The sequence below is a fragment of the Coturnix japonica genome, chromosome 3 (assembly GCF_054131305.1).
Source record: "Coturnix japonica strain WE chromosome 3, WE-NBRP24, whole genome shotgun sequence".
In the NCBI taxonomy this organism is placed as follows: domain Eukaryota; kingdom Metazoa; phylum Chordata; class Aves; order Galliformes; family Phasianidae; genus Coturnix; species Coturnix japonica.
Window position 1 is genome coordinate 51,638,407 of NC_140665.1, and position 67,856 is coordinate 51,706,262.

Sequence of the window (67,856 nt, forward strand, 5' to 3'; positions counted from 1 at the left end):
GGGAAGGTGGGGGAGAGGAGGGAGAACAAATACTCTGACTCCTGATCTGTTGATGAAACCACTAACTAGGCTGTTAAAGGTCTTGTTTTCTTTTCTGATTACATATCACCATTTGAATCCATCAGCTTCTCATTTAAAAGGAAAAGAGTGCATGCTCAATTCTAGAGTAATTAGGTGGTGCTGGTGTTATGTACTGAAGCTGTAAAGTGCTAATTTATGTAAAAGGCAACTAGTAGTATTATTAGTGCTTGAGTGTGATATCATCAGTCTGACGCACAAGAACAGCAATGTGTGAAAAATCACGTACATCTCCTGTGCTGTCCTAAAAACAACTTCAAGCAAAATTAATCATTTGAAAAAATCACTGTATCACAGTTTTGCAGAACTTACATAGCTATGCTTGATCAGAAAAACAGCGTTTATCTTTGTGTTTCCAAATAAGGGGCTACAAAACTTGGGTTTTAACTAACTTGAGGGAATCTCAACTATTTTGAACTGTTTATATTTACTTTCCTGGGTCTTCGTTGTTTCTTAAGCACCCGGATGTACACATTTCAGAGCAAGACTTGAAACATTCTGAAATTAGGTCTGTCACTTGTGAATCCCACAGCCACACACACACCCCCAAAGAAAAACAGCTACTTACACAAGTGGAAACAGCATTGCCTGGTGCCAGCCATAATGAAAGGCTGAGGGAAAACAAGAAGTAATCCTCATAGAAAGTGTGTAACTAATCTTGAGAGGAATAACAGCAAGCCTTGTCTGCAGCTAGCACTCGGGGAGGGAGAAGCCTAGATAGGTATCTTACACACCGAGAATGGCCTGTCTGTGCGAGATTAACCCTTGCCACAAGGAAGCCAGATAAGATAGCACAGCTCCAAAGAAAGATGATGTGAAGTACTGGATTGAGATGAGACACAACTTGAAACATAAAGCCTCAGAATAGAGGTTTGGATTACAGGCTTTCAACTAAAGAAATGCAGTGAAAATCCACTGAAAAGATGGGTCCGTGGTGGATCCTTCGTGCTTGTAAAGCTTGTAAAAGGAAACAAAATGGAGAAGGAATATGCGAAAGAATTTAACTAAAATGGTGAATGCAGTGGGAAGGTTTACTTCATATAAATTCCCCATGAACCGTAGCATATTCTTAAAGGCCTGGAATGAATGCTGCTGCCATCACCATACAGTACACACATTGCAATTATTTAATTTAGGAGAAAAACATAATCAAATCAAAGGAGAAACTGTAACTGAAACTGCAACTGTCTGCTGACTGCATGTGACACATAACCAACACCACAGCTGCCTGTAACCCTTTATCATCATCAAAAGGATTAAACTACTTCCCCATTTATTTAAGTAAAATTAAAAGTGCCAAGGATGCTGGAGAAACCTTAGCAACCACGGTGATTATATTATAGAACTAGTTTGCTACATAATACAACACTGTTTCAGCACATATTTTGTTGCTGTTCAGTGAACCCTTGAAGAGCCCCATGGGAGTCAGTATTTCTCCAGTGATTTAGGAAGACTCTGCTGCATGAGGCCCAATGAGCATTCTTAAAGTATGTGCTTACCCAAGTCGAAATTGTTGCCCCTTACAGTAACAGGACATTTCTATTATAAACATTATGCTAATTTCACTAACCTTTTATTCATATCAGAAGTATTGGAACCGTAAGGGGAAAACATGGACTTAATCAATGGAATAATACAATCAGATTTCAGATTGGATACTATTAAATTCCAAGCTAGACACTTACACAGCTCACTGTCTCAAGCGGACTGTCAAGCTGTAAAGACGCAACCACCTGGAAACCCAGACCCATCGTTGTGTTTAAGTTGAATCAATTTGCTCAGCTGGTGGTCTGAGAAGTCAGATTTTGTCACCCTTACTCATACTGAGAAGTATTTTACTTCCTGCTTAGACTCATTGGTTTGAAATAAAATATTTGTACATAGATGCAAGAAAATAGGGTAACTGTGTGAAATGATCTGCCTAAAAAAAGTGAGCGGTAATCATATGTATAAATGTATCCTGGACTGGGATTTATATTTGTAATCCTACATTTTTATTTATTTATTTTTAACTCCAATTCATCCTAATAAAAAAAATTCAATTATTCTATGGACTTTAAATAAATTACTTCTTAACTACCAGTTCAATTAATTACAGAATGTATGCAGTGAACACTCGGGGTGTAATCATCCAGGTCTAATACATACTTAGAAATATATACTTTACTTTCTAACAGTTTTTAATTAAATAAAACATTCCATTCTACTTGAGCATATTTAAGAAGCCTTTGTTGACCTAAAATAATATTATTATTACTTGCCTCAGTTGTCAAACGGAACAAAATTGTATTCATACATCCTCACTGGTGGCTGCTTTTAATCTCTGTGCTAAATTTGAACCTGGTGTCATTAACTGGCTTATTGAAGAAGCTACTACCTACCACTTCCCCAAAGTGACATGAACATTTTCCTGTTGTAATATCTTTTTTACTGCTGATGCCTAAAAATAAAAAGGGTCCAAAAAGACCCACATTTGGATTTTGTGTGATAGAATACAATGGTATGCTGCTTTATCAGTCATTTGTGTATATATGAGTTTATTTTTGTACGATTACATCCTCCTGAACCTCTTCATGAAATAATGTTCTTGGTAATAGTTTTTATTTTTACAGAACTTTATATTCAAAGAAAATACTTTCCAATAAAACTACTTATGGGTGAACCTCATAGCTGATTAAGCAATCTTGAAGCACTGCACCAAGAGCACACAACAGCAAAATGATGGAACATGTCACCCTTCCCAAGACTTTCTCACACATATATAAGACAATATAAATGAAGGGTGTAAAGCCACATTCATTATCACCATTACAAAGCACACCAGCATACTACTATCTTGAGCCATCTAAATAAACAGGAAAAGGTGGGTGGGAGAGAGAGCAACACGATTTACATAGCCCGTATGCCTTAATTTAGAAGACAATTTTAGTTCATACATCTTCTGTTCCTGGCACACAAAGATGGATGTAAGACATGGAAACCCTAAAACGCACTACCAAATGGCTCAGAAAGTTCCTTGCTCTGAGTAATTCTTTGCTTTTCCTAACGGTTCGTTCCTAACAAATAGACTGCTAACCACTGTTCTTAGCAGAATAATCACTGCTAGTAAGCACAGCAGTCATGACATTGTGAAGCCTGGCAAAGAAAAAAAATGAGCCCTGTGCTGCCTGATGACAGACTGCCAGACACACACTCTGTCTTTCCATCCACTTTTCCACACTAGCCAGGTGCAAGGAACATGGTAAAGATTTTCTCTTGCTTGGACATCTTTCCAGTAATTCCTTCAAACGTGACGCCACCAGTGGGGTCACCTCCTCCACACCTGGTGACCAGTATGGCAGGCACATCACCTCACCAACCTGCAACATTCCCAAGGAGAGAGGTTTGTTGAAACAGGAGAGCTTACGCTGAGCTCTGTGGAACACCTGGTCAGTGTCTGGAACCAGCTGTGGAGAGCTGTGATTGTTTTAGGATGCTTGTATGGAATGAATCGAACCAAGTTAATTCTATGCATTCTGCCAATCTTTGTGCTTGTCAAACAGCAGAACTTGCCAAGGTCATTCCTTCCCACCTGGATTCTTGGAGGATCTCCTGACCAGGCCCACAGATAAGCACGTGTCCATCTCAAATCATTTAAGAACAATAGGTCTCTCAATAAATACGTCAGAAAGAGAAACACCTCCTCTAGTCAAAAATCTTGTGTTTTTTCCATAGGCAATAAACTCACTGATCTGAAAAAGGGGGAAAGGCACACTGAGAGGCCAAACAGATCTCTGTGCTTCCTGGGTACCTATTTGGAACAAAGTTGCCGAGTTCATTGTTTTTCCTAGGGATGGGCTGTGAAACAGGCAGCAGCTGTGCAGCTGGTGGAGCCATAGCTGGAGCCGTCCTGCACCACAGTTGTGTCTTCCAAGTGCCAAGTGCCCAGGGAAGGGTGGGATTCAAGGAAGCCGTGACGAGTACAGAAGTGAGAGGTGCCAGAAAATAATGGCTTGCCTTCCAATACAATAGCTTAATCATTTCTACAGAAAGGGCATTTCTTCCAGGATATCGTTCTAATATAAAATTTCCTATCAGATAACCCTAGCAGATGTCCTGAACTGGGTTTTCCTGACTGCTTTGTGTCAGCGTGGGAGGGAACACATAGAAACTCACCTCCAGGGGTGATGTGGGAGAAACAAGTCACAGGGAGTTACAGACTGTGTTTAGAGTTGGAAAAAAAAAATAATAAAAGTAAATAATAAAAGTTAATAAATAAATAGAAGACCTAGAGGTCCAAATCTCCCAGAAATTCATCATTCATTTGGTTCCAGAGGCAGATCCCTACAACTGTAAGTATTGAGTTGACTTGAGCATTATCCTCTATAATTTTCCTTTCTGTTCCAGCAGTGTTCCAGCCTGGAAGGAGTGAGCAGGGCTGCAGCCAGAAATCAGACTTTGTTCCCCTGTGACTTTCTCATATAAAATGTTAACACCCAAATGAGGACCATTTTTCCTTGCTTTTCCATTGCCGTGTTTAATCGTCCTCAGTGGTTCTTCCTGAATGGGCAAAACAATCACTTTCTGATTCCAGCTGTACTTGAGATCCTCACTGAGGAGTACATCTGTGAGCTCTGCTGTTTCATCCTCACCCTGCCCACTTCCTGCATTCTCTGGCTATGCACTGCCTTTCTTGTTATTTTACTGAAGAGCCAGTTCAGGTACGCAAGATGCCTTTGTAGACTATGGGTGACAGGATAGCTTTAAATAAACCTGGCTCAAATCAGGAGTGGAATGCATGAGATCCAGCTTGCTACCAGCTCCATGATGGTCTCGTGTTTTGTCCTGCATTCCCTTAGCTGCCTGTCACCAAGTCTTCCAGCCATTTCCTGGAAAGCAACCAGTTGATTGTGTTCCTATTGTGCTACAGCCACAAGCCAGTAACAATGAAAACATGTCTTACATCACTCTGCTCAGCTTTATCTCGACACACTGCAGCCCCTGATGAAGAAAGCTCCATCATGCCTGCTTCACTGCACGTGGGCTGTAAATACCTGAAGATGCATTCTGTATGAGTGAGGTGTCACAGAGGCTGTGACATGCCTTCTATTGCTTCTGGCAGTCTCTTGCCAATTCTCCATAGCTCATTTTGGCATCTGATACCAGCTCCCAACATCTGAAAGCTGAAAATAGGAAAGGGCATTTGCAGGGCTGTGATATGATGTGTGCTTGGCTTTAAAAAGGATCTAAAACTCAAAGCAAGGGAGAGCAAAAAGACATACCGATATCACCATGGATATGTGACATTAAACAAACCACTTGTCATGATACACAGCTGACAACTTGCCAAATGGAGCAGTATCTTCTTCTTCTTATTCATGGTTTTGCCCTGTAAAACCTACACAACTACAAGAAAGGAAAACCTCCAGAAAGGTAGTGTCACTCTTCTGATCTCCCCAGGCCAGAATGGAGGTCCTGCTGAACAGCTTCTCCTGAAAGTGCACCTACTCAACATGCATCAGAAGAACAAAATACAACTTTATGATGGCATCCTGCAGGGTGAGGTCACTTCCTCAAGGTAACTCTCATACTTGAGGCATTCCCTGTCCTCCCAGGGCTTTAATTCCATCCTTGCCATGCATCTCAGCTGGGGTTTGAATGGGGTATTCTTCTGGTGTTTTGTATGAGTGAGAACTGCAACAGCCATCCAGGGATTTACTGTATTACTTCACAGAATAGTAGAATTATAGAATATCCTGAATTGGAAGAGACCCACAAGGATAATCGAGTGGATTATCTCTGTCTCCACCACAGTAGAGAGAGGTGGAGCCACTGCTTCTCCTGTGGCCAGGTGAGGGCCACACAAAAAGCAGCAGGAGGGCTGCCATATGGTCCGTACTTCCAAGTTACTCCTGTGACCTTTGCAGACATCATCTCCCCAGAAGCACTTGTGCACCTCTTGCAATTCTGTGTCCTTGCACAGTACATGGAGGAGCAGAAGCTCCAGCTCAGCCTACATGATGGCTGCTTTGACCTCAAAAGAGGAGCGGATGATCCCTCCTGTTTGGGGAAGGGTCCTCCTGGACAGCCAAGAAGGGGAAGCAGAGAGGAGAAAGCCAGGTGAAAGCTAAAATCAAGGCAACGTCCAGCTCTCCCCTGCAGCAGGCCTCCCCCATCCTACAGCATCTGTGTGCCCCTCCAGCACAACTGCCTCCCAGAGCAGGGTGGGACTGTAGCAGAGGTGCCCTGTGCAGGACTGCTGCTTTGGGGGCAATTGGGGCACACGTGTCCCTCTAGGGTGGCACAGGATAACCTGCGACAGGAGGGGTAGAGGACGTGCCAGCCAAGAAGGTCACATTCACAAAGCATTCACCCGTTTACGGTTGTTTTCCTTTGCCGTTGTAAAAACATGGATCGTAAGCAAGAAAATGGGCAACACCGGATGGGCACCCGCCCCTCACACCCGAGGTGGTTGCTACACTGTGGGGCAACGCGGATACGGAGGGAGGTCGGGAGGGAGAGATGCGGCACCGGGGCTGTGAAAAAAGGTGGATCTCGGATCTCACCGCCGGGAGAGGCGCCGGCCCGGGGGAGCGCCCACGCGCGTCCGCGTCCGGGGTCGGACACCTGCACGGCGAAGGCTCGGGAGGGGCGAGGAGCGGGGCCTCTTCGAGAGCGGGCTGCTCTGCATTAGCGACCGGCCCCACGCGTGTCCGCGGCCGCGCGGTGCAGGCGGGCAGCGCCCTCCTCTGTGGCATTGCCGGGGCTGCGCTCCCCGCCGCGGAGCCCCGCTTTGTTCCCGGGGGAGCCCACAAACACACGTGTCGGCCGGGCAGGGGGAGCGGGGCCTCTGGATGCTGTCCTGCGTGGCTCCGCGCGTGGATGTGTCCGTGCGTGAGCGTGTATGTGTGCGCGCTGGGTGTTGGTTGGTTTTCGTTGTTGGTTTGTTGTTTTTTTTTTTCTCCCCTCGCTTGCTCCAGGTTTTACTTCTGGTTGCCTGTAAGGGTTTTGCTCCTCCCTTCTGAAATCCTATATTAGCTGTGGCCAAAGCTGGGTAAGAAACACAGCTCATTGTTGGCAAGTGCCGATGAGCCTCGCGGAGGAGTGAGGAGCGGCGCTGGGGCTGCGGCAGCGGCAGAGCCCCGCCGTCACGTCAGCCCGGGAGAGGAGGGCAGAGCGCTCTATGCGGGGTGACTTCTGCTGACTGATTCCACCGCCACCTTTGAAGGGAAAGAAGAAAGCAGCCGGGAGGTGAGTGCGGAGGTTGGGCAGCTGCTGCGGTGCGTCCCTTTTGTGTGCGGCAGGAAAAACGCGACCGCTTAAACGCGCGAGAAAAGGCGCTCCTCAGCCGCGCGGCTTAATTTCCGTATATGTGCCTTGCGGTATCTGAATTTATTTCTTTTTAATTGGGACTTCATTCCAAAAGTTGCTGACAGCGGCGGGGTGGGACTTCCCCGGTTCTTTGCTCGCTCTCCGCAAGTTGGAGGAGCGCCTTTGAACGAACGCAGCTTGTGACACGCTCAGGGCTCCGGAGGAGCGGGGCCCCCGTCCGGGTGGAGGCGGCTGTGCTGGGTGCTACGGTCCGCCGATGGTGCGCACAAGTTGGAGCGGGCGGGTTCGCCGCACGCCGGCTGAGCGGAGGGGAGAGGGGCGTTCGCAGGGCGGGCGCCGCTCGCGTTTCTCCCTTTGTACTCCACGGTAGAGACGCGGTAGCGAGATTCCCCCTGGAAGGAGGACGGCAAGAGGCGCGGTGGCTTTCCTCGGGCCGCCGGTTGAGGGGCGTTCTCTTTAACACGCTCGCTTTCCAGGTGGGAGATGGCGGAACACATGATGGCCATGAACCACGGGCGATTCCCCGACGGCGCCGGCGGGCTCCACCACCACCCCGCGCACCGGCTGGGCATGGGGCAGTTCGCCGCCCCCCATCACCACCAGCAGCAGCAGCAGCAGCAGCCGCACGCCTTCAGCGCCCTGATGGGAGACCATATACATTACGGAGCGGGCAATATGAACGCGAGCGGCGGGGTCCGGCACGCCATGGGGCCGGGCGGCGTGGGCGGGGGGCACCCGGCCGGCAGCATGCCGCCTCCCGCCCGCTTGAGCGGCTCCCAGTTCATGGCCCCCGCCGTGGGCAGCCCGGGAGGGCAGCTGAGCGCCAGCATGCAGCTGCAGAAGCTCAACAACCAGTACTTCAGCCACCACCCGTACCCGCACGGCCACTACGTGCCGGACTTGCACCCCGGCGGCCACCCGCTGAGCGGCGGCGGACAGCATTTCAGGGACTGCAACCCCAAGCACGGCGGCGGAGGCAGCGGCTTGCCGCCCGCCGTGCCCCACGTCCCCGCGGCGATGCTGCCGCCCAATGTCATAGACACTGACTTCATCGACGAGGAGGTCCTCATGTCCTTAGTCATCGAAATGGGGCTGGATCGCATCAAGGAGCTGCCCGAGCTGTGGTTGGGACAGAACGAGTTTGACTTCATGACGGACTTCGTTTGCAAACAGCAGCCCAGCAGGGTGAGCTGCTGATTCATTTCCAACAAACAAAGGACTTTCTAGCGGTGCGAGTGAAAACATTCCCCCCCGACGCGGTGTCTCACTTTTCGCTGCCCGAAAAGGTGAGAGAATCTGGAAAGCAGAGTAAACTATGCGCTTGCGTAAACTCTATTTTTTTTCTTTTTTTTTTTTTCTTTTTTTTTTTAATTGCTGCCACTTTTTATTTTTATAGCCTCGACATTCACGTGTCCCCCTCCCCTACCCTCCTCCTACCCTCCCCAAGGCTCCCCACCCCTCCACACGCACACATCCTTCTTCCATCCCCCCGGGGATCATTCCCATCGAACTGTGCCTTTGGGCGCTCTTTGCCCCCTCCCCTCTCCTCATTTCCTCGCAGGAACGTGCCCATCACTCCCACCGTGTTGAACAGATAGATGTTAATCTCGGCAAACTGCTTGATCTTGGGGATTTGGGAAACGACGGTTTCCGATGACTCGAGCTGCATTCAAATTCTGAGGGAACAGGGAAAAAGGCATTCGTTGGTTGCATGAACTTTGAAGGGCAGATACTACTGCACAAATGCTGCCATCTTGCTTAATTTTTAACTATGCATCGCAGTGCAGACTAATAAATCCATCATTTTGTTTTCTTTTTCGGATACGCTAAACTGGAAGCTTAGCAGATGTGGGCCAAACCTTTCCGGATCAGAACAAGTAAATAACTGTTACTTAAGAGTCTGCTGCCCATTCCCCCTCCCCCATATGTACAGACAATAATATGGTGTGGATGGAATGCTGACTAGTGGCAAACATTTCACAGGTCTTTCTCTCTCTCTTTATTTTATTTTATTGTTTTAATTTTTATTTCAGTTCGAATTATTTTCTGTCTCCAGCATTTGGACACTGTGCTAATATAGTTTATTCCGTACATGAAAAGATACTACTGTGTTGAAAGCTTTTCAGGAAATTTTGACAGTATTTTTGTACAAAGCATTTTTTTGAGAAAATATTGTTAATTTATTCTATTTTAATTTGCCAATGTCAATAAAAAGTTAAGAAATGCTTTAGTTTTTCTAGAAGTCATTTACCAGTATTTTTTCTTCTAAACTCCCCCCACTTTCCCCAGTAAGTAAAGCATCTCTCTGTAGTACCATGTTGGTGTTCAAAAAGACATTCCGAGATATGAGGTACACTTCACCCCTATATATGTCATGGTGAACTGGGTAGGTGAGCGGGATTTAAACATACTTACAGCATACAGCCTCATACGTAGCATTGTAATATGCCTGTCAGTGTGGTTTGATGAAATACGAAGTTGCCGAGATGCGACTCTTTTGTGACTTGCCAACATACTTGCTTTAAATGTAGTTGTCCAGAGTTATGATGCATAAAGTATTTATTATATTTATCTATTAAACTTGTAATTTTATAAATCCTCTTTCATTTATACAATAGACTTTTTTTTCTTTCTTTTTGTATATTTATTATCTTATCTGAAAGAACTACTTTGAAAGATGGTTTGAGAGGTTATAACTTTGTAACTTGGGGAAGGAGGGTGGTGGGCTTTCTCATCTCCCAGAGAGGGTTAACAGAGGGGAGTGCAGCCCAGATCTGCATCACGTCAGCACTGACCTCATTCCATTCCTAGAGACTTAGGAATACACACTAGCTACTTCCTGAAATATTCCACCATGGGACGTCTCTAACCCCTCTCTCCCTTAGAACTCCCATAGAACATACCACCCAACCTCACTGAGATAAATCCATAAGAATCCACTTTAAATATCTGGGAGAGAAAAAGGGCCCCTTTTTGTAGGGCAGATGACATCTTGCTCCTCCAGTGCCAACTGTTGCAGTCTTCTGCCCTCACTCCACCTTTGGCAAGGCTGATATGTTAAGTTACTGCTAAAGAGCTGACTGCAGGGCCAGGCCCTGGTAATACATATATTCCCATTCACTTCCTAAATTCAGTACAGGACTGACACCTCCATGCTTTCTTTTCACTTGACTTTTTCAAGGAAGAAGAGTAGCATGGTGGAGACAGTTTAAGTTTAAACCTGGGTACATAAGTAGGGGAGGATATCATCGCACCATGGGAGCGGGGTTTTTAATCCAGAGGGGAAAATAAACTGATTACTATTGATAAAAACTGTCCCAGCTGGTGAATAAAGTGCTATTTGGCCTTCTTTGCACTATGTGGACATGAAGGAGTTAATATGTTTAATGATGGTTTAAAGAAAAAAAATGCCATAATATTAACAAAAGTAGATATACGGAAGCGAACGCTACTGGGAAAATCTGATGATAACGTGGTCCTCACAGCTGGTAACAGCCCTTTGTTAGACAACCCAAGAGCTTAAAAATGACAGTCTGGCTTGAGCCAGTGCTTGCTCATGTAGTGTGGAAGCAAACTGAACATCAAGTGGGAGCATTTAAAATAACATGAGTGTTTATAGAGGAATACAAGGTGTGCTTCCAAGAGCCATTGCCCAACTTGACACTATATAAGTCCCTTTTCTATGCTAAGGCTGTTTGATCTGCACACATTGCATTGCTCTCTTCTGTAGAGCTCTTCTGATTCTGATCAACTTCTTACAGAACAGACTATCAAATTATGGGCACGCCAAATAGCACAAATGTTTAAATCCCCTGCATTCTCCCGAAACAAAAGGAGATACTCCCACTTATGTTATAAAGTATCCTTGCTTCATAGTGCTGGTTAAGCAAAAGATTCTTCACAGTTGAGACTTTACTACTTAAGTCATAGAATCAATGAATGGCTTAGGTTAGAAGAAACCTTAAATGTCATCCAGTTCCAACCCCCTTTGCCATGGGCAGGGGTGCCCCCCACAATCTCAGGCTGCCCAGGCCCCGTCCAACCTGCCTCCAAGGATGGGGCACCCATAGCTTCTCTGGGCAGCTGTGCCAGCATCTCGTTACTCTGAGTAAAGAATCTCAACATCTAATCTAAATCCTTTTCCAAGAGGCAGCACTTTTCACAGGCATACTAGCAAAGCCTATTGGTGTACAGCTCTGTAAAACTAATGAGAGCTGCTGCAGCCACCAAAGTCTCTGGCATTAGGCTGGGCATTGTCAAGGATTTTTGCAGATTCTTAAAAGTAGACCCTGGGGAAATTTGCAAAATAATCATATTGCCTACATTGTCCCTTAATTTCTAATGAAGAGTCACATCCCAGAGGATATTACAGTTCTGTATATTCTTATGCATAATAACATCTACTGAGCAATATTGGGGGCTTGACCCTCATCTTCCTGATCTGAACCCTGTGGTAATGCTCCCAATGGCACATGCAGCTGAAGCAGAAACGGGCCTTAGAGATGATCCTATATTGCTTACAAATAAGTTAAACTGATTTATTATTTGAGCACAGTGATCAGTGAAAAATGCGCAGAGATCCAGTTTTCCAGCTACCGTCAGACACCGGACAGTGACGCTGAAGCCCTGCGTCCCATTAAGTTGCTTTTAGCACAGGAAACTTGACCTCTGTGCTTTGGCTGTTTTTCAAGAACTTGGAACATGGTACATGAGATCTGCTCCTCTTTAAGCCACGTCCATAAATAGCCACACTGCTTTATTCGGTGCGGAGATCAGCCTTAAGCTGTCCCGCCACGCAAGACACCCTGGGTGGAAAAATTGGTGCTGATGTGTGCCATCCTCTGCTTATTCCAACCTGTATGAAGAAGGTACAGACGGACGCTGGGTAGGGTGAGGAAGCACCACTCCTTCTGTAGCCACAGCTGCATGTAGGGCCCGGAGATACTGGGGGGCACTGGGCACGACCCATCCATAGCACCTGCGAGGGGCGGCGCTGAGCGGCGGCACCATGGCTCCCCCCTGTGGGAGACCGCTGGCCTTGCGGTACGCGGCCCGAGGGGATGCGGGGCCTCACGAAAATCCTTCCTGTGGCTTTTAGAATAAGAGCAAACCAACCTCGGGAGAAAAAAAAAGACACGTCTGTTGGTCGCAGGTTTTACTTAAAAACAAACAAGCAAAACCGGAAAGAAAAAAAACCCGAAACACCGTTATATAAACAAGGATTATCCCCCGCTTATCTTGTCTTGCAAGAGGGATTGGAAAATTCCAACATCTGGATTTGTAGAGTTCCTTTCATTTGTTTCTATTTTACTTCCTTTCTTTCTTTCTTTTTTTTTTTTTTTTTTTTCTTTTTTTTTTTTTCCTTTTCTTTTCCCCAGGAGATGTTTTCCACACACCAGATCCACCAGGGAATTTGGGTGCAAAAACACTGTGGATCACTGCTGTCGGGCCAAAGGCTGTAGCACATATCAGTGGTACTGTATGGTAATACTTCCTGATGGCATGAAGTGTTTCTATAGCTCCTCCTGACTGTGTGGCCTAGTGGGACCTAACATGGGGCTGTTACCAAACAGCCCATTTCCCTCTTGAACTGGAAGTTTTGCCAGACCTACCTAGAGTGGGCAGGGGCATGAAGAGAGGGGAGACGGTGCCAGAAAAAGCAGTTCTCATCCATGACCTTACCTCTACTCTTCTTGAAGCCTCCATGTCCTCCAAAATGCTTTACTGAGGGGCTATCACAAACAGGAATAAGAAGTGTCTGTGTTACAGATCTGGAGTACATGTACTGACCTTAACCTGATCTATTTCTGTATCATCACTCTTAGGCATAGAAGTGCGAACAAGGACTACGTGACATTGGCAGGAACTGTTTAAATGACAATACTTTTATTGATTCATTTGTTAATATTCAGGCAAAAATATTAGATAAAATGGTACGTGCATTAAGGCTAAGCTGAGGAACCAAAGCAATTAGGAAATCATAGCAGCAGCATTTTCTCAGGGTTTCCTGGATTCGAAGTGAATTGTGTTGTCAGTACAGAGGAGGTGTTTCATATCTTTTCTTCAAATATATTTACACATTTCAATACGGTGCCACTATTGTGCTCACGCACAAGTTGAGTCCCAGTAACTGCAACGATAATGAGATACATCAAATGACCAAACAGATGAGCCACTGTTATGGTAGATTCTCTGTTATTTGCCTCGTTTTAGAAGGAAATTTGCAGCAGCAGGTTTTTAATAGAGAAGGATCAGGTATTTCAGTCCCAGTCCATCTGCTGTGCCCTCCCCCCTTTAAAAAATTACACAGGGGCAATTTGATCACAAACCTGAAGCAAGCTTTTTCAGACACATCTTTAACATACTTAAAAAAATAATGTTTTTTCCAGCTTATCACTTCTCTCACCCTTTTTCTTTCAGCGGGACATTTTGTTATTTTGGTTTATTGCAATGTTCATCTGACAATATATTCCCTACTTTATCAAGAATAAAGTAAAATAAAAAAAACGCTCAGACCCATCAAGCTCCTAAAGCACTGGTTGAAGACAACAGAGCAAGTACAAAGCATCTCTTAATCACAGAAGCTAAATATTTAGCGGATGCTCTTCACAAGGAGATCCTGGAGCTGCACCTACTTATCTGCAGTTCTGACACTGAGCCTCCTAACAATTGCTCTGTGCATGTGATACCACAGCCTGCTTAGCAAATACAAGTACTCTGCCAGGGAGAGGGTGGAGCTGTTGAAAGTCTTTAAAACGTCTTATCTGCTGCTATTTAAACAGAAGTAACACAGAGGATTTCAGATTCCTCACTCTCTTCACCAGGATAAGCACTTAAAGGCTTGCAACTCAAAACGTTTTTTTCTTCCAGCAGCATTATTTGATCTAGTAATCAATATTATCTCTGTCTGCAAACACGTCCTCCATCAGCTTTGAATGAAGTAATGTATGTATTTTGAAGGCAGGAGCAGATTCCTGGAATTTTCCAAAGACAAATCACTGCACCAAGCCTCCGCACACACCTGTTTTGTACAGAAGCTAATTAGCGATGGTTTGGGTTGCTCTTAGGCAGGGTGCTGGGCTGCTTCTCTGCAAACTGTATTAAGACTAGTGTGTAATCCAGAAACGAGGTAAAGGATAAGGCGTGTACGTGGTGTGGAGATGTGTATACATGTTTCTAAGTGGTAGCAAAAAATAATAATTAAAAAAAAAAAAACAAAACCCACAGTTATAGTCACCACAAAGAAAGTTTTACAGATTGGGCATCAGGGGAACAGTCCCATTCCCAGTCTGTCACCATTCTATAGGCTGTTTTAGCCAAAACACAGACTTGGAGCCTGTGTTTAGTCCTCCTTCCAGCCAACTTCTCCATTTTTAAAATCCCTATAATCCAATAATTTGGACTCATGTTGTAAGGAAGTTCTCTGGTGACCAGGAGGTATCACAGACCCCATGTTTTCTCTTCTCCTCACCTAGGTTTAATCAGGGCAAAACCAAGCCATTGAAGGTAATCTGATCTAGCTGTGCTGTCTCCATCCATTGCAGGGGAGTTGAACTAGATGGCCCTCTCCTGTCCCTTCCAACTCTAAGGATTCTGTGATTCTATGAAGGTGTTTTGAGGGGGTGGTGTGTTTGCCTTTGGGATGCATGCTGACCTTGTGTGGTTGCAGCTGCGCAGGGGACGGTGACAGCTGATCTCACACATCACCTCTGTGTGACTTTACCCTACAAGGCCAAGAGCAGCCTTTGATTGGCATCTCACCCCACGTCCTGCTTTGTGGGCTGGGACCAGCTGCACTGCACTGGAAGCCAGCAGTGCCCACGGTGGGACTGCTGCTCCTCTTCCCTCACTCTTACCTTCTGAGACAATGTCCTCTTTCCAGACCATTTAATCAAGCACTTCACATTAAAGACAACAACACTGATATAATCATACAGATTTTTCAAAGCTTCTGTTTAAATGGCTGAAGTGTGCTTGGAGGGTTTAGGTTCAAGTCACAGTTTATAAACTGAAACAGAGCAGGAACAACTTAACGCGACGGATGACTGTAGAAAGGCTGCAGTACTGAGCGTTTGTCCACTAGGTGTAGCTGAAACCCTGCCATTTCTTATTGATTAAAGCCGAAGTGGAGCATTTACTTCATGGCATACATTTAAACTGAACGAAGAGTCATTGGAATTGAAAGTGGTAAATGCTTATGAGGCAGAGCCTTCATCTATTCAAGAACTACACCCAAGCTCACAACAGCACCACAACAAAAATAGATTAATTTGCACAGGGATTCTGTCTCCTAACTTTCTAATCTATAAGTCTTTTGGAAATGATTCATTCCACATGTAAATATCACAGGTAGTGAAATGCCCTCCATAGAAAGTTATTAGAAACTTTGGTTTTGATTACATGTTTATTTCCCAAACATTATTACTAGAAGCTCTATTTAAACAATGAGGTTGGTTCCATAAAATGAAACAGAAAACAGTAACAGTAAAGTGTAGCACTTCTAAAATCTAGATCTAGTTCTCCGTTTTTATTTGGGCCTAAAGAAGAGAGGTGTGATACTTTGCTTCCTTGCTCCTCCTTCTGGCCTCTCTACCTTTTGCTGCACATAACAGCTAAATCCTGAATGGTATTCCCATTCTTCCGCTTAGAGAGCAGGCAAAACAGGAACAGTCCTAGTGTATAAAACAAAAGAGTCTCATTCTACATTTTGTTGATTTCTTGTACAGTGAATTTTCAAAAGGCAATGATCTTGATTTGTGAAATGTAAACATTACAGGAATTATCATCCCCTGCAATTTTCACCAAGATCTAGGCAGACGATGCCCTGGATCTAGTTCTGGTCTTGATAAATGCTTGGCCAGAAGTGTCCAACTCAAAGATCCAGACAGATTACCCAGTAAAGCTATGCCCTTGGGATCCCTTTTGAAGTGCAGGCAGTACTTCATGCCAAGACTGCATTGCACATTCTGAGTCTAACGCAGTTATTCTGGTGTTCCCTTAAGCCACCCACCAGTGTCAGTGAGCTTGGAAGTGCTCTGAGAGCATTATTATTTAAAGATGACGATTCACAGCTTAGTCATGGCACACTGTGCTGGTGTAAGCCAGACTCTGGTCTCATTAATCCTTCTTGAAACTCTGAAATGGTAACACTGAACCAAGTTAAAACATTCCACAAGCACATTACCATAGGTACAAACATTAACCATCCCTTGTAACTCCAGCACCTCTTGCTATGATTTAAGATTACATTAAACCAGAGTTCACAATCAGAGTTGACAACCAGGGGTCTATCCAAGGTCCTAATTAACTGAATTCACATATATATCTGAGTATATATTATAATATACTATACATATTATGGCAGGATCAGGATAGATTCATATATTTTCAATACACCCTGGTAGCAGTCAGCCTGTACCTACCGAAAAGGAAAGGGAGGCAGATGAAAGGCTGTTATGATGTTTCTTGCTAAATCTGATCAACTAATGTTTTCCTAAAATGTCTGTGGCTCTGTTTATTTTTTCCCCCTCAACAAAAGTGAAGAATTCCAAACTCCTTTTGGTCAGTGGCTTCTGCCAGCCTCATTCTTTCTGAGGAAATTGCATATTACTTTTTCAAGAAACTTAAGTATATGCACACTGACGTCTTCACTTTCATGTATGCTACAGCTTAGGGGGATAGGTACTTTTCCCGCTTGTTCTGCTAAAATAATGAAGTAGATATATATCTTATTTAATATTCAAACCAGCTCAAGTTTCCAGTAAAACCTTTGTTGTTATCAAGTGGGTTTCATGCTCTGCTTTAGAAAGGCAAGTTGCCAGCTTATTCTCCTTTGTGCAGCAGTTACTGGGTTCATGATTCCTCAATGTGTGTTGCCTGAGATGGATGATCACGCTGAAATGCTGTATTTTGCTCTTCTTCTACCTTTTAATCAAGGTTACTTGGAAAACTGATGACCTGTGCATATCCTTGACACCTGACACTCTAGGAAGGAACAGAATGACAGAACTGTGAGACTGATAAAGTGTTAGAAGAACCCAGCTTGTCAAACATCTTGTTGGTGACACAAAAGGAAAGAAAAGAGAGAGTAAGTCAGCTGTAAAGCAACCATGCATTCTGCTTGTTTACTTACAGCTGACACAAGTATTTGGTAGTTTCTCAGAGACTTCTTGCCTGACATGCCCTCCAGTTGCTTTTTCCTTTTTGTAATTGTTTGGCAAATAAGTTATAAAGAAGAACATAACTAAAGACAGATATTTTCTTTTCCATGCTCTGGCTGATGAAACAAGTCTCCAGCTTTAACAAACAGTGGCTATTCTTCTTGCTTACTTTACTGGATGATGTTGCTGTGTCCAAAGATTGCACCATTTTTTCCTCCACCATATTTAGCCTGTGTAGACAAAGGGAGAACTCTCATGTTCCATGTGAATTCCCTAATACCAAGAAAACTCCCCACTTGCTACTGCTGGATACCAGGAGACTGCTCCACACTACTTTTTTTTCGCACAAAATTTGTCCTGAGGTTTGTATGAAACACACCAATGTAGAGAAACAGTCACCACTGATCTCTTTCCAACAGAATGACTGGACAAAATAGCTCCAGGTAGATGTATTTCCTACCTTAAGAATCTTCTTAAATGCAATGCTTATCATGCCAGACAGGTCTGTGGAAAAAGATACTGAGATGTAAATCCACTGTTACCCACTATGGCCAGTGTGGTCCTTCTCAGTTCACAAAAGAGATTAGGAGGCATTTTAAGAGAAACAGACCTTGTCCAGACAGCCTGGTAGAAGTACTAATGGAATGAACATAGATCCAAATGCAGTTTTTGCATGATTCCAATCCCTTTTCTTCCTAATTTAACTGGCTTAAAGATTTAAGAATTTTACAGGACACTCTTCCCTGAGAAACAGAAGATTCACAGAAGAGAGTGAGTATCTTGCATAAGTTGTTGCTATTCTGTACTGGTGTGGTAGCTTGAGGTACAAATGGGGAGCGGGAGACCCATGCTAGCAGAGCACAAAGAAAGGCACTGAGTAACTTACTCATTGGTTATCCTGTAAGGCAGGTGGGAGAACAAATGGTGAGGAGAAAAAAGTATATGAGAAAACTTGTTAGTTACTAGAACAACAATACAACAATGTATGATTTTAATTACCTTGTCCTGAGTACATTTTTGTGAGGTAGAATCCCCCTCTGTTCTATGCAAGCAACTCCAGTCTTCATGTATAAAGTAAGCACATCTCAGTTAATGTAGAAAAATATCTGAACACATCTTGTTTCTACCCACATGACCTTCAGCAAGTCTTTATTTATTGTGCATTAACATCTAACATTGTATGTCTCAGTTTACTCTTTCAGGCAATGAGCACAATGTTCTTTTTGCTGCTCAAGGTTGAACTTGCTTAATAGATTACATTAGATGCTTGCAGGCAAGCTACTGAACATCTGGAAACCACTGCCACAAAAGTTTGCTCCTAAATTTCAATTCAAAACGTTTGTTTTAAATATTTCACTAATAGATAACTAGGACCTTCAGGAAAATACATTTTATTTTCAGAAAACAATTACTAGCAACCAAAAGATAAACAAGGACTACAAGTGTGTCTTCCAATGCTATAGGAACACAGCTGATTTTGCAGACAGCTGATGGAGGTTTCAGAGTGTCAGCATGTAGAAATAGAATTATTCTCTCTGATTCCACAAAGGATGCCAAACAGCTGATTTTTCCCTGGTTCAGCAATTCCCAGCACTCCAACTGCTCTGGGACTATCCAGTTTACATAGTGACTCTGAAGTAACTGAGAGCTGAGATCTATGCATTGATACCTTTCAGAGTGCTTTAAGAGAAATAAATAAATAAATAAAGTGAAATGAAATGTATATTAGTTGAATCTTGGAGAGATACCTGAAGGTTTCTGAGACTGAATTTTGCAAACATGTCTTTCCATATCTCCCTGTTCAAGCCTATGACCTAAGTTAGGGGCAAAATTTGCCTCTCACAATAAATACAACATGCATCCTTGCATTTTTTATGTACACAAAATGAAGATTTGCTATATTCTAGCGAAGTCATTGGCACTGATGTCACCTCTGTCTTACCTGTCTTTCAGCTCAGTACAAGTTATTATTCAGTCTTTTCTTTTTTCATCCTTCTATCTGTTGGGTTTTATTTTCCTCCTTTATTTTTTCTCATTTGGTCCCCCAGAAGGTGGCATGTCTAAGAAGGAAATTCTTCCTGGACTACTAGGAAAACCTTATCCACATGCACAACTAGAACTGTTTTACTGTTTCAATCTATTAACGCCACCTTTTTTACCCTTTTGCATTTCCCCTGCGGTGATTCTCTTTCCACACATGTCTTAAAATAGGTCATTGGTGTTTACATCAGCAGCCATTTTAGACATTGCACAGTAGTACTGCCATCTCTGTGAGCCGCTGTGCTGCTCCTCCTGAACTAACTTTTCATCAGCCACTCTGTAATTATCCTATAAAATTAGGGTCTCATTACAACTCTTTTCACTATTGTTGCCTCTATTATTTCTCTTTCTTCATGTCAATAACTACCAGCACAAATATCTCCATTACTTCCAAGTTTCATTTAAGTAGTATGCCAATCTATGCCCTTCCCACTGTAACAACCACCGTTCTTCCAACCTGTGTTCTTAGCTAAGTTAGTCATTACCTTAGCTTTGCTCAGCTCAGCCCCTGAGCAATGCCCTCAGATTCCTTTGGACTGTCAGCCAAATTTGGATCTCATCTTTTTCAGAGAAAGATGTTTGGCTCCTATTTTGTGATGCTTTACTGCCCATGTGTAGCTCCTATAACTGAGAGCTAGTCTTCACTTTCTGATTTGCTTTATTCTCTGTTTTGCTCACCAGCAGGTGTTCCTCATGAAATCTATGAGAGCTTCACATGTAGAGCAGCTGCAGAACCAAGCTCTTAATAAATCTTTTCCTGTCCTTTCCTAATTTTTTGCAATCAAGTTCAAGCAGCAGTCTTTATATATAATATGTTACATATAACAAAGCTAGTGCAAGTGAATGTTACTAGAAAAGGGAAGGAAAGAGGAAAAGCACCTTTACGTAAGTCAGTTTACACTATTTTACTGGAATAGGTAACTTTTTTCTCTGTAAGTCATTTTTGACTGGTGTACTGTCTGCTATGTGATTTACAGAGTGACTGCAGCTGAATTGGACCCAGAGATATCCCCTGGTAGGGTTACAGAATGTCCTGGGTAGACAGTTGACTGGGTTCAACTCTACTCCCACTACCATTTGATAAAAGGTTTCTTCTAGCTGGAAGGGCATCACTTTTAGATTAAATTAAAAATAGACAGTTTTATGCAGTTTGTTTTAAAAGTTTCAGACTTGATTATGCATTAGCTTACAACGGTGTTAACTCAGCAGTAACTTCACTGCAGTACCAGTATAACTGGAATCAGATAACACTGTTCTTTTCCTTCCTAATAAATTATCCAAATATAGTAGAGAAAGGTTATTTCCAAACTGCAGAGATGCATTCAGGTGTGACTGTATGCCTTACCTGAGGGATTCCTTTACCTCATGTGTCATTTTTCAAGTGAATCTCTTCTCCATTTTGCCAAATTCTTCAAATAGAACACAGCATAATGTATTTATGGAGAGTCTATCTCTTGGGCAAGCTGAAGCAGTGGAAATTGCCTGTAGAAAATTGAAACCCTGATAATTGATTTTGCTTGCTCTTAAGGTTTCAAAAGACTTGAATCTTTCCACGAATAAATCAAAAACTGTTTAGTAGCAAACCATTGGGGAATTCCTTCAGTTTCTTAGACTGGTTTCTTCACTAAAACTCAGAAATTATATTCTTACTGATGTAGATTAAGAATTAAACTATTTGCTTAAATTAGTTATGTCTAATGCCTGTTGGGATTTTCTGTGTCAGCCAATTTGGCTGTGTTATTAACTGCCATTTGTAGCTAGGATCTTTGAGTTGTAAAGATGAAACTTGGCAAACCTTCAGTATATGACAAACCCTTCAGGCCATAAAATCTTATTAGAAGGCAAATCATAACCTCTCAACCCTTTTGAGATTGATTTGGAGCTAGGAAATCTGCATTAAATTGATGTTGTCTAGAGCACCTGCTTTGTGCATGCAAATACATGTAAATATCTTTCTTTTTTTCTTTTTTTAATGTAGGACTCAGCAGGAGAGAAATGATTCCCAAGAGGTCACCATGCAAAATATCTGCCAGGTCCAGATGTTTACAACGCTTCTATAGAGCTAAATTAAACCCAGTGGAGATCAGTCTTGAGAGACCAGGCATTGGGACCTCATAGGATTCTTCTCACAACACTCTGTTCCCACAGCAGGGGGATGTTGCCTGACTCATCAAGCTTCTGGCTTCTAGACCACTGCATTCATAACACTCTGCTTTTGTGACTCAGGACCTTTGTGGGAGTTATGTCTGAACCACATTATTCATATATGTTATACATATGTATGCTTGTTACTATACTACATGTTTTATTATTATGGGATAATAGTGTTATGCAAATGCACAGTAGCACAGAGATATTATGATACATAATGGTTTAAGCAGAATGGATCAATTTTATTTCCAACATAATTAGGAGAAGCAGTAGTGTTACATGAAGTGACTCTGCTCAGGTACAATATAATCTGAAAGACCTGCATCCACCCAAAAATAAATCAAGAACTGAAAAACAGGAAAACTGTGAAGATCACCAAATTGTTAGCAAGTTTTCTTTGCTAAAACCCAGAAATTACTCTCTCCCTGCTGCAGACCTGGCACTGAAGTGTCAGGCCATGGTGGTTCTGCTGCAGTCCACATCCCCATGCAAAACATGACCAGAAGCAGTTGTGTCCAGATTTTCTTGTACTGCTGGTAAGCAGGAGCACGTGGAGCAGAGCAGCTACTATTTTCAGAGGGTTGCAAAATGCTTACTTGTTCCTACAGGCTGAAATCCAGCAGATCCCTTACAATCTTTGGGATCTGCATATACACGCTACTTACATGCTCAGGACCAAGGATTTTATTTTTCCCTTTCCATTTCCTGACTTCCGTATTGCATTAATGGGAGCAATTCAGACCTTTGGATTTATTGTAGCTAGTATTTATAAGGATGGCTCCAACTAATTTCCTTTTATCAGTACTCTTCAAAGTCTCCAACACACAACCATGTTGTCACTGCCCACAAATCCCTGCGTGTTATTGAGGTGTGACAACAGTCCGTGTGCATGCCATTTGTTGCAAAAATGAGTGAACACATAATCATCTTACCATGGTAAGAGAATAGATGGTGCAGAACTTGTCTTGCATTCTGTTTACCAGTGTCTGAAGGTTTAAAGAACTGTTTTTTTCTTCAAGCCACATAGCCCCCATATCTCCAGATCAGATGAGCTGCCCTTTCCCAGCAGATAACTATCTCCACAAATTAAGTCCTTTAGTCCTCTGAAGAGAAAGACCAGGATGCTCTCAACATATCAAATACCTCTAAGACAGTACTTCTAGATATTGAGCAGTCCAGTGCTGTTCTCTCTCACTTCCTCATGAATCAGATATTGCTACAAAACATTTCTAGATCCTCCAGTGCCACACAATGCATCAGTTTAAGAAATTACTCCAAATTTTTTTAGTATATACTTATTTTTCCTCCTATTTTTGCTCTGAGGCTTATTATTTTCCACTGGAGCTGAAGTCCTATTTCTCTTCTCATAGCACTGCCTGCCACTTCCAGCACCAGTCTATTGCTTCCCAGTTGCTTGCATTTTTGTGCATTAAACTGACCTACATCTCTCCCTAGGGAGTAAGCAGCAGATGGTCCTTAGGCCATCTGGCATCTTGAGATGCTGCCTGAGTGACTTGTGGGCCACAGCAGTGGGAGATGCTGGTCGCTGGATAAACAGCATGCAGCTGAACTCCCTGAGGAGTGCTTGCCTATTTATACAAACAACTTCAGGCCAGAGTGAGCCTGCACGGTATCATGAAGAAAGTAGGTCAGACAAGTTACCTTGGCAGCAACAAAAACATTTATTTGAGAGCTCCTTGACTCAAAGAGAAGACTACACCAGCCATCTCTCCTAGCATTCCAGTCGCAGAAATGAGTCCATTCACCAGAGGGACACTGTGGTGGCTGGGGTTGGATTATTTGCCCCATGTTGTGTCTAAGGAAGGTGGGATGGAGAAGGGAGAGCTTCGAGAACTCCAAACTGCAGCCTGCAGTACCTATGAGATTAACAAGAAGACAGATACAGGCTTTCCATAGGGGTGTAGGTGGGAGGACAGGAAGCTGAAACAAGGAGGTTCAACCCAGATGTGAGGAGAAACTTTTTCACCTTGAGGACAGCCAAGCAGCAGGACAGATTGCCCAGTGTCTTAATGCTAATACTTAATACAGGCCTTGAGAGACCTGGTCTCAGCTCATAGCTAAGCTTGCTATGAGCAAAAGGCAAGAGACATCCAGTGGTCCTCCTGTGAGTCTATGACCAGGAATCAGGTTTATAACAAATCCAGCCCAGACTGCAAAGGGCAGTCACAGGTGTGAGCTCACACTGTGGAAAGCCACCCTAGTCTTCATGGTGTAGACAGAAGACTTAGAGTTTGATCAGTCCATGTTTAATAAAGATAAGTTTCACAGAACACAACACATCAAATCCTTGATGGACTAAGACTTAGCTTTCAAGAGTAGCAGCTGTATTTGAATCCTTCCTGTATCTCTTCTTTCTAAGGGCCTGAGTCACTGACCTCTCATGCTATCTCTGTCAGAGAAGGGAATAGCCAACATAGTTGGGTTATGCTGCCAACTAGCAGGCAGCCTCCCTGCTCGCCTATCACAGCCAGTCCCCTGCACAGTGCGCATTTGGGCTCTGCGGTGGTTGTTCCTGCTGTGTCACTCTCTCCTTCCCCCTTACTTGATCTTCTTGGTGGCAGGATTATAATCCGGTGTTCTGCTGCTGTTGTGCCCTGGTTTGAGCTTTCTACCTGACTTCTGCCTGCACTTCTCTTTGCTCTGGTAAGTCTGACAAAGAGTTTCCCTGCTGTTACTGCTGGTGGCATGGCACAAGGACTTTAATCTAAGTGCTTCCCTTTGAGACAGCCCACTTTCCTTGGAATAGCCTTAAAAGCCTGGGTGCTGTGTGGCATGTGAGGAAAACAGGAGAGCATGGAAGCCCATTGTTGAAAGGATGAAACGTTTCTTTAATGAATGATCAAAAAAATGTAAGCTGACTTGGGAGAGCTGGCTTTTGGGTGCAAATAGAGGCCATGGCTGTGACAACAAAACTGATGAAGACTCAGGTACCACATGAAACACAAGACAGGAGACATCAGAAAGTCTCTGGATCCAGGCTCTATCCATGCCTGTAAGAAGACATGCCACCAAACAGCCAGATTTGTTTGATTTTGTGCTAGAAAATCATGCATAAATCACAACACCATTCAGCTGCAGCACATAGTTGATAAAGCTGATTTTGTCATAGCGTTCTGAAGTAATATATAGAACAGCCTTCAGGCTATAAGAAGGCACTTCTATATTTCTAGAGGGTAATTGGATCTACACCACTGCTGGCCATTTCAGGGTTTAATGTTTGCTGCTGGGAGGTGTTATGTAGTTTAGTATGGTGATATGCTGAAGTGAAGCTTTAGGTTTTATTGGCATATGCTGCCTGGTGTAATTATATAGAACACTTTGTTTTAGGGAACTTGTATGTGCGAGTATGTGAATTTTGAGCAAAAAGTGTGAAATACTATTCCCCGTTTTAGAAGTGCTTAAAATAACTCCTGGCTGCAGAGCAGGTGCCATGTGTCTTTCTGTTGGATCCATGGGGAGGCAGGTGCTAAATATAGGCGAATTAGTAAACCCTTCAGAAGTTCAGACTGCAAGAAGGGAAGGACAAAGAAATTCCTGTGAGAAGGAATGGTAAGAGTTCTGTTCAAAATAATAATAATAGTAATAAATTGTGACAGCATGCAAGCCCAAGCTCAAGACCTGTGTTTTATGCTCAGTTTGTGCTGGGATAAAGCTTCCAGTTACAGCAGCACCTCCACCCCAGCAGCACAAGGAGAGCTGGCACAGGGCACTGTGTGGGGTGGTTTGTCCAGCAGCAACAACACAGCTCATGAGTTTTTGCTTTGCCAACCTTTTGCTTCACCAACCTTTTGCTTCGGAAGCACTGACAGATGTCTAAGCAGAGTGAATGCAGATAGTGCCATATATGTGAAATACTAAGGGATACGGTCAGATCTAAACCAACTCAGCACATTATCTAACTGAACTTGCACACTTCTTTTCTGTTGCCTCTGGTTATGTTGCGTGTTTGCCGCATTTGTGTGCTCTCTCACCCAACATGCTGATTGCATCAACCCCAGGCACCAGTCTCACTGCAGGACAGCAGGTCTGGACAGGAGTCCTCCTACAGAAAGGCATCAGCCTGTGCCTGGCATCAGTCACCTCTCATCCAAGGCTGGGGCAGTGTTCAAAGGAGGTCCGTCCTTCTCATAGGATGTGTTGAGTGTTTACTGAGGGAGGAGAGGAAACGAGAAGCTCTGCCACAGTCAGCATAGGGAGGCAGTAGGCTCTCAGGATGCTTCCTAGTGGTGGAAGACCATCACTACAGCTAGGTCCTGGGTCTTCCTGGCTAAGCAACCAAGAGCTGCATTGCCAACACCTCCTCCCAGCCATGACTTGCAATGCTGTCCCTACAGACTCCAGCATGGTTTTCTCTAACTTTGCTGATGATGAAGACAAACTTAGGGTTTCAGACTTACACTCAGAATCAAAGTGAAACATACACACACACCTAGGGTCTGGGCTTGAAATTTAGACTGGCTATCTCAAGCAGACACAGACCTAAAAACTGCAAGGCTGATGTAGAAACAGCATTGTATGGCTGTACTATTTTCTCAGTCTGTAGGGAATATATGTAGGGAGCTGGAATCAAAATTGCGTGCAAAAAGGTAGGGCTGAGAGAGATACTGATCTCAGAGTTGTGGGGCAAGTACAGGGTTTGGAAGTGCAGGAGGAAAAAAGTAAACAAGACCAAACACTCAGAGTCAATCAAATGACTGGTCAGTCCTATCCCTCACCATAAAATAAGCTAAGGCCCTATAGAAAATCCCTGTGTGTGTGAAGACAGTGATAGCTGTAGGAGTCACAGAAGTCAAGAGGCAGAGTCAAAAAGCAGGCTCTGTCTCCTTTGCCTCAGTCTGTTGGAAATTAAGGGACTGAGGAACTTCTCTGCTGGGATCAGCCACCTAATTTTTAGACATTACTGTGTCTGAGACAGCAGTAATGTAAATACTTGGGATTTTGTTGGATTGGCATTGTAAGTCTTTTATGGCCAGATAAGACAGAACTCCTGATGCATATCAAGGTTAAACAAGTTGGAGCAAGAGCAGGACTGGGAATTACTGCAGTAAAATTTCCCGTCGCCAAAGGCTGTTTTCAGAAGATGAGAGCTGCTCTGTCTTCCTGAATATAAACTCTCTCACACTGTGGAATCCATTACACAAAACGAGGTGCTAAGTCTTAACAGACATTGTGTTTGTGCTGAAAGCAGTTATCAGATCTCTGATTTAGCCTAAAGGAGAATGAAAGAAAATGCTAAAATGTTTGCTTGCCTGTGTAAACACAATCCTCAGTATGATATAGTAAGTGACAACTCTGGAGTCACTGGTTATTTCTATGGTTCCTGTCTGCTTACCATTTCAGGCTGATAGCCTTAACCTCAGCACATGTGAATTGCTGTGGTTTCAGAAACTTATAACTAATCCCCTTCTAGTCAGGAATGATATAGATCATATCAGTGAAGATTTCCTGTGAGGTCAACTTTTGTTTTGTTTGTTTTCAAAACATTCAGTTTCTCTTCAGTTCACCCACGTGTTTCACTTCTAACTGAGAAACACTGTTTATAACTCAATCATTGCTGCTGATTTAGAGCCTACTGTGTTTGTAGGCAGTCTTAGTGATTCACTTAGGAGGAGAACCTTAGCCAGACAGCGCTGCTTCATGAGTGATGGTGTTAAGACTTGGAAGAGAGCCATGAGCCTGCATGATGACATGGCTGACGGAAGTAGGGACTTCACCGCAAGGAGCCATGCTATGGGTTAGGGTCAGGGCTGGGTATGTGGGGAGTTCAGAGATAGATACAGATTGCAAACCCACCAGCACTTTCCCAGTGATAGGGCAGGTCCATAGGCAAGCAGGAATGCCCTACTGATGCATTCAGGTCTGGGACAAAGCGAATAGAGGCTGAAGATGCACATAGGTGTGTCTGGGACCTTGCTGTGATCGAGGGGGCTACTGGTATGCCCACAGCTGAAAAGCAGCTCCCAAGGGAAAGCAGGGCCAGGTTCTGGCTTCCAGTGCTCTTCACAAGAGCTCTTAGTGGAGAAGAACTGACATAGGACACAGCCATCCCACTTCATGTCTTCAACAAGACTTCAGGGGTTCACTACGAGTACTGACAGAGGGAGCATCAACATGTGCCTTCTTACAGAGAGAGGGAGGTAGGATGAAGAGAAACTCATGTTTGAGAGTGAAGCATTTGTGATCTGATTATCCTTCTGTGTTGAACATATTACAAAACAACATGGCTTAAATTGGGGATATATTTCACAACATTTTTTTCCTATCTAAACAAGAGCTGATGATCCTGGATTTTCTAGCTGATTGATTGCCAATTGCCAATTACCTCAAATTAATGAATACAATTGTAAATACTAGCCTGAACATGTCAGAAACAAAAACATGTTTTGCAGAGCTTCTAGCTTAGCATTTGCAGTAATATTACTGAAGTGGTATTAATTGGCTGTCAATTAATGCTAGTCAAAACAAGATCACAAACGTCTGCCTAACCTGAAATTGCTTACCTAAATTGTACATGTAAGGCCTAATCTTTCAAGATAAACTGAAGTCAATAGGACACCAAATCTGACCAGTATAAGTTTACAATCACTTTTCAGACTGTGCCAAATGTAGGAAGGAAAGAATCAGATGCATCTGCCTGATGGGGTCCATGAGACTGCATCCAGCTGTCTTTCCAAGTCATTGCTGTTGGTGAGTTGTGTTTGAAGGGGGCCATGGTTCTGTAGATACCAGCTTTCAGGCACATCCTGAGCCACACTCAAAGCTTTCAAATATAGTCTTACAGTGAATTGCTTTAGAGATGATGAAACGTAATATTTGAGTCCTGTATCCATAAGTCTGATCAGATATCTCACCAATCAAATCTTGAAAAATATTAGCCTTAGTAGTGACAGTTACTGCAGTACTGAGAACCACTTTGACTGGGGAGATTTTAACAACAAACACCATGTCATGTATAACAATAAACTACAACTCTGTTATCACACACTGCCTTTGGCCAAGTTTGTTTATGACTCTGAAAGCTGCAGAAGCTTAGACACCATAGCAAATATATGTTACAGCCAACTGAACAGGAAACAAAATGCTTCTCATTTAGCTCCATATTTTCAAAACAAGTTGTCTTTTCAAAAATAAGAAATCTGACAAAGCAATATCCTTCCTGTTCCTTGTCCCCACTAAGTACCTTATGAATTATATTATATGAATCATATAATTACAAGAAGGAATGTTGAAACACATCATCCATCACCTCACTGTGCTCAGCATTCAGCAAGTGTCGATGAATGTGTCAGTTCCACGTGTTTGCTTCATCTGTACTTCTGTGTCAGGCATCATTCTATCAGACTGCCCCTCTGCTGCCATCTGTCACAAGGCAACAACATGTAATGGAATACTGGTGGAAAGTTTCAACCTCTTCTGCCATACCACCAAAATCTGCCTCTGATGTTGTGGAGAAACATGATTAAGCAGAAGGCATTACTTCTAGAGCAGCCCTTATTAAATATATAAGATAGTTAGTGTGTATAAAGCAACAAAACTTCTTTTAATTTTTTAATCTTAATTATTAATATATATTTAAAAAGAAAGAAAGCAACAAAGCCAAAAAACTAGTGGAATATGTGACCTTGTTTTTGTGAAACTAGTGCATCAGTCTGGTTTGATGGCAGTGGCTCCAGTTCTCAAAGAGCTCTCACCGATTTTTGATGAAATTTTACTCTTCCTGGAAAATAGTTGTCAACCACCAGAAAGCGATGATATGAGCAAGGCATGGCTGCAAAGCAATTTACATTGACAGAAAATTGAGTTGCAAACGAACCCAAAAATTGATGATCTTTTTTGCAGTTTTAAAATTCCTTTATCAAAACAAAAAGCACGGCTGTGTATTTTTCTCTGTTCACAGGACTGTGTCTAGCCAATGTATCAAAATCCATCAACGTATCTGCCAGCACTGTGAGCTGGCACTGCCCTGTGCCTCCATGGGGCTGATAGCACTCCCATGTTCAGCTGGTGCTGAGGGGCCAGGCTGCTGCCATGATGGCATGGGGCAGGGGGAGGCCACAGTGCCAGCTGTGCCGGGCTGCATGCAGCCTGTGGGCTGTGGGTTGGATGTGTCTGGAAAAATGCAAAGTCTCCACTGCAAGTTGGGGAGCCAATTATGCAACATTCAAACCAGATACTAGCATTGAATATCAATTTGTGTTACACCTGGTTGATTTTACAATGCTCTGATTTATTCAACGCTTTGTACTTTATCAAACAAGCTGTCAGCAGTGCACTGCAAGTACAAGAGAAAGGTGGTTTGTAGTTGTTTATCTTATTATGAACTGTTTGTTGCTGTTACTATGTCACTGCCAGGCAAGGCCATTCACATATCAAGCATCATGCTGGGCACACCAAGAGCATAATTCTCAGTTCTCTAGCTTCTTCTAAAAACTTCATTTTCCTTATTATTGACTTAAGATGTGCTGATGGGTGAGAAACAGGAAGTGAAAGTGATGCAAATCTGAAGCAAAGCTGCCTGTGTCAATAGCCAGTATTGCAGGTGAAACTAATCAAGAAAAACAAGCAAGTGGCAAATTGTGTTCAGAGAAGGAAGTAGTATGGATGGCTCTGGTGCCCTTTTGTGCTTTATCACTTGCAACAGTAACAAGAGGTCAAGCTTTGTCAGTGTTATCTTCCTCTTGGCAGATGTACAATTCACTTTTCTCCCAACAGGTAAATCACCTTGTTGGTTTGTTTCAGTGTGTTGTATTCATCAAGCCAAAGTGAAAGGATGACCTGCCACACCAAATCCCACACCAGATCACTCACATCCTGGCCAAGCCTTGTGATCACTGAGAAAACTAATTTCTCTGCTTTTAAATTAACTGTGTTGTTTTGCTGTCAGGTACTGCACCAAGCATGGAGAATGACCAGTTCACCGAGAAGCAGCAGCAGGTTTCTACTTCACCTAGGCAGGACATTCAGGGACAAAGCAAGGAGGAACCTGTCCCCAGCTCACAGCCCCTGTCCCCCACAGACCAAACCAGTGCCCGGCCTGAAGCAGCTACATGTGACATCTCAGAGGAGCTGAGCCGGCAACTGGAGGACATCATTAAAACCTATGGGTCTGCAGCGAGTCTGATGGAGAAGGATGGCACTACAGCAGGAACTGACAAGCTGGAGAAGGGAGATGTGGGCAATATGGAGGATGCAGAGTATGAGGATGCAAATGAAGAAAGTGAGAAAGACAAACCAGCCCCTGGAGATGCTTCAAGAGCAAAGGAGCCCAGCACTAGCAAGGAACAAAAGCTGGAGAAGAAAATCCTGAAAGGACTAGGCAAGTGCTTGTGTACTTACATAGCTGTTCTGCTAACAGTAGTAAAACCTCCCTGGGCTTCACTTTTTCCTTTTTTAAGCCTTTGCTATGGCTGATAGGGACCACTGAAAACCACGGCAGCTGTCATAACTTTATTTAATTGATAAAAATTGTCAGCAGTTACCTAAAAGATACAGTGGGCTTTATCAGACATTAATCCTTGTACAGGGATGAAAGCTCAGGATTTTATCACATGGTTGATAGATTAATGGTCCCCTCAAACTAGTGGCCAAAGCCATGAGTCTGAAGAAACACTGAAGAATACTTTTTCTTAGACAAAGGGACACCTGATCTCTTGTTTATGCCCCTGTACATCTATTTTCCTACTCCCTCAGGTATGATTTCTCAATGGTCATAGCTGTGCCAGTGGTGTTACTACATAGAGTGGCCGAGAGGGAAACTGCAAAACAAATTCACTGCTATGATCTCATTATATTTCATTCAGCAGACTCATCACAGACTGCAATAAATCATTAAGTTTGCTCCCCCTAAGCATAGTCATTGGTCCTCTTGGCAACTGCAGGATCCTCTTAGCTGAGCTTAAAATCGTTTCTACTGTACAGCCACTAGAGAGCAATGTAGCTGCATCCCAGTCTAGCAAATGAATAGTTTATTTACATTTATACATAACTTGCACTGATCCTCAAGCCTCTTCTCTGTATGAGAACTCAAACCCAACACTAGACTAATCCTACAGAAGAATCACTGCAGAGTGTGCTTAAAGAAACAAGGCTCTTTGTCCAGATTTCTTGGATGTCCATGTGAAATACAGCTCCCCCATTCCGATATCCTTGGCTGTGGTGCACTTGTTGGTACCTCTCCAAGACAAGTGGAAACACTACTAAAGTACATTTCTCCAGCTGCACTTGCAACTTTTACTCCATGATTGATTTTAGCTCCCTTTTTTTTTTTTATTTTATATCAGTGCTATAGGGATAACTTAGTCTGAAATAGTGGATATTCTCCACAAACAGTACTTCTGGGCTTCACTAGACTTGAAGTAGAAAGAATCTGTCCTAAAGATGAGGGTGAATTTTCCCTCCCAGCCTCTTGGGAAGAGGCACATACAGAAAAGTATGTCCAAGCCCATTGTACCACAACTAACCTCAGCTCCAGGGAAGCCAGGGACATTTTGTATTCTAAGAACTAGCAGTATTCAAGCTCTAGATCATACTGAGGGCTGAAATGAATACCAAAAAGTATCAGCGTGGAAATAATACATGACTATCTACACAGTGATTTAGTGATGTATGCCAAGATAATTATTAGACTGTCTCTGGTATCCATATTCATTACACCAAATCAGGGAACTGATTTACACCACTTTCATGTAGCCCAAACCTGGCTAGACAAGTGTGTATTGAGCAGCACAAGAGTAGCCCGTTTCTATCACTTCACTCCTGCAAAGAGATTTTTCATTCATAAAAAACAAATATACAAATCATACATAAAAACCAAACACACACAACAATTTCGTAACAGTGTGTCAGCTACAAACTATCTCTACCATCAAATCTCTGCTTCCTTTTAAGGGAAGGAAGCCACCCTCCTGATGCAAACCTTGAACAAGCTGACCACGCCAGAGGAGAAGCTGGACCTGTTATTTAAGAAGTATGCTGAGTTGGTGAGTATGGCAAAGGTTCCCTCCTAACTGTCTATAGAGGAAGGTATAAACACACCATTCATCATGGCCCAACCTCACACAGTAGTAGCATCTGTGCTGTTAACTTTATAGAAAAAAGTAATTGTCAGGGTTAAATAATCAATTACGAATGAGAACAAGTGGAAGGGGAGTGGGGAGGAAGAAAAAAAGTGAGGAAAACAAGCTGGAATTTGAGTTGAATTTGGAAAGGGCTAAAAAGTTGATAAGACAATATTTGTACTTAAAGATAAATCTGTATAATATTTCTGGCATAAGGAGGTATAACAGAAGGAATGGAATCACTGAGATGCTACAGTCATAACAACGAAAACATGTCTTTATTAAAACTGTTTATTCACTTCTATTCTTAACATGTCTTTCATAAGTTTCTATACACATTTTAATACTGTGAGCATAATTCCATTTTTCAGGGAGAAGATGATTTTATTCTAATCCTCTAAACATCTCTCCCTTCTTCGAGGGATGTATGTTTCTTCTCTTATACAAACTGCTTTCATTAAGAGATTATTCATGACTATTTTAGACTAAATACTCAGTTTATGCATCCCTAGAGTATTCATTGGTGTTCATCAGATCTTCATGAAACAGGTACTGGAATAGTGTGATTAATTTTTAACCCATAGTTATTTAACAAACCTGTTTAGTTAGGTAAATTAAAGAAGGTGCATAGGGGAACAAGAAAAAAAGAAAAAAAAGAAAAAAGAAAAAAAGAAGAAGAAGAAAAAAAGCCTTTTCTCTAGTGGCATATTTTGAAAAAAGCACAGTCCTCCTTTTCTTTGCACATACATCAGTCTTCAAAGTCAATCTGCCTTTCTTGCTCAGGCCATAGGGATGTAACAGGCTCAAGTTCTCCACAACTTTTATGCTGGCACTCAGGCATTGCCAGTGTGTTCAGATAGCTAAAAAAGACAGGATAGATTCCTTCCACAGGTTAAGAAAAATGGAGCTATGAAGCTGTTTTACACTACCACACCAACACACACCCTGGAGATGAGCTCAAGCCTACAGCAGCTCCGAGTGGCTGGTACTCCTGCTTTCCTTTTCTGCGAGGAGCCCTGCATACCTCTGCACACAGGTGCTCCTTCACCTTGCATACCAGTGAGCTGATCAAAGTGGAAACAACATGCAGTATGAAGTGTCAGAGTGTAGAAAGTCAGAAAGTAGAGAGCTGAAGCCAATCATCAGAGAAAACAAAGTATAGTGAAATGAACAGTAAAACCTGAACTATAATGTTACACCTGTAATGGTGACCTAACTCCCTTTCTCTGTTCTCTCCACAATGAAGATGGGTTATTTTCAGATAAAGGATTTTCTTTTCAGTAGTTAAAGGTCTCAGTGTCCTTAAGCAGTGGAAATCTCACAAGTGAAATGGCTGCAGAATTTTAGTTTACGGAGATGGAATAATGTGCCAAGCAGAACACTGACTTTGTAATCGGTTTTATGCACAGATGTGTCCATGTCTCATCATAATGTGATGTTCAGCTTTCCTTTTTTTCCATGTAAAATTCTCTGATTTCATAAATTGGGCTCTGGCAGTTTATAATTGAGCCCTTGCCTAAAGGGACCTTGCGTCCACAAATTAACTGAAACAGGATTTCTCTGATGTACTCTCCATTGCATTCAGGCATTGTTGGAGCACTGAACATGGCCCACATTGCCAATAACCCATGAAGGAGAAAGGAACTAAAGCAAAAACACATTCTTTTTTGACATCCTATGCAATGTCACTAAAATAAATCCTTTAACTAATACAACTTAAAGCTTATGGGAAAAACCCTTACAGTACTCAGCACTGCTTGTTAGCAGTTACCATTCTGTCTGTCCCCTGTTGCCCATCTCCATCACACACTTCAGGTCACTTTTTGCATTTACTGAGTTATTTTCCAGCTGGATCAGCTCCCTGGTCCAGTTAATCATGTGGTGATGTGAGCATTTCTTGCAGCACAGCTCTGGGAGAGAGCACTGTGCCAGGTTGAGTGAACTGGGTGCTGGCCATGACTTCAGAGCACATGGTGATGCTACTGGCTCTGATTGAAGAGGCTGTTCATATGTAGGGACACAACAAAGCACTATGTCCCCAAAGTCACTCCACTATATGCTATTTAAGTGTTAGCACATGCTCTGGAACAGGCTATCATGATGAGTACATGCAAAAATTGATGGCATCAGAAAATAGCATGGGTTGCAACTCTGCTGGTATTAATGAGGCCATGTCTACAGGGACAGGGAGGAAACAGTTGAACCATTTGGACATAAGCTGTGCCCTACAACTTGCCACCAGAGAGCATTCTGATGTAGCCAGAGTGATTGGGGCCATATGGAATTCCATTTGAATGGCTTCAATAATCCTGAGCATCTCTCAAGTTCTGGGTGTAACTGTACATTGATACATAGACACGAGTATCGTAAGAGTACAGTGGGGTAATGATAAAACTGCTTTTTTCGTTTTCTTAAATTGAGAGTTTATCTAATCAGGTCAGCCATCAAATTCCTTATACTTGAAGTAAATTTTAGCTGATATTTCATTACTTATTTCTAAAAATTCATCTCTGGTGCTCTTCTGTCATTCCTATTTGCCAGTGAATTTCCTTCTTCCATACAAAAGTAATGCAACATACTAGATATTTCTAAGAACTTTCAAACCTCAGTTTCTAGAGTAAGGCATTTTGAATGAAATAATTAAATAAACAGATAGATAAAGAGCAAAAGATGCTTGTAAGCCTTTTGGTATCTGACTAAGTGCTGTTTCATTCTGAATCCCCTACCTCAAACACAGCTTGAGCAAATCATCTTAAATTTGGACAAAGCATTATCTACTAAGCACAGGCTATGCATGAAAAATGTGAAGCAAAAAGAATGGGGTTTTTTTTGTGTTTTAAAAGGGAAGAAGAAGGGTCCAAAACCAAGCTTATAAAGGAAAACAAATCCTTAATTAGAGGCTAATTTTCCCTACAATGATAGAAAAAATATTACAACTTGATTAGATGTAAAGGCTCCTATTCTAATCTACCAGGGTAAAAATGCACAGCTCAACATGCTGAAAGCTGAGCATCAATTGTAAATATCCTCCAAGCTGGTGATTGCTTTGGTTTGTGGTATGACTAGCAGTGATGTGATTGATAATACACAGACCTCCATACCATAAGCATAAATTACAGAACATCTGCAGAAAACAGATCCTTGGGCAGAGCAAGTGCAACATATTATTCCTGCCACCTGTCTTGTCTGAGCTCCACATCACTCCCCCACACTCACAAACTTTCCCAGGCAACTATTACTATTAAGGTTTTCATATTGCAGCTCATGAATAACTGGAAAACATCTTTTGGACTTTTGGAATGTCTCACAATGCATACATGCCTGTAATTGAGAAAGAAGGGTTGCTGCAGGTTGGGATGGAAGAAGAAATCATTAAATGCTTCAGAGGTGACATGCCGTTTTGCTTTACAGTGTTAATTTGCAGTACAGCAAATTTGTCCAACAGCCATTAACAGGAATGTGTCAGAGGAAATGACTGATATTTGTGGGGCTGCTATCAGCAATTCTGATGTTCCCTTTCCTCCCACCTCCAATGAGATTCTTCCCTCCAGCCCTTTGAGAAACACAGTTCCTACACATCTGCAGAAACAGCTGCCAGGCTTTATACTCCTCAGAACTGAGGTGGAGCCAAAGAGACAGAAAGATGTTTGATTCCCTGTAACCCATCCCCATGACAGGGGCCTTCAGAAATATGACTGATGGACACTTCATGAATGAGGGGAGCCTGTCAAAGAGGAGGTGCCCACTGGCACTTCTGGGGAATCCTTTCCTGAAAAGCCTTGTCCTAGTTTGGCTGAGGCCAAGTAAATTTTCTTCCCAATAGCTCTTAAGGCATTGAGTTTTGGTTGTAGGATGAGAACTGCACTGAGCAGCACTTGGAGTAAGTAAAGGCCTTTTCAGCTTCCTATACTGCCCTGCCAGTGAGCAGGCTGTGGTGCACAAGAAGCTGTGCATCTCACTGTGTAAAGAGCTACTGACTACTCCAGTTCTTAACATTAAAACAAAACTAAAATCTCACAGCTGCCCTTTGGATAAATTCACTTTATTTTTTTCCTTTCTCCTCTCCACTTGTTTTAATTCCCATTCCCTGCTCAGCTTGAGGAGCATCGTGCTGAGCAGAAGCAGCTCAAGTACCTGCAGAAGAGGCAGGCCCAGATCACTAAGGAAAAGGACCAGCTGCAGAGTGAGCACAGCCGAGCCATCCTTGCTCGCAGCAAGCTTGAAAGCCTGTGCCGGGAGCTTCAGAGGCACAACAAAACTCTCAAGGTGAGTGCTGACCACACAGCAGTGAGGGAAGAAGGTGCCAGTGCCTTCTCACCTTGCTTCAATACCAAATTATAAGCGATGTTTGAATCTAAACAAATAATGTATGCTCAAGTCTTTATTCCTGCTTACATCAAGGCCCTTCTTTTCTTCCTTTGGAAGTGTCCAAGTGCTTCTCAGTGTTGAATGTGTTGTAGCTGTTTTTTGAGCATTGAGTTCAACTGGGACTGTTCAACAAAGGAGAGGTTCAGGAGGGATCTTATCAGTATCTGTAAATACCTCAATGGAGGTAGAGGATGGAGCCAGGCTCTTTTCAGTGGTTCCCGGTGCCTGGACAAGAATTAATGGGCACAAACCAGAATACAGATGGTTCTGACTGTGTGGGTAGCCAAAAACTGGTATCGTTTGCCAAGAGGGGCTGTGCAGTCACCTCCTTTGAGATCTTCAAAAGCTGCCTGGACCACCTGCACTGGGTAGCCCTGCTTGAACAGGCAAATGGGATCAGGTAGTCTCCTGAGGTCCCTTCCAACATCAGCCAGTGATCCTGTGATTCCAAGTTCACCAACGTTAGCTGTAAGTCCTTGTCATGTTACCAGGTAGATCAGCAAAAAGAAAACTAGTAGTGCCAACAGGCCAGTTCTGCCACATTTGCTGTGGCAGGTCACCCTTTCCCTCCCAAAAAGGTAATTCACCCAGATCCAGGCCTGGATGCCATATCAGCTGTCTGCCCAGCTTCAGCATGATGGCATGCAGGGGCCAAATGTGGAGAAAACTACTGGGGAAGGATGCTCTTAAAGCTGTATCAGGTCTTGCAGAAGGTATCTTTTCAGATCCCCAAGACTGCAAACGTGTATACATGTGTATGGCCAGAGAAATATGAACAGCAGATTTGCTACACAGGACTCATAGAAAGCTGGCAGCTGTTTTTGCATTATTTGAGCATTCAGGCATTTTCAAGTGATCTGTCATGTCCATCAATCAGGACACTTGTTTCAGGACATCAATCTTCAAGACAGGAAGGATGCTGACACTGTTTGTGAAAGCTGTCTGGATTATGAACACCAGTTCAAATTTTCAGGAGTGTCAAAAGGCTAGGATCCACATATCACACCTGCCTATTCTTTGGTGCATCATGCCACTTTAATGTGAAATTCATAATATGACTGTTCTTGAAAAATCTTTTGATCAGGAGGTAAGTTTCTGTTGTGATCTTCCTTTTTTATTTTCAGTGTATGTCCGTGACAGTGGTGTTATACAAAAAGCTTCTGATTTGGTCTATTAAAAATCCTTTTTTATGGGGATATAGTTATCTGTAGAATTACACACATGAATTCTCAGCAGCAAGAATCTCACCTCATATAACCTCTACTAACAGATTTCTACTCATTTTTACCAGCTCAGGAGCAGGCTTTTAGGATCTAACCTCAACTTTTATTGTATGTTGATAAGAATGGGGAATGGCCACTTCTAAACAGAAGCAGGCATGAGTAGGTAGATGGCAGTTGTAACAGGTAGGAAAACTAGAAGCAAATCTCCAGGCACTCAGTCACTTTAGCTTGAAACCATCAGTTAAATTTGTGCCTGCCATTCATACAAAACCTGGTGTATATTGGGCTATATACCTCAGTATCAATCCACACTGATCTGCCAGACCTTCTTGGCAAAATCTCTCAGTAGGAATATAAACCAGCTTTGAAGTGATCTAAGACTTATGATTTATGGCTTAAGATTTATGTCCAGGACAGCGGAAAACAGAGGTATAGAGAAAAACATTTGATATTTTGATCTGTTTTTGTCTCCAAGTATTTTAAGAAAATTATTGGAATATTTGCCTTTAGTCTTTAACTTCTGGAGATCTCCAGAATGTCATCTTCTGGTTCTTTTTTAGTGTAATATTCTTTTACTTATGACTGAACTGAGAGGGCCTAAAATAGGAGAATCCACAGTGTGTTATTCTTAAAATTCATGCTTAAGTAATTTTTATTTTGGCTTTGGCAGAACAGAGAAATTGATTCCTAATTTTTTTACTACTTGGGATTAGCACTTCTGATTATGTTCCAAAGAATGGAAAATAAAAACTGTCAGAGATTGTGTCATTTTAATAGCAAAGGAGAAGCCTGGCTTGCCCAGATCATGAATGTCCTCTGACTTGCCATGTGGTACATTATATGCACATCACGTCATGTAAATGTCATCTTTACTCATCTGCTGTGTGGAGCTCCCATTAATTGGAGATTGGTGCAGCCAAGTGGCGATGAATATGCAATGCAGAGCTGCATTGAAAATCCACAATGCATCAAAGAAGATAATTTCTGACTAGTGTTGGATACTAGCCTCAAAATTTCACTTACTTACAGTCTAGCTATTCAGATTATTTCCTTGCAGTTACATTTCACAGCAGAAAACAGATGTTTAATTTTCCCTCCAAGAAAAGCAAAATAAATGTTCATGAAATAACAGAACATATTCCCACTGCAATAGAGAACAGCTCTGCTAAGAGCAATAGCATCTCATTTCTCTGCATTGTGTTCATGTCCTGCCAATTATCTGACAGTCTGGTGGCTACTTAGTGTCGTGTAGTGACATAAATATCTCGGGTCTCCTGTCCTTCCTGCTACAGGCATTAAGCAATGACTTTCATACAAATGTCACAACAGTCAACAGTTCTGATTATGGGCTTGGCTCTAAACTGCGGACCTGAGGCTCAGTCCAGGCTGCCTGGGAGTGAGGAGAGCTCACTGAAAATGAGGAGTCTGCAGTCACATCATTTCTGCTGACAGGGCTTCAGTGGATTAACAGTTGTCTTGATTCATCCTGGAAAGATATAAGGACCAGAGATAATGTTGCCCTTCTATTTGCAGATTATTTCACATTCCAGTGCTAAATCCCAAACTACAGAATACCCTTGTCATAGTTTTACAAGATTTTATTCAATGCATTTTTACATTTTTAGCAGTAAAACACAGGATAGTGATAGCGGTACTGCAGTAGGACACAAGAATACACCTTTTATAGGGCAGATAGTACAAAGATTAAGGGCAGAGGAAAGGGAACAGTAGTTTACAGCTGGATTTTAGTCTTTCACAAATGGAAATCTAAAAAGAACTTACAATGTTATTTTTGCTTGTTTATTTGTTTTTCTCATTAGAACTGGATGCTTAATTTCAAAGTGTTTAAAGAATAAACAGTGTGCAACAGTGTGGCTCTCACATATTATGAATTCATCATAGAGATACCAAGAACTCACTGCCCTAAACACACTCGGCTCTGCTCCCACAAGCAGGCGAGGCAGGGGCACTTGGCTCTACACAGCTACTAGGGCTGTAACAGCAGCAACACAGAAATGAGGACAGTCTTCAGTCCTGCAGGATGGGGACAAACTTACTTTTAAAGGAACTTATTTACAGTATGGGGTCTTGAAATGGGAGAGATTAAGGCACTGGAAAAAAAGGGCCACATTATGGGGCCAGGTCTAAAGAAAGAGCTGGAGCTGGAGCTTTCTGATAGTAGTCTGGGTGATGCTGATGGCTTGAGGCTGTCAGACTGCGCCTACCCAGGTGAGAAAGTGAAGAGGAGCAGACTCTTGAGACTGAACCCATATTACCTTAGGGTAATATGGAGTCTAGAGTCAGACAGGAGTGGTAGTGTTGCAGGTGGCTCAGTGGTACAGCACAGCATCAGGCACAGAGTCCCCCTGACTCTGAGGAGCCTTCTGGGGCATACCCTAGTTCCCACAGACAGATATCTTTTGGCTTGTTCTCCAAAGGAGAAGAGGTCAAGATAAATATTCTGCTGTGCATCAAAAGGTTTCTTGGTTTTCGGTATCCTTAACCATGAATTTTTGCATTCTGCATGTGTTCTCTATAATTATTCAGCTCAGAAGGAAGGATGAGCAAGATGCAAGATCCTCTGTAACACGTTCCCTTTTCTTAATATATATATATATATATGTGTGGATTTGCATGATTGCTACTTCCAAGACATCTAATTTCACCTCATACCAGAGCTGTTCAGTGTGACTTCAGTGCAAAACACCAGTTTTTCATTTTATATTCAGCTTCATTTATTACTCCAGTGAGATTTAAATCACAGCAATGACATTATGCTATGACACTCTTTGGTCCATTAAAACAGAAAAAAATACGTTTGAGGAAGGGTGTTTCAAAGCCATGGAAATAAGATTCCAGACATACAAGTTTAGTTTCTCAGTCTGTCTTTGACTTTCCTGAAGTGAGGGCACCTTGTTGCTCTTCTCCCTGCTCAGGGCTGCATCTATGCCATGGAGAAGAAAGAGACATGAGCAGTTTTTAATCAGCATATGAGAGGTAAAATGAACTTCTGATTTAACTAAATCTATGAAGGAGCTCAAGTTTTTGTGTTCAGTTTTGACTCCAGGTTCTGAAGCAGGAATCCCTTATCTCCGAACCACTGCCCAGCTCCCTCTGTAATTCCACCTCTTCTGAGTGGAAGCCCTTCTTGAGTCACACTTTGTTCTATTCTATTTGTGAGCACACACACATTTTCTTGTGCAAAGTTCACAGCACAAACACAATTTCAGAGTGATTTCTGCCCATTACTGTATCATTAACAGATGGCTCCAACAGTTTTCCTCCTGTCATCCAAGGCTTTGTCATCTCTATAACATTCTGGCAGCAAAAGGACAAACGTCCTCTACCTTGAGCAGCAGTTGTTCAAGATCAGTCTTGTGATTTGCATGCTAAGTAGAGCTGGGGCACTTGGTATTCAGCTTAGTTTAAGAATAGGACCTGAATCAACACCCTTTCTGTCACATTTATGATATGAATTATACCTCATTCGAGTCAGCAAAAGCTTTATTCAGATATATTTACAGAAAATATGCATATGCAGTGTTATCAGAGGTTTTTATGTAAATGAATAGTTGAAATAGTTGAAGCTTTATTAGAGTATGCATGCCATTTGCATGCTGTGGAGAGATTTCTTAAAATGGTTCTGGCATGATTTGTAACAACAGTAGATATGATACTAGGCATTTAGTATGAGGATTGCATTCACCATCAGGGCAGGCTGCCCTGGAAGTAAACAAGAGGGAAATAAAGTTGTCCATACTTCTTGATTGAAAGCAATGGATCTAAATTATTTCCCCAATCCCTTCCATAAATAAAACAAAATCCAAAACAGAATTGCAATAACTGGTGAAAACATAATCCATCAATCTTTCTTCAAGCCAGGTTCTGATTCTCTGCTTTGATTCTTTGAGAGCCAGCCCATGAGCTTTCCTCGTTTCTACCCCCATCCCAATATCTGTCAATTAGAAGGAAAGGGAAGGAAACTTGTGGAATGCAAAGGGATTCTACAGAAAATAATCCCTCTTTAAAAGTGGAAATCTCAAATTCCATAAATTTGATATGAGGATTTCTAGTTAAAAGGAGGCATTTTAAAAGAGTGGATTTTAAAATAAATCAAAAAGAAATTTGATAAAAGGGTTTTCAACGACTTGCACTAAATATCTTATTCCAAAGCAAAAGCTGTGCTGCAGTTTCATGAACTAAGGCATGCATGAACATCCCCTTTTCAGGGATTACTTTGATCTGAAATTCTGCTTTACATCCATCTTTATACATGCAAATTCGTAGTTATGTAATTTTTTCAAGACCACTGTATAATTTGCTCTCATAATTCAGCATCATGCCTAATGTTGGAGCACATGAAAGCAAGAAAATTTCTGAAGGGGAATACAGACACAGATAATCCTTCAAAGAGTAGCCTTGTGCTACTCTGAAACAGCTTTTTGGAACCACTTGTGTTATGCATCTTATTTACCCTACTGTCTTCTTACTCTACTTAACTTCAGGAGGAAACAATTCAGCGGGCACGGGAGGAAGATGAGAAGAGGAAAGAAATAACAAATCATTTCCAGGGCACGCTGAGTGAAATACAGGCTCAGATTGAGCAGCAAAGTGAGAGGAACATGAAGCTCTGCCAGGAGAACACAGAGCTGGCAGAGAAGCTGAAAAGCATTATTGACCAGTACGAACTGCGGGAAGAGGTGAGCACTGCAATGCCCATGGGGACCAGCAGCAAACCCAGCTCCATGGAGGGAAGTGGAAAGCACTGTGAACATGTCATCCCCACTGACTATCGTTTGGGCATCTCATGGGTAGCTTCTGCTGTGCTTTGCTGTCCAGTTGGGGGCCTGTATGCATCGAGCCAGCAGGATGCCACATGGAATATGTGGGTGAAAAGCTGACCTGATGGCAGCCTGCATGCAGTACTCATGGCAGTTATAATGGTGGTGGGAAAAGGGACTGAGGTTCCCATGTAGCAAGATGGGAAAGCTGCCTGCTAATCTCTACCCCCATTCACTTGCTGCTCTCCCAGTCCCAAAGGACCCCAGAGTGCTCATAAGGCACCTCTCAGTTCTACCTTTTTGGACAGCCTGGCCCACAGCCAGATATATTTCTGATCCCCCCAGACACAGATTGCTGAGGTGACCATTCCCCAGAAACAAAGCTAATAACAAAGGTAAAGCGGGTCCTTTGCATTGGAACAGACTCTTCTTTGCAGGAATAACATTTACAGTAAAATCGACAATAGATGAATTGAAAATTACATCTTTAAATATAAACATTAGAGCAGTTCAGGAAATTTTAACACCAAAAGCCCTCTGGAAAATTCCCAAGCTCCCATTTCTGTGGTGGTTTAATGACAAACACTAGCACATATTGCAGTGGGTCTTTTTATTGTTTCCAAATGTGCTTATTGTGTGGCTCAGTGCAACCAGACAACATTATCACACTGAATAAAACATGAGTAACCTGTCCTCACAATCTGGAATGCCTGATACAATACACTAATTTCTAAATCTGTTGCATCTTGTATGAAGTCTTGCGCTGAAAGAAGGGAACGTACATTCCTGTCTTGTGGTTTCTATGAAAGGAAAATGTAAAGCAGAAGGATGTGCTCAGAATATTGAGCTCTATCTAAATGCTGCAGCAGTGAAGAGTGATATCAGCAGCACTCACTTCCTGAAAGTCACTGGAGCCAGAAGTTTTACAGGCCATAGGAGACCGCATCTGTCCCACTTCCCCTCTCATTTACCCAAGCACTCCAGGCCCACATTATCCATGTGAGGCCAGATCCAATGGGATGTACTAGACATATATATACAGGAGGAGCTGCACACACACTCCCTCAGCACTGGAGGTGCAATCTGTCATCACACATTTACCCACGCAGTGGCTTAGAACCACAGGCTACTTTGCAGCTCCAAAAACAGTGCTTCCCCCACATGTTTCTAATTGATGGGCAGTTTTATGATCTACAATTATACTGGATTATACAGATGACTTTATATGTGTATCGTGGAACTGGAAAAGATGCTGAGGGTTTGCTGTTGTTGGTTTTGTTGTTGTTTTTTTGTTTGTTTGTTTGTTTTTGGGGGGCTGGTTACACATCAAAATAGATGATGTAAACATATTTCTTTTCCTATGCAAATTCTGGCACAGTTTGTTCTTATCAGCACCATGGCTTTTTCATAACTGCAGTGGGTTGGGAAACTTCCTGTTTTGCAATATTTTTGTGTCCCAGTAGATAGCTGTGCATGCATGAGCATGAGTGTCTGTGTACATAACTAAACGTGCACATTCAGCAGAATCTATTCTCTTGCAGCACCTTGACAAAATATTTAAGCACAGAGAACTTCAACAGAAATTGGTGGATGCCAAGTTGGAGCAGTCTCAGGAAATGATGAAGGAAGCAGAGGAGCGACATCAGAAGGAAAAGGAATATGTACTTATCATGCTAATCTATTTTTTCTAACTTAATCTACTTTTCTTAATCTAACTTAAGGCCAAGATGAGAGCTGCATGCTATTTCACTAACATTTGGTTATTCTGGTCCAAGCCATGACACAGAAGCAGAGTAGCATAAGAGAAGGATTTATTACTACTGCCAGTGCTTGATGTAAAGGAGTAGCATCTGAAAAGCTACTTTCAGGAGCATTTATAGATTTTGAAGTTTGTGAGCAGTAGGTTATAGCACAGACTCCTTCAGCAAACTCACTACTACTGCTCTAATGATTTGTCACGATGTGTCAGATGATGCCATCAGTTTTCAAATGGCTCTGATATTTGATACTCCATCTCCTCACATGGTAAATGATCACATTTAAACAAGCAGGGAGGGGAACAAGGTCTTGTGATTGAATCAGTTGAAGGCCAATATCCCCCCAGGCTCAGAGCCTCCTCAATCATTCTCCTGTGTGTCCAGTCTTATAAATGTAGGAGAACAGGAGCTGCTGCAGTCAAGTCCAACTTTTGGGCTATCCTGTGTAAAACCAGGAGTTGGAACATGATAATCCTTGTGGGCCCATTCCAATTCTAGATAAATGTTCTGTGATTTTCTTCTGCAGAGCCTCCCTCCCCATGATGGTTCAAAACGTACTTCCTCAGGCTGCCTAGCATTTTCACAACTACCTAGCATCTACCAGCATTCTCCACTGGCACAGAGACCCTCTTCTCAGCAGTGGCAGCTTCCCAGGCTACACATAGGGAAAATCTCAACAGCTGGAAGGAACCTGTAGTCCTTAGCAGTCTTCTGACCAGCTCAGGAGTTGCATCAAAGAATTCTGACAGGATTTTTATCCCATCCCCACGTCTGGAAAGAGATGCATTAGCACCAGCATAGCCTAAATATCACAAAATCATAGAATCACCAAGGTTGGAAAAGACCTCCAAGATTATCTGGTCCAACTGTTCACCTAGCACTAATATTTTCCCACTAAACCATGTCCCTCAGTACAACATCTAAATGTTTCTTGAACACCTCCAGGGATGGTGACTGTGGACAAAACTATGGGATCATGTACAAAGGAAATACAGCAAACACCTCTCACCAAAAATTGTTCATCCTCTTTCTCTGCACTGCCTTTGTGGCTGGGACACCCAGTCCCACGTAATCACAGAGATTGGAAGGTACCTCTGGAGATCAGCTAGTCCAAAACCCTGACAAAGCAGGTTCCCTAGAGTAGGTTACAAATCTTTTCTGCTAGCTAAAAACTGAAAAGTAAGAGCAGCCAGGACTTCTCCAAGTGCACACTGGTGTGTCCCTGTATGACAGTGCATGGTCTGGCTGTACCTGCTCTTTCACTGTGGGGTCTGTGTAAAGCCAGAACCCAAAATTTTCTTCATGACAGTAGAACCTCAGCAGATTTAGTATATTCAAAGTGCAGGGAGCATTTACAATAAATCCCTTACAACAAAAAACAAATTTGGGTTTATTTTACTGCTGCCATTGTGAGTCTTCTTACTAAGACCCAGATTTCAGACAGTGGGGAAAAAAAAAAAAAAAAAAAGAGAGAGAAAAAAAGACACAAAAGGCAGGGCACTGACTCTGTGACTCTGAAGAAAACCCACACACAGCCATGTATCAGCGACTCTTCTTCCTCTGCTCAGAGAACTTTGGGGCTGTGTGCTACTGTGACTGGCCAAGTTTGTAGCCAAAGTTTCTCATTACAATTTATTCAGTGCAGATATGCATAGTTCAGTTATTTTCATTTCTTATAAAGCAATGAAAATCATCTCCATCTACACACATACAGGAGTGGGAGATTTCCTTTGTGGCTTTGCTGAATGTACGATTAGCATCTATGAAATAGCAGGTTCAAAAACAAGCTACAAAGCCTTTAAGCTGTGGGTGTATAATGATACACACTGTGTTCAAAGACTTTTTTTCACACTATTGAAGCTAATGTTCAAAAAGACTTGCCTTAGAGGGAGTCAGGTGATACATTAGTAACATCACTTTGGAGCAAGGTAGCTTTGGCTGGAGAATATAAGTGACTGGCCAAAAGCCATGCAGCGAGTCTAGGCATAACCAGCAAATCCCAATTTAGAACAGACAGCCCAGCACCCAGAGAGCTGGCCTAAACTAGTCTCCCACCTCACTCATAATGCCAAGTTCTTACTCCCACCCACTCAGCTACTGTGTGAGAGAATGTGTGTGTGTGTGTGTGTATATATATATATATATGTGTGTGGAATTAAGATGTCTCTGATTGAGTCCTTCCATTTAGGGTTACCTCTCATTAGCTAAACTGCACAGTCAGAGCCCTACCACATCTCAGTATCCTGTCCATACCAGTTCTCTGCATACAAATTTTTTACATCCTCATGCATGAGTTTTGCTGCAGGACTTTTCAAATGTCTTTAAATGAAAATTTCTGTATTCTTTATCTATTTGATTACTCCTTGGAGGCTCACTTTGATGTTTTCCTACGCATTTCTTTCATACAGGAATCTTTGCTCCTATACAAAATTTCTTTACCTCATTTAGGGAGAGATGTCCTCTCCTGCAGACCCGGAACATCACAGCTCAATAGACAGAATCCCTTACAGAACTGTCTTATTGCTTGCACAATTCACTCCACACAAAAAGCAAGAATGCAGTCCCCTGTGTAAGTAGCAATCATCCATACTGCATAGCAGCATGATGACCCCCAAAGTGTCAGCCTGATCTAAATATGCAGTTTTACCATCATCCTATAAGTGCTCAGCACTATTTGTGACTTCCCCAACACACCATATGTTTTTAGCACTCATAAAGCAAACTTTGAACTGCAGTTAATTGCAGTTTAAAGCCCCTGTGACTTTGAAGAGTGTGACTGAAAGGTAATGATCAGATGTCTACATCATTGGAATATGAAAACTACAGCAGCAAAAAAAGAGGGAAACCTTTTTTTCACAAAGCCATTCCCTAGATCTATGTCATTACATGGAATGAGTGTTCTTGTTCTTTTAGCTGTGAGCATGATATGACTGCCTGGGCTTCCAGAAGCTATCATAGCTCTAATGATATTGTATAACATCACCACACTTCACTGAATTGCTGTTTTGTAAACCCCACATTCAATATTTATTCGTTTCGTTATACTACAGCCTCCTTGTTACTACTTCGTAGCCAATTAATAAATGTATCAGTTCTCCTGATGCAGTTTCTCTCAGCTTGGTGTTTGCAGATGACCCCAGGCTGCACATTAATTTGAGCAAACCTGTCTGAGGCTTGCTTCCCTTACAGAATAGTTTATTAACTCTTAGATTTTCAGTGGCTACAGAAGTGAAACGGGTCAATAGTACAGAACAGTTTCATTAGCAGGCAAAATAAGTACCTTTTCCTTGCCTTCTCTGCCTATCTTACATCTTTTGTACTGTAGCAGAAGACATGGCAGGGCAGGTGTGACCTCTTCATTACCTCAGATATGCTGGAAAAGAAGGTAACTGTAGACAAGATTTAAGGAGTACAGATAAAAGCCCAGATCTTGCAAGTAATGACTGGCCTGGGGTTGAGTAGCTCTGGAGGTTTTCAAAGCACTTTTCATTAAATCATTTGATCCAGACACCCTTCAAATTCTCAAAACAAAATAAATCACCAAATAGAAATAAAATCATTCCCATCCAAGAAACTGTAGGTGTGAATAATTCAGTGGATTTCCAAAAAAGGGCCAAATCGATGGAATAAATGTTTTTCTAGTTTATATATAAATATATATACATGTAGGTATATATATTTGTATATGATAAATCTTATTCACTTTCTGTGCTGCAAATAGCTGGAGATGGCGAGATTCATTATATTGTTCAATCAGCATTTGTAAGGTGTATCCTCCTTTTTGCCAGGTGGCATTCAAGTAGTTTGAATGTCTTCTTTCTAACTAAATGTTGAGAATCAAAGTTTTTACTATAATCAAATACTTCTTCTACATGTAATTCCACTCACTTTTCACTTCCAATACGAATGGGTTCTACTGACTTATACAGTACTTTTCTGAAAATACCTCAGAGTCCAGCTTTGCTATTTCAAGTGGTGCAGTTTAGTCCAACATAAGAAATTCTGTGGAAAACTATTATTTATTTAATCATCATTTCACAAGTTATCACTTGCATTTTTTTCCTGAAATAAATTTGGCTTAACCAGTAAAAATAACACTTGATACATGTTTGGAAGACAACAGATATTTCTTTAACGCTTCAGTAAATATTTCATTTCCTGCTTTCAGATCAAAGCAATTTCTGGACTATTTACTATGGACTTTGAAAGTGATGATTTCTAACTGCACTCTGGAGAAGAGTCTGTGCATCTCTTTCCTACAATTCCCTACCCTCAGCTGATCTTTCAGTGTGCAGCCCACATGTCCAAATGTCATTTTGCTAATACTCTGAAAAAGAGATAACGTCTTCCCAGGAGCAGCCAGGGATGAAACTGCAATCAAGCTGTTCCTGGGCTGCCTTCTTGATCTAAGCGAGGCATTTATCACCCTGAGCTGGGAGTCTCCTCCAATGTCACATCAGTGCAAAAGAAGCTCTAAGATAACAAGATAACAGAGCTTGTTTTTGTATGACACTTACTATGCATTCCCTTTCTGGAAGCCTTCAGATTTTTTTACACAAGTCTGACTGTGAACACATGTAGGCTAAGTATTGATCATTAATGCAAAAGAAAACATGCAATAGAAAGGATATCAGGAATTTAATTCCAAGCTGCGTTGAAATGACAGTACCAGAAGGTGCTGTAACCACTCTCCACAAGTCACACGAAGATATGGTTAAATATCATACTTCTTAGAGCATACTATACTGCATGTTTCATTCTAAACCGGTTTTGAACTAATATTCAAGTATCCTTCTCCTTAGGGTAGCAATAAATATTCTATCTTGCCTAACTCCTCCAGCTAAATTTATATGAGAGTTAAATCACTACTTACTAAGTCAGCAGCAACAGAGGCATATGAAGCTTGAGGTTGATGGTTTCCAGCTGATAAAATGGGATCTAACAATTTTTCTCTCCATTGCTCAAAACACAGCTCCTGAATCAAGCTGCAGAATGGAAGCTACAGGCCAAAATGTTAAAGGAACAAGAGACAGTCCTGCAGGCACAGGTGACGTAGGAGAGGTGACTGCATGGTGTGTCTTTGTTTGTCCACTTCTAGCCCATTACACATATTTCAGGTAAAGTATCCAAACTATTTTCTGTGAATTCTTTCTATCTTCATTCTTCATTACACAAACTACGGTGAAGCCAACAGTAAGGTAGTGTCCCATACTGCACATCATGCTGTGGTATCTATGAGTGTTTACAGTGCTAAACCACAAAACAGTATGAATGCCTTGGCATGATTGATTACCAGAAATATCAGGCTTGCATGTCTCTAATCCATAAAAACGCTGAGGTACAAACATAGAACACATACAGCAAATTGGAACTGATGTGCTATGCAGTTTTCTAGTCTGGGGTGTGACAACAGAGCTTTTATCAACTTTATCTTGATTTTTGCCAACTGAGGGCTTACAACAAGGGACCTCTAGGGTCTCAGTATTAAGATTAGATTCTGAAATATTCTATAAAGCAAAATGATTTCCCCAAATTATATTAAAAGTCAGGCTGTAGCAGAAGGCAGTAAAAGCAAGGAACAGGCGATAGACAAAAAAGTTACCTCCTACACTTTGAATGCAATGCGATAATTGACCTTAAATGCAAGTGAGAAATCTAAATGATATGACAGACTTTCCATCAAGAAGAGACCGCACCAGTAGATTTTCCTACACTTAAAAAAAAAATAAATAGCAGTATAGCTTTATTTTCTTCTACTTGTCTGTGAAAATGGTCCCTCCCAACCCAATTTTGGGGGTACTTGGTCCTGCAGCCATTCAGCTTGTCATTCATCAGCAGGGATATTCAATGCCCTTGCTCACAGTTTGGCATACTACTAAGTTGTTCTAGTTCTGCCCTTGCAGACAATCCAACTCCTATCTGTTGAGCAGTCAAGAAGGGCTGGAGTTAAAATGATAACCTGGAGACATGGTAAGAGAGCTACTGTCCCCACATGTTTTTTCAAAGACTGAGATAATCAGGTAACATACTGAAGAATGTCACATGCACTGACATGGACACTTGCTTGACAGGTTCTGCGATCAAACCTCAAAGGCCTCCAGCTGAGTTAGTCCCAAATGCAGGTCAATTTTCTGAGTGGTTTTAGTTACACTTTTATGTTCAGCAAGGAAGAATTTTGTATGCAGACAGACCTCTGTAGCCAGTTTAACGAAAGTGAAGGTACTGATAAAAACCAGAATATATGAAGCACTCATTTGAAATGGAAAAAAAAAAAAAAAAGCTTTTAGAAAAAATCCATTAAAACAAGCCCACAAAGACATTGATAATTCCTTTTCCCCCTTGCAGACTAGCATACATTTAAATTAAAATTAAGGGGTTTGTGTGCTGAAGTGAAACATGCAGTTAGGTGTTCTTAAATACATGAACTCTGGCACCTACACAGCAGTTTCCACTTGGAATTACTGAGAATAATAATAATAATTAGTACTATTTCCAGCATGGTAGCACTGATGGACTTCCCTCAAGGACCAGATGCCACTGTGCAAGCACAAAACAGGAAGAGCATAAAGAGCTCCCTAATGCATGAAACAACCAATAAATAATTGCAGAAGGACAACTATGTGGACATAATGAGAACATACTGGTCAATGAGACTAAGAGGAGCCGTAATACAGTTCTCACCACCTGCTATAGCAAATGAGACACCACTCATTCTAGAGATGAGGAACACCCTGTGCTTCCTTGAGCTGCAGGAAACCAAAGGATATCAGCTTCATGTAGGCTGGATTCTGGTCAGCACAGCATGCCTGAGACAGCCAAATCCATCCTCCAAATGGTTACAGGGATTTGGCTCCAGCTCAAGGTATGCACCCAAACCATGCAGTGCTTCCCAGGGGTTGCACACCCTGCCTGGGAGCACTGCTTAGGCAGTCTTCTTCAGCTCCATATTTTGAAACAGAACAAGAAGGTAAGAGCCAGGCCTTTAATTTTTGGTAGCCAGCATCACACAACCACTGGTCTGTAGCAACTGAGAAGTAGGTGAAAGAGCCAAAGGAAGCCTTTGCTGTAGCACTGTGCTGGGATCAGCCTCACAGCCTGGTAACACACATGTGCCACCTTCTCCTGAAGCTCTGCACTTGAGCCAGAGGATCCTCACTTGCTACATGCATGGTCCTCATCTCCACAACTGCTCGCTCCTAGTGAGAGACAGCTCTCACTGCTTGATCCAAGCCACTGAAAGAATTTCATTTGTTTATATTCAAATGTTCTTTGTGCTCTCGTACTGCCTAAGGCCCCAGCAAAGATCAGAAGTAGACCTGTTCAAACTCGTTGTTTTTTTTTATCTAATAAAACAATAGGTGAAATTTGGGAAGGGGAGCAGAGACAGAACTGAGACGTATGAGGAGCAGGTGAAATCACTTGTTGAGTGCAGAGCCGAGGAGCTGAGTGGAGGCCTCATGGCGGCTGCAGCTCCTCCCTAGGAGCAGAGGGGGAGAGCTGAGCTCTGCTCTCTGCTGACAGAGACAAGGCCCAAGGGAACAGCATGGAGCTCTGTCAAGGGAGGAGCAGCTGGGGGTTAAGAAAAGGGTCTGCACCAGAGGGCAGTGCGCATGCAGGCACTGACCCAAGCTGCTTGAGTTCAAGGAGCATTTGGACAGCGCCCTCAGACATATGAGTTTGGATTTGGGGTGGTGCTGTGTGGAGCCAGGGGTTGGGTTTCCTGATCCTTGTGGGACCTTTCTAACTCAGGATATTTTATGATTGTAGGACAAGATCTCTGTCCAGGCTCTCATACCAGCTCCCTCACTTCACAGCAGGTGGTTCTACAGAGCCATCAAATTGACTGAAAAAGCTCACTTGGCATCAGGGTCCCATCTACATGGTGGCACTTTGGCTGCTAAAGTAATTCTTTCCAAGTTTCTGTTTTTGTATGAGTCACAGCTCTGGCTGCAGCCTAACATAAATACACAGGCGTATGCTGTTTGTCAGCAGGCTCCGATATCAGCAGTCCAGAGCTCTGCAGGGATTAACCTGCCATGCATTTACCAGCTTGGCAGGGAAGGGCTGCAACCAGTGGTGCATTCACAGCCACCAAGACCTTAACTGCCTCATTTAAACTTAGCTTGGGCAAATCCACACTACACTGCAATTATGGCAATGACATATTCCCAGAGGCACCGTAACAGCTAAGCAGAATGAAAATAAATCATAATATAACTATAACCAATTTGAAAGTCAGGATTAAACCTACCCCATTATTAGAAGAATTTTCTACATCCTCTTTTCCTCAGTGCAGCATCAGGGGATATGTGCACTGGCTGGCACCATGGGAAATAAAAGCTCCTGGTTAATCATTTTCTCAGCTCCACACAGGTGTGGGAGAGGGCAGCTGGCCCCACCAGCTGCTTGGAGCCTCCAATTCTTCTGCACCCACCATACACCCTGCTGATTACTCTAACAAGAGCTATCAGGCTGGGCTGATGAACTGTCCAATCATGTCAGCAGAAAGCATCTGAGATTACTTTAGAACAGCTGGTATCTGTACGTTATAGAGAGAACATCCTGCATGGTTTTGGAGCTTTAGAAGCACTTTCCCCACCCGGGAGGAGGGAAGGGAAAATAAAAAAATTTTTTTAAAAATTAAAAAAAAAAATTAAAAAAGGAAAAGGAGAAACAGATTCACAGATTTTACATGGAAAAACAGGAAAATAGTGCTTACCGACAAAGCGCAACCACAGCTGAACATTCACGTGACTATCAGCTTTTATCATACACCTAACTCTTATCCAGGCTTGCTGGGTATCTGATAAACCAGGTGAATGGCTGGATGAATTAAGGCTTAATGCTTGTTCACACACAGTTCTCAGTCTTACTTAGAGCTGACTCCGTTTCCCAGTCCCACCCAGCATCAGTGGTCATACCAACTCAGGATAGTCCCTGCCATGCTCCAATAGCCCAGTGCACTAACAGACATGGCTCAGTTAACCAATTACCACTTTCTGTTCCATAGGTCACCCTAAATAAGTCAGCCTTTATTGTATAAGGAGTTTGTGAAGAAAGCAGGGGGCTGGAAATCTAGTCAGATTTTAATGCTATCCTCCTGAAACCTCTATGGAGTTACTTAGGGAAATGTTTCCACTAATCTTTCACTTCTAGAGAATTCTTTCATTTCTGGGCAACCAGCACAGAGACATCCTAGCAGCAAGGTTCCTGAAAACTCAGCATCCATAATTCCCAGGTCTTCTCCTCTGGAAACTCTGAAATCATTGTTTTTCTTTTTCCTGTTAATGTAGATCACTCTCTACTCTGAGCGATTTGAAGAATTTCAAAAAACATTGACCAAAAGCAATGAAGTGTTTGCTACCTTCAAACAGGAGATGGAGAAAGTGAGTAGCAGCTTACATCTGAGCTCTGTCCTTGACACTCTTTTGTTTTGATATGTCACACTGCAGTAATTTTATCTGGGATTAGGACATTTCTGCATATTTTGGAGAGCAGTGTTATGACTACAGCCAAAGACCTGAGTAAAAGGGCTGTCCTAACTCCATTTGCAGTGCAGGACTGCTGTTGTGATTCAGCTTTTCTTCCTGATTTTATAGATGACAAAGAAAATGAAGAAGTTGGAAAAGGATACTGCTACTTGGAAATCCAGGTTTGAGAACTGTAACAGAGCATTATTGGACATGATTGAAGAGGTGAGCAGGCTTTTTGATGCACCCCTTTCACCACATAAAAGTTTAATTGGGAGATGCAATGAACTGCATCTGTCAAAAGTAAAAAATAAGTGTATGTTGAACCTTGGGGTCATTTTTTCATGTTACCTTGGTTATTGGATCATTTAAAAGAAAAAAAGGCAAACATCACAACTATTGGGACTTTTAGATTATGCTGAAATATTCATTATGTCCACAACAAACTGAATTATGTACCTGTGAATTTTAAGTGCTCTAAAAGTGCTTGCTAGTGAATGCTCTTGCAAAGAACCAAATTGGCATTAGTTCACTTTATGATACTTTCTTTCTGCATAAGAGCATTCACTCAGAGAGTTAATGTGCCCTAGTGAATGAATTTTAAATTCACTCCTTTTGTTAACTTCTTATGCAGGCAAACTCTAGGAGCCAAAAGCAAGCACTGTGGCTCACTATAGCTTTAACCACACTGTCAGAGAAACAGTGCAGAGGAAATTAGTAAGCATGTTGGAACTCATTCAGATAAGATAAGAGGCTGCCTGAAGTTTCAGCCCAGACTTACAATGAACTTGGACTGGGTCTTTCTGGCTAGTTTCGTAGTCCTGTACTATCGTCATTTCTATGGATTTTGATATTTCTTGATTCCTCACTGAAGAAGCAAGAAAATGTTCAAATTCAGGAAACTCTCACAGAATCTAGAAGGGAAGTTAAATAAAAAACATAACTGCTTTTTTTCCCCTCAAAAACAAACAAACAAACAAAAATCCGCACACTCAGCCTCACTAGAACTGAGGTTCAGGTAGGATTTTGGATCTATTTCTGTATGAAGATACAGTATGTTCTCCTCAGGTGTTCCTACAAATATTTCTTGGTAAAACTGATCTGTATGACCAATGCTAATGCAATACAGCAACAAAAGCAAATTTCCTCTTGCAGCCTCAGTACCAAAGATCGTGGTAATTGCAGAGCAGTTTGAGAAAGCCAGAAACCTTGTAGAGTCCTGTGAGGACTGCCTAGATCTCAAATTGTTTCGTAATTGCTAATTCCACCAATGAACTGCATGCACACAAACTCAGTCTGTGTCTTTGTCTAATGTCTCTGACCACAGAAAGCCATGAGGACCAAGGAATACGAGTGCTTTGTGCTGAAAATCCAGAGGCTAGAGAACCTTTGCCGAGCTCTGCAGGAAGAGAGGAATGAATTGTACAGGAAAATAAAACAAGCACAGCTCCCTGAAGAAGTGAATGGAAATGACATCTTAGAAGATGACGACGACACTAATACAAACCCTTCCTCCCCTGAGCAGGCAAGCATTGAGTTATATGCTGCTGACAAGAATATGCTGCAGGAGCTAGCTGAAGCTTTCAGGGTGACCCACAAAGCAGAGGAGACCCTCCCAAGCGACAGCAGCAGTTCAGAGACATGCGATGTTCAAATGTGTAAAGCCAGCTCTGTGCCAGAACTCCCCTCACATCTCACTTCACAGCCAGAGGCTGGGAACCACTGTGAGCAGTTCAGCATGAGCACATCAGCACCCCCTGAACACATGCCAGCATCCACTGAAAATATGACAACACCCATTGAGAACATGCCAAAGGCCACCAAAAGCATGCCCATGCCCCCAGAAATGGTGCCAATATCCACAGAAAGTGTGCCAATACCTACAGAAGGTGTGCCAACACATCCCAAAATCATGCCAGCAACCCCTGAAAGTGTGCCAACACCCATGCAAAACACATCTGCTCCAGCTGGAAATATGCCACCATCCACCAAAAGCACACCAGAAGCTGTAGAACATGTGGATGACATAGCAGAGCTGTTTGTTCAGGATCAGCCTGCAGAGCAAAAAGGGGATACAGATATGGAAGCAGTAGATTAAAGACAAAGAAGAATTCAGGCTCATATTAGACAAACCATAGCTCTACTTTGTTCCTCAAATTTATTGTGTAAATTAAAAAGTGAGTGGTAAAACACAATTATACATACCTGTAGACAAACATAATGCACTTCTCTTTGATACCACTATCCAGTTTTACTCGGTCTGCATGTTTTGCTGTCCTTCATCTGATTAAAGCATAATATTTTCTTACTGATAGGAAAATTCAACAAAATTACAGTATCTTTTCTCCCAGCCATGAGTCATCTTCTTCAACAAAATGATTTTGAAATGCTGGAGTTACATGTTTCAAAAGTCATTGCTATTTTCATACATACACTTAAAGTCTCATAATTAATTATATCTATTTGATATGTTGCATAAAAGATGGCTTACTTGGAAATGCAGAGATCTCAATGAATGAGGAAAAAGGAATCTGTGATTATAAAGTAAAATAGTGAAACCATCAGTGTGGTCAGCCATATCCAAATTGAGCTGTAATAACAAAAGGTGATTTATTATGCTTTTTAAGAGTAAACTACCACTGAGCACTATGTGGACTGCATACCTCTAACTTTCAGCCTTACCCTGAACTGTCTTTTCTGCTTTCTACTTGACAAGAGGTTTTGTTTTCATCAGAACAATGAAGGAAGGGAGACCTTTTCTAGATTCCTCATAAAATGACTGAAAAGAACACTAACTTCTAAGCTGATGGTGATTTCCAAGGTAGGGATCACAAACTTCCTTTTGCATCTAAAATAAACCTGATAGTTTCTCATACCATTTGGGATCGTGATATCAGAGACACCTGCCTGCTGCCAGCCAGCAAATGAGCTTGGAAGCCTGGAAGTTCAGAAGCTGGGTGCAGATTCCAGCACTTAAACCAGGAGCAAAAGGCAGAGATTACACCAGGAGATACCCTTGTGATAATGCTTCAGGATGATGTGATCCCTCCTAGACACAGCGACATGAACCTCTGTTCACTGAAGGTTCCTTCTGACTCCATTGTACGTGCTAATGCAACCAGGAGAAAGACAAGCACACTTATCTGTCACCCTATTCAAGTCAGTAGCCCACGAGCAAATATGTACCAGGAAAGCAGGAATCGCTGTTCTTTCTGGGGACCAGCTGTATTTCTACTTCTTTTCTAAACAGCTCTTCCTATCTGCTTGTCAACACAACATTGCCTAGTATTTTCTCTCCCATGTTGGAACTGCCAAGCCAGAAGTACTGATTTTGACATCAAGTACAAGGATAAGGAAGGAAGCAAGTAAGGGTGTAGCAACCAAGACAGCTGTCTGGTCTCAAGGAAAGAGAGTAAGAAGGCCCTAGGGAATGCAGCCTAGGTCTTTGGATTGTGATCTGAATAGCTTAAGAATCTGAAAAGGGTAGTAACATGAGATATCCAGATGCAGGAAAGCTAAATCTTACAATCAAACAAGCTCATGACTAGAAAAAAATTGCAAGAGCCCCTGAGGAGAATTTGATCTGAATTTAAGCCAAAATTGAAATACAGTTGAATTAAGAGAAAAGATGCCACCGCTGGCAGAATGTGGGAGACTGTGGTCACACATTCATTCCTGCATGTCACCCTCCAAAAGTGAGGTTTGAATCTTTGCGTTCTGCTATTGTGTAAGCAGCCTGGCTGAGAACATCTGCATTTGTACTGTACATTCAGCCTTTGAGAGCTAGCTCAAATATACAGAGCACAAGTTGCAAATGTTGGTTGTTCTAATACAGACTAACAAGTAGCTATTAGAGCTTCAGCTACCAAATGTAGATGTCTTAAATTATGCTGACAGGACTTATTTCATGCCTTCAATCACCTGAAAGTGGATCATTTAAGTCTTAGTTATGTTAAGCTCCTTTTATAAGTAATGGAGATAATAGGCGTTTCTTGAGGACAAGTCCTCCCCTGGTAAAACAGACATCCAAGATTGAAGAAAATGTTTTTCTCTTCACTGATTCTAGAATCAGCCCAAAATAACAATGTTAAATTTAAAATGACAAATATTAGGTGTCTAAATTAGTTAGGTAAGAGGAATACCACCATACATACAGGATCAAGGTCCTAAGCAAATCAACCAAGACACTCTGAAAACCAAGACTCTTACGTGCCTTTGAAAATGTTGCCTTTTAGCAAAATTTCATGCTAAGAAAACAAGCTGTATTCACTTGATTTACTTTTAGTTTCTATTGCCTTGAGTCTGTAGAAATGTGGTTTCCACTACAAGCTCTGTTTGTTTTTTTTAAGGGTGGTTTTAAAATTTGTGTAATTTATATACCTTTTCTTTTTCTTCTCCTCTTTCTTGATCTCATTTGATTCTGTTGTCAGTTTTGGAACTTCCTGCATGTAGCCAACTCTTATTTTTTTAAAGTAGGCCTTTAAAATACCTTTAATTGTTGTAGTTGTCTCATAAAGTCAAATATTCAATTACATAATGATAATGATTGACATGTCCTTGTAACTTGGTTCCATTTTGCATAAGCATTATGGTCACGTCTTCAGTTACATAATAGTTGCCTCATACCTTCCAACTTCAGCAGGGAGACAAGGATCCTACAGATAAAAGTTTCTACATAGTTATGATTTATTCCTACAGCTTCGTCCCTCATGATTAATTACACAACCTCCAGGGAAAGATCACTCCCACTCTATTTCTCCTTCCTCATTTTGTCCTTCTTTAATTTTTGCATCTAAAACTGTACTCACATACTTGTAATTCTCATTACTCTAAGATCTGCTACCCACATGGCAGTTGCTTTTGCTCTTCCATGCTCTCTACCAACTTGCACTTAATCCCAGCAGTTTCTTCCTCATTGTCAATACTTATGTACAGTGCTGAAAGCTTTTAGTATGGGACTTGGCCTCCTGTGCTTGCAAGAGATGGAAGAACAAAAATGTAGGGAAGATTTTGGCTGGTCTCAGGCTGGATGGAGAATTTCCAGTCACACCATAGGTGTGGCTTACATGTTATCTCATGGCCTGTAGGAGGGAGGACCCTCAACAGAGGCAGAAAATCTAGAAAATATAGTTGTGTACCCGTTCACCACCCATCATGTCAGACTAGCATATTAAGCTGACATGACCCTTCCTGTGTTATTTAGTTTTCCCTCATTCATCTTCACTATAAGCTGCTGGCCTCCTCTTGCTGTCTTCCAGTACTGGTGCCCTATGCAAAACTGCCTTTGTACATAGCAGTATCCTCGTGAAAAGCCTTTGGGATTGTAGGCTGTACAGTCCAAGGCACTTGCCTCAGTTACCACCCAAGAGGCAGAAACCCAGCCCCCTTCTGTGGTCACTGAAATGCAGTAAGCAGCAGAGACATGTACTACTTCCCTACAACTCATCCTTACTGCCATTCTCTTCCTGACATTGCCAGTCTCATCAGTCTGTGTGCTGTGGTTGCTCCTTCAGCCTTGCTTATATTTCACATACTTTTTTTCCCATACTGTCAGACACAGATTTGGGGTAAGAAAGGTGGTGATGGTAGCTGTATCCTTCTGTACCCTTATTAAAACCAATTCACTGCTGTACTGCTTCCAAACCAGCAGCAGCCTTTGATTTGCAAAAGCTGCAAAAGAAGAAACAAAGTATGTGTTTTCCTGTTCTGCATGTCTGACCTTAGTCAGCTCAAAAATGTAACAACTCCCATGCTGAACATGTAAAACAAACTTTTTCAGCAATCCATAATTTATCCACATCTGAGAGGATTTTTAGGATTACAGCTAAAATCACATCTGTGACACTATCACGACACTCTCACCTAATTTCTGTGGCAATCCACAGATATTTTTGCCATCTTGACAGATCTTATTGGCAAGAGACTGGTAGGAAATATTACAGTCCAGAAAAAAAACTAAACTAAAAACTGAAACAGTTGTGCTCATCAGTATGGAACTGAGACTTCTTTACCAGGGAATTACAATAGGACTAGCTTCTCTCCTGGGCTAACAAGATATCCCCACGTTTCCATTCCCATTATTCTTCAATCATCAGCTGTGCTTAGCCAAAGGGCAATCACAAAGAGCAGACAAGGCATGAAGGAGGCATTTGCACTGTTTGTAAACTCCCCATCAATTGCTGGCACTAACACAGTTCACCACTTTGCAGTGCTGTCTTTCCTACTGAGAAAAGGCTTGCCACATCCCTTTCAAAGATGAAGCAGGCGATATCGATTGTAACCCTGCTGGCTCACAGCTTCACTTGGATGACAGCACTGGCTGCCCAGCAGCACCAGCCACTCATTGCACTTGACCCAACACAATGTGTCAAATTGTAGTTGCTGGTAAGCTGCAGATGACCAAGTGTGGCATAGGGCAGCTACCCTCCCGCAGGCACTGTGAAACATGACAGCAGGTCTTGCAGTTCAGGACCCAGTCTTGGGGGAGGGACAGCAGGAAAAGGGAAAAAAGGGAAATAAGACAAGGAAGGAGAGGCTTAATTGCATGTCTGTCTCTGACAAAGTTACCAGGATTCACTTTTGAGATGCAGGTGAAGCACTTGCAATCCGGCCTAAAAGAAGGGCAGCTTTGGCAAAACATGCTACACTCAGCACAAAAACAAAAATTCTGAAGTTGGACTTAGATGTCATACCTTGTAGCAGTGAGACAGAAGACAAGAAAGAGATGAAAAATATCTCACATTTGCTGAAAACTAAAACACAAGTTTAAATTCAACAAAATAAGTTCAGAATTAGTAAAATATTCCCTTTCTCATGACAGAACACACAAAAAGAAGTTCAGGAAGCCCTCCTACTTGCATGAATTGCTTTATACACAGATTAGCAAAACACATAGCATACAGTGCTCTTCATCTCAGAGGATCCTAAAATGCTTTTCAAGCTGTAAGTGTTAAGGAATTACTTCAGTCCAGACTGGTGGGCTGCCTGCTCTGCCATAAGGCAGCAGCAATGCACAGTAGAAATACAGAGTTGAGCAGAAGCTTTCACTAGATACAGATCCTCAGAGCAGAACCCAACCTCTACATGTCTGGTAATAAAAAGAATTTTCAATGACTAGTTCATTCCCTAATTGCCTATTTTCTGTATTTTGCCCTGATAATTCTGGCACTGCCATCAGCAGAAAATAAAGGTCAAACTCTTTGCAGATGTAAATCAGGGGAGGTCCTCTGGAAACAGTCGAGCTACACATATTAACATCAAATGTGAATCCACTCCAAGGGGCTGAATTACTGTACCATTAGCAAGTTCTCTCTCCTGTGCAGCAAACATTATGCCCAGCCGATACTTCAGGAGTCCTGAGAGAGGCAGAATGGTTTTACTCAATTAGAATTCGACCAACACATTACACTTAATAAACCTACTTCTAGGAAGAGTGCCAAGAAGCAATTTTGATCGACCACAAATGGCCACAGCCTGGCCACAGCCTCAGCTTTGCAGCTTATCCACACACCAAGTGCTGCCATGTTCCCACTAACATCCTCTCCTCAAAGACGATCAAAGACAGAGCACAATTTCTTGAACCACTTTGCCCACTTCCTACAGCTCTTTGCTCTTTCTCACACTTCTCCCATCTGATGACTACACTAAAGTCATTCAGTTCACTACAGCTTGCTGGAGGTGCCTTGTTAAAAATAGAACAAAATATGATGAGTTTTAGGTTTCATTTCACATCAAATCTAGGTCATGTCTGACAAGATGGTTGGAGTTTGCAGTTGTCACAGCTCACATCACCATGAAAAGGGAAGTCCTGTCCCAACACTGTTACAGCTCCACATTATTGAAACAAAAATAACCACATTTTTTTCCAGTGCAGCTCCCATACTGGCTTACAATAGGATTAGAGTGCTAGTACTTCACTAAGTGAGGAAACTGAGAGCACCTACCAGCCTTTGAGCATCCATGTGCCCCTGCACAGCAGTAGCCGTTCATGAATCACTCCTCTGCAAATCACTTCCAGTCTATGAAGCCAGCACTTTCCTAGACCAAAAAGGTTATCTCAAATGAAAGGTTGCAGCAATGGCTGCCTTCACATCCCATAGGAAAAAGTTGTGCAATAGCTTTTTAGAAAATCAGCGCTTGTTGAGATTCATCAGTTTTCTGAAACTCCTCTTTTCTCTGTCAGCGTGGTCCCTGTGTCCTACAGCAAACACCTGAAAGTTTCATCCTACTAACTGCCAGGTATTTCAGTTTCTTAGAAAGCTGCAAGCTGAACACTTCCAATATCACAGCAATTGGACAGAGAAAAAATCCTAAGCAAGTCCTCCCAGTGGGAGAGTCGAGTTGTGCTAGTCATTATGTTTCACAGCTGCTATCTCTTCTCTGGGGTTGCCACCCCCTTCCACAGAGCTTAAAATGCAATGTTACCATTAGCAGCAGCATGACTTACAGATTCCTGCCCCATTCAAGGCATCACTCCTGCCAATGTACTGAACTCCCTGCCCTCCCCAGTGTGTTGCTGTGCTACAACTAGGTCACTCAAAAAATCTAGGAAAAGAAAAATCATCTTCCATGTAAAGAAGAACTATTTCTTTTTTAAACTCAGATCATCACAATAATCCTTCCTTTAAACAAACAAACAAACAAAAACCAGACAACAAAAATACCACCAGGAGCTCATGAAACTACAACCTTAATTCTAGTCACAATAACAGCTAATTGAACTTTGTAAATTATTTGCTTGTAAAGCAAAGAAGGCAAATGCACACAGATGTGCACTCTTTGGCTGTTAACTCCAGAGCATAATACTGTTCTCAGAGTTAATGCTAGCATTTCTACTGATTATTTTGCAGAGATCTCCACTTGGGGACTGCAAACTGAACTTGAAGAGGGAAATTTGTATTTTAAGTACCAATCTCACCCTGTACAAAAGACAGGGAAGACACCATAAGCATTTTGCTATGATAACAACCAACTCCACAGTTTGGAGCTGTACATTACTTTTGCTGGTAAAGGAAATAAAAGCTTTGATATAGACACCCTTATCTGTTCTCATACCTGAGCTTGTCTGCCATTACCTATCTTCAATCTGATAAAATCACATCAAGTGGCTTTAGACTTAGTAGGAAAATGCATTTTCATCTGGCTTCACTTGAGAAGGATGGGGAGCAGCCTTTGGAAAATGGATGGGTTTGTCCAGATACATTGGGAATGCAAGATCCTCACCTCCTGCAGCTCCTGCAGGACATATGACACAGCAACACTTTAGTTCTGCTTCCCACAAGTTCAGATTCCTACTTAGAATCATAGAATAATTACGGTTGGAAAAGATCACTCAGATCATGTGTTCCAACTATCAACCTATCCCCAACATGCCCACTAACTACATTACTACCATCTACCCTTTTCTTAAAAGCCTGCAGGGTCGGTGACTCCAACACCTCCTTGGGCAGCCTGTTCTTTTTTTGCAGAACTAAAGTTACCCACCCAGCACATCCTGCCAGTGCCCACAGTGCATCAAGTGAGCCTGGTCATGGAAGCTTGGGGCACACAGTGCACATTAGCTGATCAGAAAGTATAAAAACAACAACAACAAAAAACACAAACCCATGTTCTGCATGCATTTACGGTTACCACTGCAGTCACAGATGTGGTTGTTTATGTGAAGAAAGGTTTTGGGAAGTTCCCTTTTGGGGAGAGCATACAGCATCTCCATGGACTGACTCATGTTGCTCTTCGGGATCTTGCTGTTCCTGTGGTCATTTTTGTTTATTTACATGTTATATGATCTGCAAGGAGGAATAAACCACACTCCATCATTAGCAAAACAGAATTTGTGTTCATTGATTTGGTATAAACAGGAGACAACAGAACTTTTCCTGATTCTGACTTTCCAGGTTAAAGCCTGAGGACTTCCCAAGAGCTGGCAGTCCTAATATCCAAACAATAAGCACTCATGTAGTGCTGACATAAGGTGCCAGTTCTCTTCCAAAGAAAGCACTCAATGAAGTTCTCCCGAGTCTTCAACAAATCTTTCCAAGTTCTAAGCAGAGGAGTAATTGGTAACAATATTGACACAGGTGTATGAAAGTCCCACATGTTCCTACAAGTATTAATACTAAAAAAGTGCAGCATCACTCGGAACTCAGATAGAGCTCAGCCGTGTGTGATGCCTTCACCAAGAGAAAACAAAGCAAGTTTCTTATAATCCTTAAAGGTTAAGAAACTTAGGTCGGTCTTGTAAAGGCTGCCTTGTCACACCTGCCTAGCACAAAGAAGCCATTTTTGGAAGTGTTCCTTACTGGGCATTTGACAGGGCTATTGCAACCAGCAAAGTTTGAACAGTAAACATACAATGGCCATTTTGAAGTTCACCAGATACACACTTCTGTTTTGAAAACTTCTGCTTAAGTAACTAAGCTAAAAAGCATTAATCACAGCTGAAGAATAGCAAATTATTAACTAATACTTAGCTTGAAGATTTGGTGAGATGCCTGTGACTTGGTCCCAAAAGCCAGGGGCAAGGGTAAGACGCTGGGTAAGTTCATACTCTTTGTGCCCTTCCACTACTGACTTCAGGAGTCAAAACCTGCCCTTCCTCTGTGCCAGTGCAGTGTGTACCATGTCAGTCAGAGGGAGTCATGGTGCACTGGAGGAAAGTCAGGCTTCCTTTGAGGTCCTTGCTGCCACACCACAGGTTTTCAAAAGTGCAACTCAGAGGCTTCTGAGTCTTGTTCATGAAAAATGATGCAGTTAAACCACTGTGACTTCATGCACACAGGTTTATCATGAGACAAATGTGAAGAAAATGAGAGTTTGCAGTTGCACACACACTTCAGAGTTTGGCCCACTTTCTCTGGCTTGCCTCCCAAAGCAGTGTTTTCACTAATAAGCTGCTGAGTGCAGGAGGGAAAGAGGATCCAGAAGGAGTCCAGCTGCTCCAGGGGTAGGTGTGTTTGCAGACTTGGCAGCTGTGCAGAGAGCGGCACAGCAGTCATGCCACCAACCTGTGAGCAGAGCGGGGCTGGGTTATCCAGCACTCCTTGCTTGCAGCACGTTTTCATTGGAAAAAGTCAGGCTCAGTGTGTGCCAAAATCCACACAAATAACAAACTTCCTCTAAGGCTTTGACAACAGAGAGAGAGATGGAAAGCAGTCACCTTCCTGTGCAGTATGGGAGTGAAACCCAGAGGCTCTCCTCCCTTCTTGAGGCACTCTTGCAATGTCAAGTACTATGGTATTAACCCATACTGGCTCTAATGATAGTGACAGGAAGGAGAGATCAAAGTAAGCTCTTTGTACTTGAAAAGAATTTCTCCAAAGCCAAATTTTCTATTGCATGAAAACTAAACTAGACATCAAACGTCTTGTTTGAACATCTCCCAGTCTTTCACAAAATCCTAAATCCACAGTTTTCCCCCAGACTCTTGTGTTAGGACACCCATTCATCTCACTAGGGTCTACTGTACACTGCCTAGAAAGGTGAGTGGAATGTTAATCCCATCACCTCTTTCATTCAGCATGCCTTCAGCCAAATGTCTTCCCCTGGCCTTATGAATGAGACTTCTGGTTACCTCCTTCCCGTGAAAGGGGTTTACGAGTGTAGCTCCTCTTTAATAACAACGTTATAGTTCTTGTTAAGAATTCTTTGTTAACAAGAAATCTCCCAAACACATGATTAATTTATACAGTGCTCATTCTCTGCAATACCTGCACTCTGAATTATTGATGCCCAGCAGTTAGAATGTCCAGCACTGGTAGAAACTCTCCTCTGTTATTAGCAGTCACACAATCACTTCCAGAGAATTCAGAAGATGGAGGGCAGCTCCCCTGCCAAAAGCCCAGCTTGGCTCCCTGGAACTGCAGCAAGCTACACCTTTTTCATTTCCTTCAGCCAAAAATGGGCAATTTGTGAAAACTACATCATCTGCCCTGCGCATGACTAAGAAAGCAAGAAACCTCATGAGAAAGCTTTGTTGTGCAAGGAATGCTTTGTGTACCCCTGGGCAACAGGCATGTGGCAGCATGGGCCAGCGAGTTCTTTTCTTCCTTCATTTTCCACACAAACTTTAAGACAAATAGTCCTCAGAAGAAAGTCACTGGTGAGGGGGAGAGAACGCATAGGCAAAATAATCCAGCTCAGTCACACCCATGCTGGTGCTCACCAGGGCCAGCTTCCATGCCTCTGCACCGCACCCAGGAGCTGCAAGCACAGATGCCAGATGAGTGCAGTTGGTGTGGAGGACCATGTCCTCCTGTCCCACCTGTGAGCATCACTGCAGCCCTGCAGAGCTGGGTATGAGCCATCCCCAATACAAAGGAAGAGGTGCAGCAGGGGAACAGATACCCTTCCAGATGCACCCAGAAATGCAGACGCTATCAATGGGAAGTTGAATTCAACAAGGTACAAACACTACCCATTTTCAAGTGAGGATTGCTACCAAAAAGCTAGGAACAGAGCTTGATGTGCACTGCAAACAAATCTGGCTGCCACAGTGACTTGGGCAGCAAATGACAGCCGAGGCAAAACTCTGCTACTGGCCTTAAGCTTCTCATGTCCTTCATGAAGGTATGGGAAGGTCTTCAGCCCACTCCCATTCTGTCACCAGCCAACACCATGCTGGCTGCACCAAGGGGAAAGGCTGCCTGATGCTGAGGACACTCCCACACAGTTCAATATATTCTTTGGCAGAAAACTGAGATTAAAGCAAGCTAAACTCGATTACTATTTGTGTAACTAGAGTATCCTGGTTACAAGGCTTGTAACCATAGCAATCATTTAAACAATGCTTGAAAGAAAAGAAAAAAAAAAAATCTGCTATTATTGAAATGCTGATCTTTGATTCAGCTCCTTGATCTTCTTATTGTCTCAAGTCTCAAAGGTGCTGTCTGCCTGCAAGTTTTATAGCTCAGCTTAAAGCCACCGAATGCTTCAGCTAGCATTTGTGCCTTGTGCTAATAGAATTATACTTCCTAAACATATGAATGTGAAAGGATCAGATTGTCACATGGGGATTCTGAGGTCTGTGAACATCACACAAGTAATCAGCTAGCAGGGATGTTTCTTACAAGGCTCAAGCAATTAAACCGAGCCTAATATTAATCACATTCCAAAGAAGCTATTACTAAGTCTGGAGCCAAATTCATTCAAAACCTTAGGGACTGAGAATAAAATAAGAAGATGGAAGTATTTGGAAACTCTATATTATTATTTAAGTTTTTTTTATTATACAGACGGATTACCTTCCATATCCAAAGCACCAATTCCACAGTCATGACTCTCATATTAGTAAGAGTCATGCAGGCATTACACAAAGAGCAGCACTGATTTGTTATTCTCTATCTGTATAACCAGGGAGATTTTTATTTTGAAAAGATCCTGCTGGAGCTTTTTGTTTTTTCTCCGAATGCCTGTTAAAAGAGTATGTACCAGGAAAACGGGAC

The 67,856-nt window shown here is 42.3% G+C and overlaps 2 protein-coding genes and 1 long non-coding RNA gene across 4 annotated transcripts; 2 read left to right on the forward strand and 1 right to left on the reverse strand.

The window, feature by feature from the left end:
• Nucleotides 1-7,118: 7,118 nt before the first annotated feature.
• Nucleotides 7,119-9,990, forward strand: CITED2 (Cbp/p300 interacting transactivator with ED-rich tail 2). Its single transcript, XM_015858421.3, has 2 exons — nt 7,119-7,308; nt 7,866-9,990. Exon 2 carries the CDS (start codon nt 7,873-7,875, stop codon nt 8,584-8,586), a length of 714 nt encoding a protein of 237 aa, XP_015713907.2. The 5' UTR covers nt 7,119-7,308; nt 7,866-7,872; the 3' UTR covers nt 8,587-9,990.
• A 1,912-nt stretch (nt 9,991-11,902) lies between these two features.
• On the reverse strand, nt 11,903-24,141 carry LOC146761402 (uncharacterized). Its single transcript, XR_014944033.1, has 2 exons — nt 13,072-24,141; nt 11,903-12,504 (listed from the first exon to the last, which is right to left on the reverse strand). It is a non-coding gene; the product is annotated as an uncharacterized LOC146761402 (long non-coding RNA).
• Nucleotides 24,142-24,265: 124 nt separating this feature from the next.
• TXLNB (taxilin beta) lies at nt 24,266-58,969 on the forward strand. 2 transcript variants are annotated; one of them, XM_015858413.2, is made up of 11 exons: nt 24,266-24,404; nt 28,355-28,448; nt 30,646-31,077; nt 32,649-32,740; nt 36,914-37,084; nt 42,915-43,109; nt 44,732-44,851; nt 49,920-49,994; nt 54,241-54,333; nt 54,547-54,642; nt 55,745-58,969. In XM_015858413.2, the coding sequence occupies exons 3-11, from the start codon at nt 30,660-30,662 to the stop codon at nt 56,513-56,515; spliced, it is 2,031 nt and encodes a 676-aa protein (XP_015713899.2). In that variant the 5' UTR covers nt 24,266-24,404; nt 28,355-28,448; nt 30,646-30,659; the 3' UTR covers nt 56,516-58,969. The 2 variants fall into 2 exon arrangements, with proteins under 2 accessions (XP_015713899.2, XP_015713898.2); XM_015858412.2 differs by lacking the exon at nt 28,355-28,448 and having other exon boundaries at nt 24,269-24,404.
• The last annotated feature ends 8,887 nt before the right edge of the window (nt 58,970-67,856 follow it).

Coding starts and splice junctions, on each gene's coding strand:
- TXLNB (XM_015858413.2), top strand. CDS start 30,660: ATGGAGAATGACCAGTTCACCGAGAAGCAGCAGCAGGTTTCTACTTCA. Junction 32,741..36,913: donor TTAAGAAGTATGCTGAGTTG/GTGAGTATGGCA, acceptor TTCCCTGCTCAG/CTTGAGGAGCATCGTGCTGA. Junction 49,995..54,240: donor AGACAGTCCTGCAGGCACAG/GTGACGTAGGAG, acceptor CTGTTAATGTAG/ATCACTCTCTACTCTGAGCG.
- CITED2 (XM_015858421.3), top strand. CDS start 7,873: ATGGCGGAACACATGATGGCCATGAACCACGGGCGATTCCCCGACGGC.